Source organism: Manacus candei, unplaced genomic scaffold (genome assembly GCF_025592945.1).
Source record: "Manacus candei isolate 608988 ecotype Guabito, Panama unplaced genomic scaffold, ASM2559294v1 h1tg000049l, whole genome shotgun sequence".
NCBI classification, from domain to species: domain Eukaryota; kingdom Metazoa; phylum Chordata; class Aves; order Passeriformes; family Pipridae; genus Manacus; species Manacus candei.
The window spans coordinates 9,165,579-9,234,303 of NW_026138097.1; the positions used below are offsets into that span (position 1 = coordinate 9,165,579).

General features: G+C 49.7%; 5 protein-coding genes across 6 annotated transcripts; all 5 read right to left on the reverse strand.

The window, feature by feature from the left end:
- Positions 1–7,160: 7,160 nt before the first annotated feature.
- LOC127476376 (uncharacterized) lies at positions 7,161–19,782 on the reverse strand. 2 transcript variants are annotated; one of them, XM_051799277.1, is made up of 2 exons: positions 18,721–19,782; positions 7,161–7,444 (listed from the first exon to the last, which is right to left on the reverse strand). In XM_051799277.1, exon 1 carries the CDS (start codon positions 19,762–19,764, stop codon positions 19,033–19,035), a length of 732 nt encoding a protein of 243 aa, XP_051655237.1. In that variant the 5' UTR covers positions 19,765–19,782; the 3' UTR covers positions 7,161–7,444; positions 18,721–19,032. The 2 variants fall into 2 exon arrangements, with proteins under 2 accessions (XP_051655237.1, XP_051655236.1); XM_051799276.1 differs by lacking the exon at positions 7,161–7,444 and adding an exon at positions 12,988–13,078.
- Positions 19,783–22,247: 2,465 nt separating this feature from the next.
- LOC127476513 (cell surface glycoprotein 1-like) lies at positions 22,248–27,812 on the reverse strand. Its single transcript, XM_051799516.1, has 4 exons — positions 26,514–27,812; positions 26,286–26,357; positions 24,704–25,804; positions 22,248–22,501 (listed from the first exon to the last, which is right to left on the reverse strand). Exons 1-4 carry the CDS (start codon positions 26,611–26,613, stop codon positions 22,248–22,250), a joined length of 1,527 nt encoding a protein of 508 aa, XP_051655476.1. The 5' UTR covers positions 26,614–27,812.
- Positions 27,813–27,925: 113 nt separating this feature from the next.
- Positions 27,926–33,229, reverse strand: LOC127476514 (cell surface glycoprotein 1-like). The gene is made up of 4 exons (XM_051799517.1): positions 32,182–33,229; positions 31,954–32,025; positions 30,480–31,472; positions 27,926–28,179 (listed from the first exon to the last, which is right to left on the reverse strand). Exons 1-4 carry the CDS (start codon positions 32,279–32,281, stop codon positions 27,926–27,928), a joined length of 1,419 nt encoding a protein of 472 aa, XP_051655477.1. The 5' UTR covers positions 32,282–33,229.
- A 3,233-nt stretch (positions 33,230–36,462) lies between these two features.
- Positions 36,463–39,073, reverse strand: LOC127476379 (mucin-7-like). The gene is made up of 4 exons (XM_051799280.1): positions 37,938–39,073; positions 37,710–37,781; positions 36,878–37,228; positions 36,463–36,768 (listed from the first exon to the last, which is right to left on the reverse strand). Exons 1-4 carry the CDS (start codon positions 38,035–38,037, stop codon positions 36,611–36,613), a joined length of 681 nt encoding a protein of 226 aa, XP_051655240.1. The 5' UTR covers positions 38,038–39,073; the 3' UTR covers positions 36,463–36,610.
- A 276-nt stretch (positions 39,074–39,349) lies between these two features.
- Positions 39,350–44,661, reverse strand: LOC127476515 (cell surface glycoprotein 1-like). Its single transcript, XM_051799518.1, has 4 exons — positions 43,606–44,661; positions 43,378–43,449; positions 41,904–42,896; positions 39,350–39,603 (listed from the first exon to the last, which is right to left on the reverse strand). Exons 1-4 carry the CDS (start codon positions 43,703–43,705, stop codon positions 39,350–39,352), a joined length of 1,419 nt encoding a protein of 472 aa, XP_051655478.1. The 5' UTR covers positions 43,706–44,661.
- Positions 44,662–68,725: the final 24,064 nt, after the last annotated feature.

Sequence of the window (68,725 nt, forward strand, 5' to 3'; positions counted from 1 at the left end):
GTATATCCTCTGCACACATGCTTTCTTTTTCCCTTTTCTTCAACCTTTCCCAAGTAACATGGTATGGTACTGTGGAAAAACAGCTATTAGGAAGGAAAAAATGCAGCAGAGAAGTTCTGCTCACAGATTTTGTAATTTGAAAAATGGAGTTATTTAGATTATTTTTTTAAAAGAAGTGACAAAAGGGAAATAGATGGAAAATAAGAAGAAAAATAATTAGTAGGCAGAATAAAAGAGGACTACAGGTTCTGCAGGCAGGTGTAGATTTTTTCCAGAAGAGGTCCAACAATATTTTAAAACTTGCTCTCTCCCCATTGTCCATTCTGCCCCAGTTATACCCTTCAACAGAAGGGCAGGTTGTAATTGTTGGCACTTGGACTTGATTTTTTTTAATGTGCAAAGCATCTAAATAGACTTTAATGAGAGACTGTGCATCAGCTGTGTATTATTTACAGCAAAACAAGGAGCCCCAGGGTCACCCTACTTATTTCGGGCAATGAACAATGGGGTCTAAGCCAAAAGCCATTTTCTGTGTACCCCTCACTAAAGGGCTGTTGAGATTGTTACTATCCATTGAATATGGAAAGAGCCCAGAGCACCTGGGCTTTTGCCACACTATCTTAGCTGAACTTGGGTGATAGAAAGAAATAGGGGTAATCCAATTAGATAATTTTACAAAAGTATTTAGTTAACACAAACTTACTACTTAGTTCGAAAGACATGTACAAAGTACTTAGCAAATCTGGCAACTAAGCTGATGTTTTTCACCCTAGGAAGGCGTGACTCTGTCATGGCAGACAGGGTGATTTCTGGATCAGTTATCATAGACAGTATAGACTATTGGTGGCACAGACTTCAGCTCACAGTAGACATTTCAGAAAGTACCCAGCTCGTCTTGCTGATTGCACTGCAGACATATCATAAAACTTTATGACTGTCTTGAGTGTCTATCTGACATCAGACTGCATAGGGAACTCACATGATTTACTCAAAATCAACTCACAAAACCACTCCATTATTCTACCCAGAATTTCATTTGCCCAGGGCAGAAATGTAAAATAGAATAAAAATACAAATATCAAATATTCTTATTATATTTTCAGGTTTGTAAGCAAAAGAAAAAAATGTGACTGAGGTTGTCTAGGTGATTTGTTTAAAGGTTTTAGCTGATGTAAAAAAATGCTGAACAGATGGTGCGATGACATGTACCTATTTTTACTAAATGTTAGAATACTCTCCAGAGCAACAAAATTCAGTTCCTCACTCCTAAACCCACAATCCTCCACAGACCATCCTAAATACTGTGTCACAGGACATTCTTCAAGGATTTTAAAATAACCATTAAAATACTATCCAGCGAGGGTATGACACTTTCCAGGTGAGTAGACACATCACATTATTCTTCAAAAGTATTTTAATCTGCTAATACAACCATATCTTTCAGCCTTACCATCAAGGTACTCTTTCAGGAGAGTGCCCCCTTCAAATTTGCATTCTCAATCAGTGGCAGAAAGGACTTGAACCCAGACCTCTATGATACAACTTGCTGTCTTAAGCCTTGGACTTCAGAGGAGAAGAAATGAAAATACCATCTCTTCTTTGGTTAGGAAACTTTTTAATCTTTTTTAAAAATGCCTAGAAGCAAAATGAAAAGCTAGACTTTTAGCAATAATTTTTAAATCTATACAAATTTTAGTTGAAAGGCATGAGCTTAACACAGGAAGAAATAGTTACAACAGAAGGATGCTAAAAGACCAAGGACCGTCTAGTTCACTATAATGATTTCTCAGTGACTTAAAAATTCTGTGGAACAGCACACTGCACAGAACGCAGTTTGAGTTTGCATAAGTAATTAAAAAACATGATCTAAACCTTTGTGGTATAGAGGTTTCACAGGAGCAGCTTTTCTTTCAGGTCACATTATACCTTTTCTATTTCTTCTCCAGTTAGAATCCAGGGTGCTCAAGAGAACAAGACGAAGAACAAACCAACTCTCTTTAACTCTTTCCATATGGGCCAGTTTAACCTTTACACAAATATGGGGATTGTTACTTTAACCCTGCTTCCAGCAGTATAATTGAGAACTGTGCCCTAGACTGAAAAAATAAGATGGCCAGATTCTGACCATGGATAACTAAGTCACATGTATTTGAATAAAACGGAAGTTGTGCCAATATTTCCAAAACCTGTTGTCCTAGTTAGGACAGCTGAGATCAGTTCATCATGGTGGGTGTAACCCAAAACTGTATTCTATAGCCTTCCATGTCATTTCCCAGAAACTAGACTATTGTTGTCAATAGACTATTCGCACCCTCTACCCATAGAGCCTGACTCCTCAGGCTATAAACTAGGTGTTAAGAGGCCTGTGAGATAGAAGGATGTTTCTGTCCTCACACCCTTTGTGAACTCCCCGCCCTGAGGGGAGTACCAAGCATTCCTGCCTGAACTGGAGGATATATAATCTTGGAGTTTTGGAACATTTTTCAACTCCACTCGTGGGATCCAGAGGACGGCTGCATCTCATCGCTCTCAACCAGACTTAGACCACCACTGGACCGCGATCACCAGTTCTGGCCAGACTGCAGCAGCTCTCCCACCAGCAGGTTCTTCCCCTCTCCCTTTACTTTGGACTCAAACAGGGCCCAAGGAACACCACTTTGTTCAGGCCCCAGGGTACTGGGTTATACATTTGGGTTTTTGTGGGTTGAGACCAATTGTTTGTTTGTATTATTGTACTTACTGTATTATTTTAATAAATTGTTATTCTGACTTATAATCTCTCCTTTGAGTTGGGTTCATTCCCCCTGCTGGTTAACTTTTAAACCAGCACACCTGTATATCACATTAGGTGGATTTTTTTAAACCAGAAGTGTCCCTGTTGTGTTTTTTACTTCCAAGGTTTTTTCGGCTGTGTCACTGAAGCCAAATATGGTGTCTCTCAATAAATCAGTCATATTTCAAGCTCTTATAATTGCATTACATTACTTCATCTTTCTTTAAAAATAATACTATTTTCTGTTCAAACCATTCACATGGAGCTAATGGGTTCAGTATGTCTGCACTTCGTTGCTATACCCAAGGAGTTTAACAATACAATGCTTTGGGAGCATGAACACCTGACATGCTAAAACTGATATCCCTTCTCAAGTACTCCATGGTCAATCAGCTACCAGTTACAAATGCTGTGGTATTTACAGAAAGAATGAGGAATAATACTGGCATTTCAGTCAAATGCTTCCTTTCTCAGTAAAGCATGTCCAGGCTACATGAAGGCTTTGGTCAGGTGCAGAGCTGTGCTATGCTGGCCTCTGGCTGTTTTGGTGTGACGTAGTAAATTATTTTATTGACTTATTCACATATTAAGCAACTGAACAGTAACAGTTAATAACACTGAAGAAATTGAAAATAGGTAGTAGGAATTATCTAACACTAACCTGGAGTACAAACTCCTATTTTAAATGCTTTGTTAATGTAACCATCAGGCACAACATGCTCATTCACAAAGGTCAAAACAGAGTAGTGATTGCAAGGGTTCCTGGAATTCCCTTAAACTCTGTTTTACATCTATGGTTGTCCACAGTACACTCTACATTGCCACCAGAGCTCACATCTGCCAGATGCCAAAATACAACAGATGAGGCAGCATCATGCTACTTGTACTCTGATTTAAAACCACCTCAGAACTTCACAGCACAAGTATGTAATGCAAGGACGTGGAGAAGAACTGGGCTGCAGGTTACTCTGAGACACAAGTAGTGCATAAGCAATTGAGTTGTGAAGAGATGTCCCAAGAGGAGAATCTAAGCTTGGACTGTGTTATCCTGCATATCTAGGGTAAACAAAGTGTTTTCACAAAGTAGATACAGCACTCCCTTATTTTTTTTCAGGATGGTTACATGAATTTGGCAGCATGAGAGAGGGGAACAAATGGTTAGAACAGAAATTGTCACACATACTACACTTAGTAAGAGCTAAGCACTTTTATTCTGCACTTTTCACATAATAGTGCAACTTCATTTACAGATCCTTGTGGAGAAATATCTCTGCAAGCAGTCCTAAATTGTAACATCCCATGCTTGGGGCATAGTTGAATGGCAGCCTTTAGGGGGTCAGTAACCCAAACTTATGTTACTCTGAGTTTATTGCCAGCGTGTGTTGGCAATACAAATACTGTCATACTGTCTAGGCTGTCCTTTGAAAGATATAAAATACACCTCTGGAGCAGGTAGCACTAGGGGCTCAAGAGGCCAACTTGGAGATCAGGGAAGCATTTCAGTTCTGGCAAACCATCACCATTTATTTAGCATCTGCTAAAATAGTGTGGCTTCTCCCTACATAGCACGCAGGCCAGAGCCCAATAGTAACAATAAATTACCAGGTACAGAAAATGAGCAGAATTCAACCCAATAATGAATAAGTATGGCAGTCCATGGTTATTTCTTGCACACCATGTTTGACAAGTGCATGATGGTACAGTCTATGCTCATTTTCTGGGCCTGGTTTGATCTCTTCTAAATGACTGGCTGAAAGCTAGCCATCCAGTTCATGTCAGCCATTTAAAATGCAACTTTATGAGAGGGAGTAGACAAGAGAAATCTCCATAGAACTCAACCCTGAGCAACATCTCAGAAAAATACAATATATTGCCCTCTGGTTTTGCTTCATGAGTACAGAAGATAACTAAAACTTCCTCAGATGAGATATACAATTTCAGAATTAGAAAACTAAATGTGTGAACCACAAATTGAAGCTGTGATTGCAAAATAGAAAAGCATAAATTTGTGTGAGAATTATTCTGGCTCCCATAGTCAACTATAACATTGAAGACATAGCCTTTGGCATAAGCCCATAACCACACACACAGGCTTCAGGAGCTCTTGTACTTTGTCTGTTTTGAAGTCTACAGTAGAAGTTTAACTCCACTACTGTAGTACCTAGCTCATGGTTGTCACCTCCCCAGTCTGCAATCAGCACCACTTCACTTTTGTAGGCTTACGTTCAGGGGATGCAGGGGGAGGATTTTAGTCACTATGCTTTTTTCATAGCTCCCTTAGGCTTTCTGATCAAAACAGAAGAAAGCATTTTTAATAAAACTACTGTAGCCCCACTCATTGAAAATTGAGTGGCATTTTGAACACGTGCAATTTCTTAGACTGCTAATCAAAGGTAAATACTTCACAGTAAATATTTGCGTTTAAGTAAAACCACGTTCTTCAAATGGGTTCCTGAGGCCATCAGATAATAGAGGTTGAAAAAAACAGCCTGATGGCTCATGAGTGTTTGGACAAACATACTCTTTTTACATAAGAATCTAATTTAAACGTGAAAGGCAACTCTGTGTATATTCCCACTTAAGCAACAGTGGCAGGAGAAAAGCAAGATGCTCATTCCTCTCAGGCAGGGCACCCCTGATCTTTAGACTGCTTTTGAACTTCAGTGAAACCTGAGCAGATGAGGCTCCTGTTGCTGCTCTTCTGCAGATCGTAATCAGCTCAGCATTGGATGACTGTGTCTTACAGGGTTGTCAAGTAGCAGCATTTTGGAAAGACAGTTCAAAGTACTTGAAAAAAATAAATTAAATATATCATTGAAACACCTTGAGGATGACTCATTAGAGAGGGAGACTTAAAGGGAAGGTCCAGAGGTTGCTGTGAGAAAGTCTTCTTTTCAGCTACATGAGACTTGGCAAGTCTGAGTTCAGCTGAACTTCTGTAACTTTCACTGCCAAAGATAATAAATAATTAGTATTCATTCTGCCTAAAATGTTAGAGAAATCTACTATTTAATGAGATTCCCTTCAAAACCATACAAAAAGGTATTACACACAGGGCAAGAAGCTGTATTTCAAGTCATGCTCACGTTCTTCAGGATTGCTAGGTGATCTTCTTCCTTTGACATTGAGAATATCCTCTCTCCCTCATGGCCATTGAGAATTTCTGAAGTACTTTTACTGAAGTACTTTTACTAACTCGCTCAAGACTATTTACTGTGATGCCCTGGCTCATGACATCATTCCCTGCATCACACATCACATTAGCCTAAATATGTTTACCTTCAGGGCGAGGTGTAAGGTTTATCTATTCATTCAGGTTTATACCAGTGGAATGAATGCAAGGCCTTGACTATTGGTTTGCTTATACAAGGAAGGTAGGGTGTGAATTTACAAGCTACATATGAATTTGCACCATGCTGGTTACTCCCTGCACTTCTACATTTACATGCAGTTAAGAAAGCCACTTCATACAAGGGAACTCATAATGTGCCTCTCAATGTCCATGGGAGGTTTTAGTGCAGAGTAGCTAATGCAACATTGTGGTAGTTTGGCCTAGGCCTGCCTTGGTGACCAGTTTGTAACCAAGGAAGGGTCCAGATTTACCCAGTATTCCCTACGATTTTTACGTAAGCCAGGCAACAAGAAGAAAGGAGGAGAGGCCTTCGCTCTCTTTCCTTCCGGCAGCTTGGAGGTGCAGGTTCCCTGCTGTTGAGTCTGCCGTGTTGGGGAGCGAGGCCTGGTTAGGCCTTGCTGACCTTGGGAGACAGAGGTTGCCAGCGATCGTTCCAGAGCGACTCTCGGTTGTCCCAAGGAAAGTGTGAGATATTTCCTTGCTAACTCTTTTAGTTGTTAGATATTGGGCTATATATATATCTTATTTTGGTTTTGTTCCTTTTCCCTTTTCCCCTTCCCTTTCCCTTGTGAAATTGTATATATTTCAATTGTATATAACTGTAACATAAGTGTAAATATATTTATATATATTTATATATATAACTTTAACCGTCTCTCTCTCGTTTATGGTTTTCTTAGTTGTTTTTCTCCCTCTTCTCCCTGAGGTTTGGGAGGGAGGGGGGACATTTCAAGTGGTAAGGTTTGGAGACATGACAGGGATTCAGCTTCAAACCATGGGGTCCTGACCCTGGTCACACGGAGCAGGCCGTGCATATGGTTCCCAGCACGTTCTTCCCGCTCCCTTACCGCCCCTGTGCAGTGCAGCCCCGGGGCAGCCTGCAGGAGCTCTGTCTGGGGCTGCAGTGGGATGACTGGGGACATGGTGGGGTCAGTGGGAGCAGTGGGAGCAGGCTTCTAAAGCCCCAGAGTGGGAGGACGGACGGTGCCCAGGCTGTGCTCGAGGCTGCTTTTGGCGTGGGGCCATGTGCGTGAGTCCTGCGCGGACCCCTCTGTTCTGACTCCCATGCCAAAGGGCTGCTTGCCCAGGGGAAGGGGACCCTCCAGGAATGCCTGCACCTCCGGCACTGACTCAGACCTGGAGTGCCCTTTGGGTGCCCTTGGAGCCCTTTGGGCCTTGGTGGACCTGCTTGGTGCCATTTCCCGCTGCCACCCACCACTCCCTCCCCATTCCATGCAGACACAGACAGGTTATGCAATAAAAAATAAAATCTTTTATTGATAACCAGAAAAAAAGGTCATCAATATCTACACCTACATCTACATCTACGTCTCTACCTACATCTCTATCTACATAAACACCCTCCCTCCCCTCCTCCCTCCCTCCCTCAGATTGGGACAGATCCCCAAACGATCTGTCCCTCTCCCTGGGACAGATCCCCAAACGATCTGTCCCTCCCCCTGGGACAGATCCCCAAACGATCTGTCCCTCCCCCTGGGACAGATCCCCAAACGATCTGTCCCTCCCCCTGGGACAGATCCCCAAACGATCTGTCCCTCAAGAACTTCCTGCCCCAGCCCTGGCTGCGGGAGCCTTGCACTTGCTCCCAGTGCTTGGCCCAGAGCCCCTCTTCCTCTTTGTGCCCCGCCTTTCCAGAGCGATGTTGCGTGGTGACACGCTGCTCTGAGGCGGTGGCAGGCCTGTGCCCGCACCCTGCTGAGGGTCCTGAGGCTTGATGCCGCCTGCTTTGCAGTGTCCCGTGTTCAGGATGGCTCTGGAAGGCTTGGGGACACTGCAGTCAGTGGGCAGCATCTTCTTGGGCGGGCAGAGCGAGGTGTTCTTGGGCCGGGAGCTGGTGCCACTGGTGCCAGCATGGTCCGTGGGCACGGGGACGCTGCTGCGATCATCCCGGCTGGTGCCCACGGCTCCCTGGGAGCGATGCAAGTGGCTCCGAGTCCCTTTCAGCAGGACCTTGCGACGCAGCCCAGTGTCGCTGGCTGCAGTCACCCCATGGACCCCGATGGCTTGGCCGTGGAGTGGGCCTGGGTGGCTGGCAGTGCTGTGACTGGGCAGGGAGATGTCAGCCCTCGGGAAGGTGTCCTCATCCATGGGGACATCGCTGCTCACTGAGATGTCACAGCTCACAAGGTGATCACTGCCTGACGGGGAGCCACCATCCATGGGGACATCAGTGGCCAGCGACAGGTCACGGCCTGACGGGCTGTCCTCGTCCATGCTGACGTCGCTGGCCAAGGAGAAGTCACGGCCTGACGGGTTGTCCTCATCCATGGTGACGTCACTGGCCAAGGAGAGGTCACGGCCTGACGGGCTGTCCTCATCCATGGCGACGTCACTGGCCAAGGAGAGGTCACGGCCTGACGGGCTGTCCTCGTCCATGGTGACGTCGCTGGCCAGCGAGAGGTCACGGCCTGACGGGCTGTCATCATCCATGGGGACATCACTGCCCAGACTGATGTCAAGAGTTGGGGTGGTGTCCAAATCCATGGGGACGCTGGTGCCTGGAGGGCTGCCACGGCCCAGGGGTTTCCCTGAGGGGTTGGCTGAGCTGGTAGGGCCGTGTTGGGTGTCCTGCACTGGTGGGGCTGGGGCCAGGGGCTTCCTGCAGCCCCGGGCATTGCCCGATGGAGGAGCAATGCCATGGCTGCTTGCCAAGGGGGCTGGTGGAGGCAGCTGAGTCCGTGTCCCTGCGGAGCAGAAGATATGGGTGGGGGTTGGAGCACTCACTGCTCGGAGCCATTGGCACAGGGGAGAAGGGAGATGGGGGGGCTCGGGGCTGAGAGAGTCTCCTGGGGCACCCGCTGAGCCGGCCCCGAACACAGGCATCCCCCTGCTCTGAGCGGGAGCTTGCGTGACGGACCATCCCTGCGGGGTGAGCCACCGTGCCACGGCCATGCGGTTGCACAGGGGACGGTAAAATGGTAGAGATGGCCCCAAGATCCTGGGAAAATACCTCTAAAAGCTCTTGTTTGAACAGAGGTGGCCCTGGCAATGCCAGGTCCTCTCGCTGTGCCGTGCTGAGCCAAGGTGCCCCAGCTGGCAGGGGGACAGGGGTACTGTGGCTGCTGGAGGTGCCGGCAGGACTGGAAGAGCCAGGACAGACCTGGGGGCTGGAGGGGCTGGGGGGCAGGGAATACCGAAGGGCCAAGGCAGATGGGACTGCCATACCTGCTGGTGGGGCAGAGGGAGCTGGCAAGGGCTGCTGCTTCTGGCCAGGCTGTTGGCCGAGGTTGGCTGATCCTGTGAGAAAGGGCAAACGCTGGAGGTCACATGCCAGTCGGGGGGTGTCGGGCGCTCAGAGGACTGAGGAGGAGGAGGGCAAGGGGCAGGGGAGCAAGGGCTGTGAATGTCCCGGCCGTGCATCCGGGGGCTTTTGGGCTCAGGGTCTGTCCTCACCTGTGGGGCAGGAGGTTCCGCGAGAGACCAATGGTTGCAGGAGCTGGGCTATGGCTGAGCTCCAGCTCACACAGCGCTGCCACAGAGCTGACAGGGCCATGGTCAGTCAGCTTCGGCGGCCGCTCCGTTCTGTTGACTGGACGCGGGTCTGGACGCTCCTCTTGGAGCGTCTCCAGGGACGGAATGTTGGGGTTCCCATTGTTGTGTCATAGAGACAGCAACAGTGCTGGCGCTTCCCTTGTTCTGCCCCACCCCCAACAGCTTTGCCAGCTCTTTGTGGGGAGAGGAAGGGTTAACCAAAGAGTTAGAATCACAGAATATCCTGAGCTGGAAGGGACCCACAAGGATGGTCCAGTCCAGCTCCCAGCCTTGCACAGGACAGCCCAGCAATCCCACCAAGTGCCCGAGAGCGTTGTCCAAACGCTCCTTGAGCTCTGGCAGCCTTGGGGCCAAGACCACTGCCCTGGGGAGCCTGTTCCAGTGGCCGACCACCCTCTGGGGGAAGAAGCTTTTCCTAATATCCAACCTAGGCCTCCCCTGACACAGCTCCAGCCGTTCCCTGGGGTCCTGTCCCTGGTCACACGGAGCAGAAATCGCTGCTGCTGCCCCTTGGCAGGAAGCTGCAGCCCCCCGTGAGATCTGAGCTCAGTCTCCTCCAGGCTGAACAAAGCCAGTGACCTCAGACCTCAAGCGCAAGGTCCTGCACCCGGGTCAGGGCTTGGCTGGTGCCACCTGGCACAACATCAACTTGCAAATTTTCCAACACAACAGGGAGGACCAAGAAGGTTTGGATAGGAGAGACTGTTTACAAGGGACTGCAGTGACAGAACAAGGGGGAATGGCTTCACACTGGCAGAGGGCAGGATTAGATGGGATTCTAAATTCTAAAAATGGGATTCTAATTCTAAAAATTCTTCCCTGTGAGCGTGGTGAGGCCCCGGCACACGTTGTCCAGAGAAGCCGTGGCTGCCCCATCCCTGGAAGTGTTCACGGCCGGGTTGGACGGGGCTTGGAGCAACCTTGTCTAGATGAACTTTAAGGTCCCTTCCAGCGCAAACTCTTCTAGGAGTCTCGAAAAACAGGGAGCACCTGCAGAAAGCAGGAGGTAAATAAAAGCATTGGCCATACGAAGTCAAACTCTGCCGAAGGTCATCACCTCATTCTGGGGACTAATCCCGTGACTTCTCAGCATTGGAAGTTAACATTGCTGAAAGCGATGCACGTTGACAGAAAACCAAACAATGCAACCAAAACTGCCTGGCGGAAGGATCCTGGAGCAAGCTCACCATCCTGGAGGCAAGGGTTGGGCAATTTCTCTGCCTCTGCCGTAAACCTGGCAGTTCTGACCTTACACTGGAGAGTCTTTTGCTGCTCTCCGTTCCACAAGCGTGGACAAGAAGAAGGGGGTTCTGTCAGGTGACGGTCAAAGGCACTTTAGGGGTGTGCTGTGATCCGTTGTGCTTGGAGATTGGGTCTAGAAAAGGGGGTTCTTCAGGAGTGCTCAGCATCTGGCTCCTGACGTGGAATCCGATGTTCCAAGCGGGCAAGGCTGTATCCAAGATAGGTTCTGCCCACTTGAACCTCTGAACCTGTGGAGTTCTCCTGGCAGTTCTGGGCACAGTGACTGCATGGATGTCAGCTGGCTGTTTAGGAGAAAATCTGGACACTAAAAGAAACAGGGACAGAACCAGATTGAAAACTGTGAAACTGTTGCAGAAAGTGAGGCTGGGCAGCAAAAGCCCAACCATAAAAATGAGGGTGTTTCCCATTCCCTGGCATTGGCACAAGGGCAAAGGGAAACAAGGAGCTCGGCCCATCGAGAAAGACCAGCTGGGCGGTGTTTTAGGAAGACAGGGTGTGCAGCAAATCAGGTTGCGGGGTTAGAGCAGTGAGTGAGGGGAAAAAGGGCATCAGGCAAGGAGGAAGAAGATCCCTGAGGAGGCTCGAGTCAGCTCTCCTGAGGTGCGTGGTTCTGATCTTCCATGCTGCCCTGCTTCGTCCTCCCTCAGTCCTCAACTCCACCCTTAGGAAGAAGAAAGCGTGCTTGCAAAGTTTGTAGGGTAGTTGCAGTTTGCAGTAAGAAGCAGTAAGTTACTGGTGGTTCAATTGTTGGTTACAAAGGGGTGCCCTTTGCCCAGAGACAGGGGGACCGATCAGCAGCAGAGAAGGTCTCAGGTGGCCACGTCCTCCGTTTTGAAGTGTACTGTGGCCTCCGTTTTGAAAAGTGCCAGTGACCTTCCCAGTCCCCTCCGAGGGACGTAATGGGGGACACAGAGCAGGCGTGTCGGGAAGCCTGTAACCCCGGAGTACGGGAAGCCTGTAACCCCGGAGTACGTCAGCCAGTGGAGAAACGCTGGGGAGGGAGCAGCGCTCCGGGCAAAGGGGCTAAAAGGGGGCTGCGACCCCCACTGAGTTGAGAGGCCCCACTGAGGTTTGTTCAGTGAATATTGATATACAAGTTTCATTGAAATAAAAGCTTATTCTTCGTAGTTAGCTCCTCTGCCTCCTGGTATTTATGTGTCTCCCAATACCTGGACCTTCAGAAGACCACCGTGCCGTGGTCTCGACAGGCAAGGCTGTCCCTTACCTTTCCATCTCCAACAAGGCCTTTGCTGTGTGTTAGGATGAGGTGAAGCAGCACAGCATTCCTTGTGGCAGGTTCCACCGCCTGGGTCAGGAAGTTGTCACCAATGCCTTCCAGGAGGCTCCTGGACTGTTTGTGCTTGGCTGCGTTGCTTCTCCAGTTGCTCTCAGGGTAGTTGAATGCCCCACGAGAGCCAGGGACTGTGACTTTGAGGCTGCTTCAAGCTGCCTGTAGAGCTCGCATCCCCATCCTGCTGCTGCTGCTCAGGAGGCCTGCGGTGTCCCCGCAGTGCCCTCAGCAGCGTCCCCATTCCCAACCTGCCCTTTGATCCTGACCCATCGAGTCCCGAGTGGTTTGCCGTCCACCCCCCGACAGAGCTCGATACATCCCAAGTGCTCCCTCCCAGAGATCTACAGAGGCCGTCTCCCTGGACTTCTGTGAGGTCCTGCATATGGTTCCCAGCACGTTCTTCCCGCTCCCTTACCGCCCCTGTGCAGTGCAGCCCCGGGGCAGCCTGCAGGAGCTCTGTCTGGGGCTGCAGTGGGATGACTGGGGACATGGTGGGGTCAGTGGGAGCAGTGGGAGCAGGTTTCTAAAGCCCCAGAGTGGGAGGACGGACGGTGCCCAGGCTGTGCTCGGGGCTGCTTTTGGCGTGGGGCCATGTGCGTGAGTCCTGCGCGGACCCCTCTGTTCTGGCTCCCATGCCAAAGGGCTGCTTGCCCAGGGGAAGGGGACCCTCCAGGAATGCCTGCATCTCCGGCACTGACTCAGACCTGGAGTGCCCTTTGGGTGCCCTTGGAGCCCTTTGGGCCTTGGTGGACCTGCTTGGTGCCGTTTCCCGCTGCCACCCACCACTCCCTCCCCATTCCATGCAGACACAGACAGGTTATGCAATAAAAAATAAAATCTTTTATTGATAACCAGAAAAAAAGGTCATCAATATCTACACCTACATCTACATCTACGTCTCTACCTACATCTCTATCTACATAAACACCCTCCCTCCCCTCCTCCCTCCCTCCCTCAGATTGGGACAGATCCCCAAACGATCTGTCCCTCTCCCTGGGACAGATCCCCAAACGATCTGTCCCTCTCCCTGGGACAGATCCCCAAACGATCTGTCCCTCCCCCTGGGACAGATCCCCAAACGATCTGTCCCTCCCCCTGGGACAGATCCCCAAACGATCTGTCCCTCCCCCTGGGACAGATCCCCAAACGATCTGTCCCTCCCCCTGGGACAGATCCCCAAACGATCTGTCCCTCAAGAACTTCCTGCCCCAGCCCTGGCTGCGGGAGCCTTGCACTTGCTCCCAGTGCTTGGCCCAGAGCCCCTCTTCCTCTTTGTGCCCCGCCTTTCCAGAGCGATGTTGCGTGGTGACACGCTGCTCTGAGGCGGTGGCAGGCCTGTGCCCGCACCCTGCTGAGGGTCCTGAGGCTTGATGCCGCCTGCTTTGCAGTGTCCCGTGCTCAGGACGGCTCTGGAAGGCTTGGGGACACTGCAGTCAGTGGGCAGCATCTTCTTGGGCGGGCAGAGCGAGGTGTTCTTGGGCCGGGAGCTGGTGCCACTGGTGCCAGCATGGTCCGTGGGCACGGGGACGCTGCTGCGATCATCCCGGCTGGTGCCCACGGCTCCCTGGGAGCGATGCAAGTGGCTCCGAGTCCCTTTCAGCAGGACCTTGCGACGCAGCCCAGTGTCGCTGGCTGCAGTCACCCCATGGGCCCCGATGGCTTGGCCGTGGAGTGGGCCTGGGTGGCTGGCAGTGCTGTGACTGGGCAGGGAGATGTCAGCCCTCGGGAAGGTGTCCTCATCCATGGGGACATCGCTGCTCACTGAGATGTCACAGCTCACAAGGTGATCACTGCCTGACGGGGAGCCACCATCCATGGGGACGTCAGTGGCCAGCGACAGGTCACGGCCTGACGGGCTGTCCTCGTCCATGCTGACGTCGCTGGCCAAGGAGAGGTCACGGCCTGACGGGCTGTCCTCATCCATGGTGACGTCACTGGCCAAGGAGAGGTCACGGCCTGACGGGCTGTCCTCGTCCATGGTGACGTCACTGGCCAGCGAGAGGTCACGGCCTGACGGGCTGTCCTCGTCCATGGGGACATCACTGCCCAGACTGATGTCAAGAGCTGGGGTGGTGTCCAAATCCATGGGGACGCTGGTGCCTGGAGGGCTGCCACGGCCCAGGGGTTTCCCTGAGGGGTTGGCTGAGCTGGTAGGGCCGTGTTGGGTGTCCTGCACTGGTGGGGCTGGGGCCAGGGGCTTCCTGCAGCCCCGGGCATTGCCCGATGGAGGAGCAATGCCATGGCTGCTTGCCAAGGGGGCTGGTGGAGGCAGCTGAGTCCGTGTCCCTGCGGAGCAGAAGATATGGGTGGGGGTTGGAGCACTCACTGCTAGGAGCCATTGGCACAGGGGAGAAGGGAGATGGGGGGGCTCGGGGCTGAGAGAGTCTCCTGGGGCACCCGCTGAGCCGGCCCCGAACACAGGCATCCCCCTGCTCTGAGCGGGAGCTTGCGTGACGGACCATCCCTGCGGGGTGAGCTACCGTGCCACGGCCATGCGGTTGCACAGGGGACGGTAAAATGGTAGAGATGGCCCCAAGATCCTGGGAAAATACCTCTAAAAGCTCTTGTTTGAACAGAGGTGGCCCTGGCAATGCCAGGTCCTCTCGCTGTGCCGTGCTGAGCCAAGGTGCCCCAGCTGGCAGGGGGACAGGGGTACTGTGGCTGCTGGAGGTGCCGGCAGGACTGGAAGAGCCAGGACAGACCTGGGGGCTGGAGGGGCTGGGGGGCAGGGAATACCGAAGGGCCAAGGCAGATGGGACTGCCATACCTGCTGGTGGGGCAGAGGGAGCTGGCAAGGGCTGCTGCTTCTGGCCAGGCTGTTGGCCGAGGTTGGCTGATCCTGTGAGAAAGGGCAAACGCTGGAGGTCACATGCCAGTCGGGGGGTGTCGGGCGCTCAGAGGACTGAGGAGGAGGAGGGCAAGGGGCAGGGGAGCAAGGGCTGTGAATGTCCCGGCCGTGCATCCGGGGGCTTTTGGGCTCAGGGTCTGTCCTCACCTGTGGGGCAGGAGGTTCCGCGAGAGACCAATGGTTGCAGGAGCTGGGCTATGGCTGAGCTCCAGCTCACACAGCGCTGCCACAGAGCTGACAGGGCCATGGTCAGTCAGCTTCGGCGGCCGCTCCGTTCTGTTGACTGGACGCGGGTCTGGACGCTCCTCTTGGAGCGTCTCCAGGGACGGAATGTTGGGGTTCCCATTGTTGTGTCATAGAGACAGCAACAGTGCTGGCGCTTCCCTTGTTCTGCCCCACCCCCAACAGCTTTGCCAGCTCTTTGTGGGGAGAGGAAGGGTTAACCAAAGAGTTAGAATCACAGAATATCCTGAGCTGGAAGGGACCCACAAGGATGGTCCAGTCCAGCTCCCAGCCTTGCACAGGACAGCCCAGCAATCCCACCAAGTGCCCGAGAGCGTTGTCCAAACGCTCCTTGAGCTCTGGCAGCCTTGGGGCCAAGACCACTGCCCTGGGGAGCCTGTTCCAGTGGCCGACCACCCTCTGGGGGAAGAAGCTTTTCCTAATATCCAACCTAGGCCTCCCCTGACACAGCTCCAGCCGTTCCCTGGGGTCCTGTCCCTGGTCACACGGAGCAGAAATCGCTGCTACTGCCCCTTGGCAGGAAGCTGCAGCCCCCCGTGAGATCTGAGCTCAGTCTCCTCCAGGCTGAACAAAGCCAGTGACCTCAGACCTCAAGCGCAAGGTCCTGCACCCGGGTCAGGGCTTGGCTGGTGCCACCTGGCACAACATCAACTTGCAAATTTTCCAACACAACAGGGAGGACCAAGAAGGTTTGGATAGGAGAGACTGTTTACAAGGGACTGCAGTGACAGAACAAGGGGGAATGGCTTCACACTGGCAGAGGGCAGGATTAGATGGGATTCTAAATTCTAAAAATGGGATTCTAATTCTAAAAATTCTTCCCTGTGAGCGTGGTGAGGCCCCGGCACACGTTGTCCAGAGAAGCCGTGGCTGCCCCATCCCTGGAAGTGTTCACGGCCGGGTTGGACGGGGCTTGGAGCAACCTTGTCTAGATGAACTTTAAGGTCCCTTCCAGCGCAAACTCTTCTAGGAGTCTCGAAAAACAGGGAGCACCTGCAGAAAGCAGGAGGTAAATAAAAGCATTGGCCATACGAAGTCAAACTCTGCCGAAGGTCATCACCTCATTCTGGGGACTAATCCCGTGACTTCTCAGCATTGGAAGTTAACATTGCTGAAAGCGATGCACGTTGACAGAAAACCAAACAATGCAACCAAAACTGCCTGGCGGAAGGATCCTGGAGCAAGCTCACCATCCTGGAGGCAAGGGTTGGGCAATTTCTCTGCCTCTGCCGTAAACCTGGCAGTTCTGACCTTACACTGGAGAGTCTTTTGCTGCTCTCCGTTCCACAAGCGTGGACAAGAAGAAGGGGGTTCTGTCAGGTGACGGTCAAAGGCACTTTAGGGGTGTGCTGTGATCCGTTGTGCTTGGAGATTGGGTCTAGAAAAGGGGGTTCTTCAGGAGTGCTCAGCATCTGGCTCCTGACGTGGAATCCGATGTTCCAAGCGGGCAAGGCTGTATCCAAGATAGGTTCTGCCCACTTGAACCTCTGAACCTGTGGAGTTCTCCTGGCAGTTCTGGGCACAGTGACTGCATGGATGTCAGCTGGCTGTTTAGGAGAAAATCTGGGCACTAAAAGAAACAGGGACAGAACCAGATTGAAAACTGTGAAACTGTTGCAGAAAGTGAGGCTGGGCAGCAAAAGCCCAACCATAAAAATGAGGGTGTTTCCCATTCCCTGGCATTGGCACAAGGGCAAAGGGAAACAAGGAGCTCGGCCCATCGAGAAAGACCAGCTGGGCGGTGTTTTAGGAAGACAGGGTGTGCAGCAAATCAGGTTGCGGGGTTAGAGCAGTGAGTGAGGGGAAAAAGGGCATCAGGCAAGGAGGAAGAAGATCCCTGAGGAGGCTCGAGTCAGCTCTCCTGAGGTGCGTGGTTCTGATCTTCCATGCTGCCCTGCTTCGTCCTCCCTCAGTCCTCAACTCCACCCTTAGGAAGAAGAAAGCGTGCTTGCAAAGTTTGTAGGGTAGTTGCAGTTTGCAGTAAGAAGCAGTAAGTTACTGGTGGTTCAATTGTTGGTTACAAAGGGGTGCCCTTTGCCCAGAGACAGGGGGACCGATCAGCAGCAGAGAAGGTCTCAGGTGGCCACGTCCTCCGTTTTGAAGTGTACTGTGGCCTCCGTTTTGAAAAGTGCCAGTGACCTTCCCAGTCCCCTCCGAGGGACGTAATGGGGGACACAGAGCAGGCGTGTCGGGAAGCCTGTAACCCCGGAGTACGGGAAGCCTGTAACCCCGGAGTACGTCAGCCAGTGGAGAAACGCTGGGGAGGGAGCAGCGCTCCGGGCAAAGGGGCTAAAAGGGGGCTGCGACCCCCACTGAGTTGAGAGGCCCCACTGAGGTTTGTTCAGTGAATATTGATATACAAGTTTCATTGAAATAAAAGCTTATTCTTCGTAGTTAGCTCCTCTGCCTCCTGGTATTTATGTGTCTCCCAATACCTGGACCTTCAGAAGACCACCGTGCCGTGGTCTCGACAGGCAAGGCTGTCCCTTACCTTTCCATCTCCAACAAGGCCTTTGCTGTGTGTTAGGATGAGGTGAAGCAGCACAGCATTCCTTGTGGCAGGTTCCACCGCCTGGGTCAGGAAGTTGTCACCAATGCCTTCCAGGAGGCTCCTGGACTGTTTGTGCTTGGCTGCGTTGCTTCTCCAGTTGCTCTCAGGGTAGTTGAATGCCCCACGAGAGCCAGGGACTGTGACTTTGAGGCTGCTTCAAGCTGCCTGTAGAGCTCGCATCCCCATCCTGCTGCTGCTGCTCAGGAGGCCTGCGGTGTCCCCGCAGTGCCCTCAGCAGCGTCCCCATTCCCAACCTGCCCTTTGATCCTGACCCATCGAGTCCCGAGTGGTTTGCCGTCCACCCCCCGACAGAGCTCGATACATCCCAAGTGCTCCCTCCCAGAGATCTACAGAGGCCGTCTCCCTGGACTTCTGTGAGGTCCTGCATATGGTTCCCAGCACGTTCTTCCCGCTCCCTTACCGCCCCTGTGCAGTGCAGCCCCGGGGCAGCCTGCAGGAGCTCTGTCTGGGGCTGCAGTGGGATGACTGGGGACATGGTGGGGTCAGTGGGAGCAGTGGGAGCAGGTTTCTAAAGCCCCAGAGTGGGAGGACGGACGGTGCCCAGGCTGTGCTCGGGGCTGCTTTTGGCGTGGGGCCATGTGCGTGAGTCCTGCGCGGACCCCTCTGTTCTGGCTCCCATGCCAAAGGGCTGCTTGCCCAGGGGAAGGGGACCCTCCAGGAATGCCTGCATCTCCGGCACTGACTCAGACCTGGAGTGCCCTTTGGGTGCCCTTGGAGCCCTTTGGGCCTTGGTGGACCTGCTTGGTGCCGTTTCCCGCTGCCACCCACCACTCCCTCCCCATTCCATGCAGACACAGACAGGTTATGCAATAAAAAATAAAATCTTTTATTGATAACCAGAAAAAAAGGTCATCAATATCTACACCTACATCTACATCTACGTCTCTACCTACATCTCTATCTACATAAACACCCTCCCTCCCTTCCTCCCTCCCTCCCTCAGATTGGGACAGATCCCCAAACGATCTGTCCCTCCCCCTGGGACAGATCCCCAAACGATCTGTCCCTCTCCCTGGGACAGATCCCCAAACGATCTGTCCCTCCCCCTGGGACAGATCCCCAAACGATCTGTCCCTCCCCCTGGGACAGATCCCCAAACGATCTGTCCCTCCCCCTGGGACAGATCCCCAAACGATCTGTCCCTCCCCCTGGGACAGATCCCCAAACGATCTGTCCCTCAAGAACTTCCTGCCCCAGCCCTGGCTGCGGGAGCCTTGCACTTGCTCCCAGTGCTTGGCCCAGAGCCCCTCTTCCTCTTTGTGCCCCGCCTTTCCAGAGCGATGTTGCGTGGTGACACGCTGCTCTGAGGCGGTGGCAGGCCTGTGCCCGCACCCTGCTGAGGGTCCTGAGGCTTGATGCCGCCTGCTTTGCAGTGTCCCGTGCTCAGGACGGCTCTGGAAGGCTTGGGGACACTGCAGTCAGTGGGCAGCATCTTCTTGGGCGGGCAGAGCGAGGTGTTCTTGGGCCGGGAGCTGGTGCCACTGGTGCCAGCATGGTCCGTGGGCACGGGGACGCTGCTGCGATCATCCCGGCTGGTGCCCACGGCTCCCTGGGAGCGATGCAAGTGGCTCCGAGTCCCTTTCAGCAGGACCTTGCGACGCAGCCCAGTGTCGCTGGCTGCAGTCACCCCATGGGCCCCGATGGCTTGGCCGTGGAGTGGGCCTGGGTGGCTGGCAGTGCTGTGACTGGGCAGGGAGATGTCAGCCCTCGGGAAGGTGTCCTCATCCATGGGGACATCGCTGCTCACTGAGATGTCACAGCTCACAAGGTGATCACTGCCTGACGGGGAGCCACCATCCATGGGGACGTCAGTGGCCAGCGACAGGTCACGGCCTGACGGGCTGTCCTCGTCCATGCTGACGTCGCTGGCCAAGGAGAGGTCACGGCCTGACGGGCTGTCCTCATCCATGGTGACGTCACTGGCCAAGGAGAGGTCACGGCCTGACGGGCTGTCCTCGTCCATGGTGACGTCACTGGCCAGCGAGAGGTCACGGCCTGACGGGCTGTCCTCGTCCATGGGGACATCACTGCCCAGACTGATGTCAAGAGCTGGGGTGGTGTCCAAATCCATGGGGACGCTGGTGCCTGGAGGGTTGCCACGGCCCAGGGGTTTCCCTGAGGGGTTGGCTGAGCTGGTAGGGCCGTGTTGGGTGTCCTGCACTGGTGGGGCTGGGGCCAGGGGCTTCCTGCAGCCCCGGGCATTGCCCGATGGAGGAGCAATGCCATGGCTGCTTGCCAAGGGGGCTGGTGGAGGCAGCTGAGTCCGTGTCCCTGCGGAGCAGAAGATATGGGTGGGGGTTGGAGCACTCACTGCTCGGAGCCATTGGCACAGGGGAGAAGGGAGATGGGGGGGCTCGGGGCTGAGAGAGTCTCCTGGGGCACCCGCTGAGCCGGCCCCGAACACAGGCATCCCCCTGCTCTGAGCGGGAGCTTGCGTGACGGACCATCCCTGCGGGGTGAGCTACCGTGCCACGGCCATGCGGTTGCACAGGGGACGGTAAAATGGTAGAGATGGCCCCAAGATCCTGGGAAAATACCTCTAAAAGCTCTTGTTTGAACAGAGGTGGCCCTGGCAATGCCAGGTCCTCTCGCTGTGCCGTGCTGAGCCAAGGTGCCCCAGCTGGCAGGGGGACAGGGGTACTGTGGCTGCTGGAGGTGCCGGCAGGACTGGAAGAGCCAGGACAGACCTGGGGGCTGGAGGGGCTGGGGGGCAGGGAATACCGAAGGGCCAAGGCAGATGGGACTGCCATACCTGCTGGTGGGGCAGAGGGAGCTGGCAAGGGCTGCTGCTTCTGGCCAGGCTGTTGGCCGAGGTTGGCTGATCCTGTGAGAAAGGGCAAACGCTGGAGGTCACATGCCAGTCGGGGGGTGTCGGGCGCTCAGAGGACTGAGGAGGAGGAGGGCAAGGGGCAGGGGAGCAAGGGCTGTGAATGTCCCGGCCGTGCATCCGGGGGCTTTTGGGCTCAGGGTCTGTCCTCACCTGTGGGGCAGGAGGTTCCGCGAGAGACCAATGGTTGCAGGAGCTGGGCTATGGCTGAGCTCCAGCTCACACAGCGCTGCCACAGAGCTGACAGGGCCATGGTCAGTCAGCTTCGGCGGCCGCTCCGTTCTGTTGACTGGACGCGGGTCTGGACGCTCCTCTTGGAGCGTCTCCAGGGACGGAATGTTGGGGTTCCCATTGTTGTGTCATAGAGACAGCAACAGTGCTGGCGCTTCCCTTGTTCTGCCCCACCCCCAACAGCTTTGCCAGCTCTTTGTGGGGAGAGGAAGGGTTAACCAAAGAGTTAGAATCACAGAATATCCTGAGCTGGAAGGGACCCACAAGGATGGTCCAGTCCAGCTCCCAGCCTTGCACAGGACAGCCCAGCAATCCCACCAAGTGCCCGAGAGCGTTGTCCAAACGCTCCTTGAGCTCTGGCAGCCTTGGGGCCAAGACCACTGCCCTGGGGAGCCTGTTCCAGTGGCCGACCACCCTCTGGGGGAAGAAGCTTTTCCTAATATCCAACCTAGGCCTCCCCTGACACAGCTCCAGCCGTTCCCTGGGGTCCTGTCCCTGGTCACACGGAGCAGAAATCGCTGCTACTGCCCCTTGGCAGGAAGCTGCAGCCCCCCGTGAGATCTGAGCTCAGTCTCCTCCAGGCTGAACAAAGCCAGTGACCTCAGACCTCAAGCGCAAGGTCCTGCACCCGGGTCAGGGCTTGGCTGGTGCCACCTGGCACAACATCAACTTGCAAATTTTCCAACACAACAGGGAGGACCAAGAAGGTTTGGATAGGAGAGACTGTTTACAAGGGACTGCAGTGACAGAACAAGGGGGAATGGCTTCACACTGGCAGAGGGCAGGATTAGATGGGATTCTAAATTCTAAAAATGGGATTCTAATTCTAAAAATTCTTCCCTGTGAGCGTGGTGAGGCCCCGGCACACGTTGTCCAGAGAAGCCGTGGCTGCCCCATCCCTGGAAGTGTTCACGGCCGGGTTGGACGGGGCTTGGAGCAACCTTGTCTAGATGAACTTTAAGGTCCCTTCCAGCGCAAACTCTTCTAGGAGTCTCGAAAAACAGGGAGCACCTGCAGAAAGCAGGAGGTAAATAAAAGCATTGGCCATACGAAGTCAAACTCTGCCGAAGGTCATCACCTCATTCTGGGGACTAATCCCGTGACTTCTCAGCATTGGAAGTTAACATTGCTGAAAGCGATGCACGTTGACAGAAAACCAAACAATGCAACCAAAACTGCCTGGCGGAAGGATCCTGGAGCAAGCTCACCATCCTGGAGGCAAGGGTTGGGCAATTTCTCTGCCTCTGCCGTAAACCTGGCAGTTCTGACCTTACGCTGGAGAGTCTTTTGCTGCTCTCCGTTCCACAAGCGTGGACAAGAAGAAGGGGGTTCTGTCAGGTGACGGTCAAAGGCACTTTAGGGGTGTGCTGTGATCCGTTGTGCTTGGAGATTGGGTCTAGAAAAGGGGGTTCTTCAGGAGTGCTCAGCATCTGGCTCCTGACGTGGAATCCGATGTTCCAAGCGGGCAAGGCTGTATCCAAGATAGGTTCTGCCCACTTGAACCTCTGAACCTGTGGAGTTCTCCTGGCAGTTCTGGGCACAGTGACTGCATGGATGTCAGCTGGCTGTTTAGGAGAAAATCTGGGCACTAAAAGAAACAGGGACAGAACCAGATTGAAAACTGTGAAACTGTTGCAGAAAGTGAGGCTGGGCAGCAAAAGCCCAACCATAAAAATGAGGGTGTTTCCCATTCCCTGGCATTGGCACAAGGGCAAAGGGAAACAAGGAGCTCGGCCCATCGAGAAAGACCAGCTGGGCGGTGTTTTAGGAAGACAGGGTGTGCAGCAAATCAGGTTGTGGGGTTAGAGCAGTGAGTGAGGGGAAAAAGGGCATCAGGCAAGGAGGAAGAAGATCCCTGAGGAGGCTCGAGTCAGCTCTCCTGAGGTGCGTGGTTCTGATCTTCCATGCTGCCCTGCTTCGTCCTCCCTCAGTCCTCAACTCCACCCTTAGGAAGAAGAAAGCGTGCTTGCAAAGTTTGTAGGGTAGTTGCAGTTTGCAGTAAGAAGCAGTAAGTTACTGGTGGTTCAATTGTTGGTTACAAAGGGGTGCCCTTTGCCCAGAGACAGGGGGACCGATCAGCAGCAGAGAAGGTCTCAGGTGGCCACGTCCTCCGTTTTGAAGTGTACTGTGGCCTCCGTTTTGAAAAGTGCCAGTGACCTTCCCAGCCCCCTCCGAGGGACGTAATGGGGGACACAGAGCAGGCGTGTCGGGAAGCCTGTAACCCCGGAGTACGTCAGCCAGTGGAGAAACGCTGGGGAGGGAGCAGCGCTCCGGGCAAAGGGGCTAAAAGGGGGCTGCGACCCCCACTGAGTTGAGAGGCCCCACTGAGGTTTGTTCAGTGAATATTGATATACAAGTTTCATTGAAATAAAAGCTTATTCTTCGTAGTTAGCTCCTCTGCCTCCTGGTATTTATGTGTCTCCCAATACCTGGACCTTCAGAAGACCACCGTGCCGTGGTCTCGACAGGCAAGGCTGTCCCTTACCTTTCCATCTCCAACAAGGCCTTTGCTGTGTGTTAGGATGAGGTGAAGCAGCACAGCATTCCTTGTGGCAGGTTCCACCGCCTGGGTCAGGAAGTTGTCACCAATGCCTTCCAGGAGGCTCCTGGACTGTTTGTGCTTGGCTGCGTTGCTTCTCCAGTTGCTCTCAGGGTAGTTGAATGCCCCACGAGAGCCAGGGACTGTGACTTTGAGGCTGCTTCAAGCTGCCTGTAGAGCTCGCATCCCCATCCTGCTGCTGCTGCTCAGGAGGCCTGCGGTGTCCCCGCAGTGCCCTCAGCAGCGTCCCCATTCCCAGCCTGCCCTTTGATCCTGACCCATCGAGTCCCGAGTGGTTTGCCGTCCACCCCCCGACAGAGCTCGATACATCCCAAGTGCTCCCTCCCAGAGATCTACAGAGGCCGTCTCCCTGGACTTCTGTGAGGTCCTGCATATGGTTCCCAGCACGTTCTTCCCGCTCCCTTACCGCCCCTGTGCAGTGCAGCCCCGGGGCAGCCTGCAGGAGCTCTGTCTGGGGCTGCAGTGGGATGACTGGGGACATGGTGGGGTCAGTGGGAGCAGTGGGAGCAGGCTTCTAAAGCCCCAGAGTGGGAGGACGGACGGTGCCCAGGCTGTGCTCGGGGCTGCTTTCGGCGTGGGGCCATGTGCGTGAGTCCTGCGCGGACCCCTCTGTTCTGGCTCCCATGCCAAAGGGCTGCTTGCCCAGGGGAAGGGGACCCTCCAGGAATGCCTGCATCTCCGGCACTGACTCAGACCTGGAGTGCCCTTTGGGTGCCCTTGGAGCCCTTTGGGCCTTGGTGGACCTGCTTGGTGCCATTTCCCGCTGCCACCCACCACTCCCTCCCCATTCCATGCAGACACAGACAGGTTATGCAATAAAAAATAAAATCTTTTATTGATAACCAGAAAAAAAGGTCATCAATATCTACACCTACATCTACATCTACGTCTCTACCTACATCTCTATCTACATAAACACCCTCCCTCCCTTGCTCCCTCCCTCCCTCAGATTGGGACAGATCCCCAAACGATCTGTCCCTCTCCCTGGGACAGATCCCCAAACGATCTGTCCCTCCCCCTGGGACAGATCCCCAAACGATCTGTCCCTCCCCCTGGGACAGATCCCCAAACGATCTGTCCCTCCCCCTGGGACAGATCCCCAAACGATCTGTCCCTCCCCCTGGGACAGATCCCCAAACGATCTGTCCCTCCCCCTGGGACAGATCCCCAAACGATCTGTCCCTCAAGAACTTCCTGCCCCAGCCCTGGCTGCGGGAGCCTTGCACTTGCTCCCAGTGCTTGGCCCAGAGCCCCTCTTCCTCTTTGTGCCCCGCCTTTCCAGAGCGATGTTGCGTGGTGACACGCTGCTCTGAGGCGGTGGCAGGCCTGTGCCCACACCCTGCTGAGGGTCCTGAGGCTTGATGCCGCCTGCTTTGCAGTGTCCCGTGCTCAGGACGGCTCTGGAAGGCTTGGGGACACTGCAGTCAGTGGGCAGCATCTTCTTGGGCGGGCAGAGCGAGGTGTTCTTGGGCCGGGAGCTGGTGCCACTGGTGCCAGCATGGTCCGTGGGCACGGGGACGCTGCTGCGATCATCCCGGCTGGTGCCCACGGCTCCCTGGGAGCGATGCAAGTGGCTCCGAGTCCCTTTCAGCAGGACCTTGCGACGCAACCCGGTGTCGCTGGCTGCAGTCACCCCATGGGCCCCGATGGCTTGGCCGTGGAGTGGGCCTGGGTGGCTGGCAGTGCTGTGACTGGGCAGGGAGATGTCAGCCCTCGGGAAGGTGTCCTCATCCATGGGGACATCGCTGCTCACTGAGATGTCACAGCTCACAAGGTGATCACTGCCTGACGGGGAGCCACCATCCATGGGGACGTCAGTGGCCAGCGACAGGTCACGGCCTGACGGGCTGTCCTCGTCCATGCTGACGTCGCTGGCCAAGGAGAGGTCACGGCCTGACGGGCTGTCCTCATCCATGGTGACGTCACTGGCCAAGGAGAGGTCACGGCCTGACGGGCTGTCCTCATCCATGGCGACGTCACTGGCCAAGGAGAGGTCACGGCCTGACGGGCTGTCCTCGTCCATGGTGACGTCGCTGGCCAGCGAGAGGTCACGGCCTGACGGGCTGTCATCATCCATGGGGACATCACTGCCCAGACTGATGTCAAGAGCTGGGGTGGTGTCCAAATCCATGGGGACGCTGGTGCCTGGAGGGCTGCCACGGCCCAGGGGTTTCCCTGAGGGGTTGGCTGAGCTGGTAGGGCCGTGTTGGGTGTCCTGCACTGGTGGGGCTGGGGCCAGGGGCTTCCTGCAGCCCCGGGCATTGCCCGATGGAGGAGCAATGCCATGGCTGCTTGCCAAGGGGGCTGGTGGAGGCAGCTGAGTCCGTGTCCCTGCGGAGCAGAAGATATGGGTGGGGGTTGGAGCACTCACTGCTCGGAGCCATTGGCACAGAGGAGAAGGGAGATGGGGGGGCTCGGGGCTGAGAGAGTCTCCTGGGGCACCCGCTGAGCCGGCCCCGAACACAGGCATCCCCCTGCTCTGAGCGGGAGCTTGCGTGACGGACCATCCCTGCGGGGTGAGCCACCGTGCCACGGCCATGCGGTTGCACAGGGGACGGTAAAATGGTAGAGATGGCCCCAAGATCCTGGGAAAATACCTCTAAAAGCTCTTGTTTGAACAGAGGTGGCCCTGGCAATGCCAGGTCCTCTCGCTGTGCCGTGCTGAGCCAAGGTGCCCCAGCTGGCAGGGGGACAGGGGTACTGTGGCTGCTGGAGGTGCCGGCAGGACTGGAAGAGCCAGGACAGACCTGGGGGCTGGAGGGGCTGGGGGGCAGGGAATACCGAAGGGCCAAGGCAGATGGGACTGCCATACCTGCTGGTGGGGCAGAGGGAGCTGGCAAGGGCTGCTGCTTCTGGCCAGGCTGTTGGCCGAGGTTGGCTGATCCTGTGAGAAAGGGCAAACGCTGGAGGTCACATGCCAGTCGGGGGGTGTCGGGCGCTCAGAGGACTGAGGAGGAGGAGGGCAAGGGGCAGGGGAGCAAGGGCTGTGAATGTCCCGGCCGTGCATCCGGGGGCTTTTGGGCTCAGGGTCTGTCCTCACCTGTGGGGCAGGAGGTTCCGCGAGAGACCAATGGTTGCAGGAGCTGGGCTATGGCTGAGCTCCAGCTCACACAGCGCTGCCACAGAGCTGACAGGGCCATGGTCAGTCAGCTTCGGCGGCCGCTCCGTTCTGTTGACTGGACGCGGGTCTGGACGCTCCTCTTGGAGCGTCTCCAGGGACGGAATGTTGGGGTTCCCATTGTTGTGTCATAGAGACAGCAACAGTGCTGGCGCTTCCCTTGTTCTGCCCCACCCCCAACAGCTTTGCCAGCTCTTTGTGGGGAGAGGAAGGGTTAACCAAAGAGTTAGAATCACAGAATATCCTGAGCTGGAAGGGACCCACAAGGATGGTCCAGTCCAGCTCCCAGCCTTGCACAGGACAGCCCAGCAATCCCACCAAGTGCCCGAGAGCGTTGTCCAAACGCTCCTTGAGCTCTGGCAGCCTTGGGGCCAAGACCACTGCCCTGGGGAGCCTGTTCCAGTGGCCGACCACCCTCTGGGGGAAGAAGCTTTTCCTAATATCCAACCTAGGCCTCCCCTGACACAGCTCCAGCCGTTCCCTGGGGTCCTGTCCCTGGTCACACGGAGCAGAAATCGCTGCTGCTGCCCCTTGGCAGGAAGCTGCAGCCCCCCGTGAGATCTGAGCTCAGTCTCCTCCAGGCTGAACAAAGCCAGTGACCTCAGACCTCAAGCGCAAGGTCCTGCACCCGGGTCAGGGCTTGGCTGGTGCCACCTGGCACAACATCAACTTGCAAATTTTCCAACACAACAGGGAGGACCAAGAAGGTTTGGATAGGAGAGACTGTTTACAAGGGACTGCAGTGACAGAACAAGGGGGAATGGCTTCACACTGGCAGAGGGCAGGATTAGATGGGATTCTAAATTCTAAAAATGGGATTCTAATTCTAAAAATTCTTCCCTGTGAGCGTGGTGAGGCCCCGGCACACGTTGTCCAGAGAAGCCGTGGCTGCCCCATCCCTGGAAGTGTTCACGGCCGGGTTGGACGGGGCTTGGAGCAACCTTGTCTAGATGAACTTTAAGGTCCCTTCCAGCGCAAACTCTTCTAGGAGTCTCGAAAAACAGGGAGCACCTGCAGAAAGCAGGAGGTAAATAAAAGCATTGGCCATACGAAGTCAAACTCTGCCGAAGGTCATCACCTCATTCTGGGGACTAATCCCGTGACTTCTCAGCATTGGAAGTTAACATTGCTGAAAGCGATGCACGTTGACAGAAAACCAAACAATGCAACCAAAACTGCCTGGCGGAAGGATCCTGGAGCAAGCTCACCATCCTGGAGGCAAGGGTTGGGCAATTTCTCTGCCTCTGCCGTAAACCTGGCAGTTCTGACCTTACACTGGAGAGTCTTTTGCTGCTCTCCGTTCCACAAGCGTGGACAAGAAGAAGGGGGTTCTGTCAGGTGACGGTCAAAGGCACTTTAGGGGTGTGCTGTGATCCGTTGTGCTTGGAGATTGGGTCTAGAAAAGGGGGTTCTTCAGGAGTGCTCAGCATCTGGCTCCTGACGTGGAATCCGATGTTCCAAGCGGGCAAGGCTGTATCCAAGATAGGTTCTGCCCACTTGAACCTCTGAACCTGTGGAGTTCTCCTGGCAGTTCTGGGCACAGTGACTGCATGGATGTCAGCTGGCTGTTTAGGAGAAAATCTGGGCACTAAAAGAAACAGGGACAGAACCAGATTGAAAACTGTGAAACTGTTGCAGAAAGTGAGGCTGGGCAGCAAAAGCCCAACCATAAAAATGAGGGTGTTTCCCATTCCCTGGCATTGGCACAAGGGCAAAGGGAAACAAGGAGCTCGGCCCATCGAGAAAGACCAGCTGGGCGGTGTTTTAGGAAGACAGGGTGTGCAGCAAATCAGGTTGCGGGGTTAGAGCAGTGAGTGAGGGGAAAAAGGGCATCAGGCAAGGAGGAAGAAGATCCCTGAGGAGGCTCGAGTCAGCTCTCCTGAGGTGCGTGGTTCTGATCTTCCATGCTGCCCTGCTTCGTCCTCCCTCAGTCCTCAACTCCACCCTTAGGAAGAAGAAAGCGTGCTTGCAAAGTTTGTAGGGTAGTTGCAGTTTGCAGTAAGAAGCAGTAAGTTACTGGTGGTTCAATTGTTGGTTACAAAGGGGTGCCCTTTGCCCAGAGACAGGGGGACCGATCAGCAGCAGAGAAGGTCTCAGGTGGCCACGTCCTCCGTTTTGAAGTGTACTGTGGCCTCCGTTTTGAAAAGTGCCAGTGACCTTCCCAGCCCCCTCCGAGGGACGTAATGGGGGACACAGAGCAGGCGTGTCGGGAAGCCTGTAACCCCGGAGTACGGGAAGCCTGTAACCCCGGAGTACGTCAGCCAGTGGAGAAACGCTGGGGAGGGAGCAGCGCTCCGGGCAAAGGGGCTAAAAGGGGGCTGCGACCCCCACTGAGTTGAGAAGCCCCACTGAGGTTTGTTCAGTGAATATTGATATACAAGTTTCATTGAAATAAAAGCTTATTCTTCGTAGTTAGCTCCTCTGCCTCCTGGTATTTATGTGTCTCCCAATACCTGGACCTTCAGAAGACCACCGTGCCGTGGTCTCGACAGGCAAGGCTGTCCCTTACCTTTCCATCTCCAACAAGGCCTTTGCTGTGTGTTAGGATGAGGTGAAGCAGCACAGCATTCCTTGTGGCAGGTTCCACCGCCTGGGTCAGGAAGTTGTCACCAATGCCTTCCAGGAGGCTCCTGGACTGTTTGTGCTTGGCTGCGTTGCTTCTCCAGTTGCTCTCAGGGTAGTTGAATGCCCCACGAGAGCCAGGGACTGTGACTTTGAGGCTGCTTCAAGCTGCCTGTAGAGCTCGCATCCCCATCCTGCTGCTGCTGCTCAGGAGGCCTGCGGTGTCCCCGCAGTGCCCTCAGCAGCGTCCCCATTCCCAGCCTGCCCTTTGATCCTGACCCATCGAGTCCCGAGTGGTTTGCCGTCCACCCCCCGACAGAGCTCGATACATCCCAAGTGCTCCCTCCCAGAGATCTACAGAGGCCGTCTCCCTGGACTTCTGTGAGGTCCTGCATATGGTTCCCAGCACGTTCTTCCCGCTCCCTTACCGCCCCTGTGCAGTGCAGCCCCGGGGCAGCCTGCAGGAGCTCTGTCTGGGGCTGCAGTGGGATGACTGGGGACATGGTGGGGTCAGTGGGAGCAGTGGGAGCAGGCTTCTAAAGCCCCAGAGTGGGAGGACGGACGGTGCCCAGGCTGTGCTCGGGGCTGCTTTCGGCGTGGGGCCATGTGCGTGAGTCCTGCGCGGACCCCTCTGTTCTGGCTCCCATGCCAAAGGGCTGCTTGCCCAGGGGAAGGGGACCCTCCAGGAATGCCTGCATCTCCGGCACTGACTCAGACCTGGAGTGCCCTTTGGGTGCCCTTGGAGCCCTTTGGGCCTTGGTGGACCTGCTTGGTGCCATTTCCCGCTGCCACCCACCACTCCCTCCCCATTCCATGCAGACACAGACAGGTTATGCAATAAAAAATAAAATCTTTTATTGATAACCAGAAAAAAAGGTCATCAATATCTACACCTACATCTACATCTACGTCTCTACCTACATCTCTATCTACATAAACACCCTCCCTCCCTTGCTCCCTCCCTCCCTCAGATTGGGACAGATCCCCAAACGATCTGTCCCTCTCCCTGGGACAGATCCCCAAACGATCTGTCCCTCCCCCTGGGACAGATCCCCAAACGATCTGTCCCTCCCCCTGGGACAGATCCCCAAACGATCTGTCCCTCCCCCTGGGACAGATCCCCAAACGATCTGTCCCTCCCCCTGGGACAGATCCCCAAACGATCTGTCCCTCAAGAACTTCCTGCCCCAGCCCTGGCTGCGGGAGCCTTGCACTTGCTCCCAGTGCTTGGCCCAGAGCCCCTCTTCCTCTTTGTGCCCCGCCTTTCCAGAGCGATGTTGCGTGGTGACACGCTGCTCTGAGGCGGTGGCAGGCCTGTGCCCGCACCCTGCTGAGGGTCCTGAGGCTTGATGCCGCCTGCTTTGCAGTGTCCCGTGCTCAGGACGGCTCTGGAAGGCTTGGGGACACTGCAGTCAGTGGGAAGCATCTTCTTGGGCGGGCAGAGCGAGGTGTTCTTGGGCCGGGAGCTGGTGCCACTGGTGCCAGCATGGTCCGTGGGCACGGGGACGCTGCTGCGATCATCCCGGCTGGTGCCCACGGCTCCCTGGGAGCGATGCAAGTGGCTCCGAGTCCCTTTCAGCAGGACCTTGCGACGCAGCCCAGTGTCGCTGGCTGCAGTCACCCCATGGGCCCCGATGGCTTGGCCGTGGAGTGGGCCTGGGTGGCTGGCAGTGCTGTGACTGGGCAGGGAGATGTCAGCCCTCGGGAAGGTGTCCTCATCCATGGGGACATCGCTGCTCACTGAGATGTCACAGCTCACAAGGTGATCACTGCCTGACGGGGAGCCACCATCCATGGGGACGTCAGTGGCCAGCGACAGGTCACGGCCTGACGGGCTGTCCTCGTCCATGCTGACGTCGCTGGCCAAGGAGAGGTCACGGCCTGACGGGCTGTCCTCATCCATGGTGACGTCACTGGCCAAGGAGAGGTCACGGCCTGACGGGCTGTCCTCATCCATGGCGACGTCACTGGCCAAGGAGAGGTCACGGCCTGACGGGCTGTCCTCGTCCATGGTGACGTCGCTGGCCAGCGAGAGGTCACGGCCTGACGGGCTGTCATCATCCATGGGGACATCACTGCCCAGACTGATGTCAAGAGCTGGGGTGGTGTCCAAATCCATGGGGACGCTGGTGCCTGGAGGGCTGCCACGGCCCAGGGGTTTCCCTGAGGGGTTGGCTGAGCTGGTAGGGCCGTGTTGGGTGTCCTGCACTGGTGGGGCTGGGGCCAGGGGCTTCCTGCAGCCCCGGGCATTGCCCGATGGAGGAGCAATGCCATGGCTGCTTGCCAAGGGGGCTGGTGGAGGCAGCTGAGTCCGTGTCCCTGCGGAGCAGAAGATATGGGTGGGGGTTGGAGCACTCACTGCTCGGAGCCATTGGCACAGGGGAGAAGGGAGATGGGGGGGCTCGGGGCTGAGAGAGTCTCCTGGGGCACCCGCTGAGCCGGCCCCGAACACAGGCATCCCCCTGCTCTGAGCGGGAGCTTGCGTGACGGACCATCCCTGCGGGGTGAGCCACCGTGCCACGGCCATGCGGTTGCACAGGGGACGGTAAAATGGTAGAGATGGCCCCAAGATCCTGGGAAAATACCTCTAAAAGCTCTTGTTTGAACAGAGGTGGCCCTGGCAATGCCAGGTCCTCTCGCTGTGCCGTGCTGAGCCAAGGTGCCCCAGCTGGCAGGGGGACAGGGGTACTGTGGCTGCTGGAGGTGCCGGCAGGACTGGAAGAGCCAGGACAGACCTGGGGGCTGGAGGGGCTGGGGGGCAGGGAATACCGAAGGGCCAAGGCAGATGGGACTGCCATACCTGCTGGTGGGGCAGAGGGAGCTGGCAAGGGCTGCTGCTTCTGGCCAGGCTGTTGGCCGAGGTTGGCTGATCCTGTGAGAAAGGGCAAACGCTGGAGGTCACATGCCAGTCGGGGGGTGTCGGGCGCTCAGAGGACTGAGGAGGAGGAGGGCAAGGGGCAGGGGAGCAAGGGCTGTGAATGTCCCGGCCGTGCATCCGGGGGCTTTTGGGCTCAGGGTCTGTCCTCACCTGTGGGGCAGGAGGTTCCGCGAGAGACCAATGGTTGCAGGAGCTGGGCTATGGCTGAGCTCCAGCTCACACAGCGCTGCCACAGAGCTGACAGGGCCATGGTCAGTCAGCTTCGGCGGCCGCTCCGTTCTGTTGACTGGACGCGGGTCTGGACGCTCCTCTTGGAGCGTCTCCAGGGACGGAATGTTGGGGTTCCCATTGTTGTGTCATAGAGACAGCAACAGTGCTGGCGCTTCCCTTGTTCTGCCCCACCCCCAACAGCTTTGCCAGCTCTTTGTGGGGAGAGGAAGGGTTAACCAAAGAGTTAGAATCACAGAATATCCTGAGCTGGAAGGGACCCACAAGGATGGTCCAGTCCAGCTCCCAGCCTTGCACAGGACAGCCCAGCAATCCCACCAAGTGCCCGAGAGCGTTGTCCAAACGCTCCTTGAGCTCTGGCAGCCTTGGGGCCAAGACCACTGCCCTGGGGAGCCTGTTCCAGTGGCCGACCACCCTCTGGGGGAAGAAGCTTTTCCTAATATCCAACCTAGGCCTCCCCTGACACAGCTCCAGCCGTTCCCTGGGGTCCTGTCCCTGGTCACACGGAGCAGAAATCGCTGCTGCTGCCCCTTGGCAGGAAGCTGCAGCCCCCCGTGAGATCTGAGCTCAGTCTCCTCCAGGCTGAACAAAGCCAGTGACCTCAGACCTCAAGCGCAAGGTCCTGCACCCGGGTCAGGGCTTGGCTGGTGCCACCTGGCACAACATCAACTTGCAAATTTTCCAACACAACAGGGAGGACCAAGAAGGTTTGGATAGGAGAGACTGTTTACAAGGGACTGCAGTGACAGAACAAGGGGGAATGGCTTCACACTGGCAGAGGGCAGGATTAGATGGGATTCTAAATTCTAAAAATGGGATTCTAATTCTAAAAATTCTTCCCTGTGAGCGTGGTGAGGCCCCGGCACACGTTGTCCAGAGAAGCCGTGGCTGCCCCATCCCTGGAAGTGTTCACGGCCGGGTTGGACGGGGCTTGGAGCAACCTTGTCTAGATGAACTTTAAGGTCCCTTCCAGCGCAAACTCTTCTAGGAGTCTCGAAAAACAGGGAACACCTGCAGAAAGCAGGAGGTAAATAAAAGCATTGGCCATACGAAGTCAAACTCTGCCGAAGGTCATCACCTCATTCTGGGGACTAATCCCGTGACTTCTCAGCATTGGAAGTTAACATTGCTGAAAGCGATGCACGTTGACAGAAAACCAAACAATGCAACCAAAACTGCCTGGCGGAAGGATCCTGGAGCAAGCTCACCATCCTGGAGGCAAGGGTTGGGCAATTTCTCTGCCTCTGCCGTAAACCTGGCAGTTCTGACCTTACACTGGAGAGTCTTTTGCTGCTCTCCGTTCCACAAGCGTGGACAAGAAGAAGGGGGTTCTGTCAGGTGACGGTCAAAGGCACTTTAGGGGTGTGCTGTGATCCGTTGTGCTTGGAGATTGGGTCTAGAAAAGGGGGTTCTTCAGGAGTGCTCAGCATCTGGCTCCTGACGTGGAATCCGATGTTCCAAGCGGGTAAGGCTGTATCCAAGATAGGTTCTGCCCACTTGAACCTCTGAACCTGTGGAGTTCTCCTGGCAGTTCTGGGCACAGTGACTGCATGGATGTCAGCTGGCTGTTTAGGAGAAAATCTGGGCACTAAAAGAAACAGGGACAGAACCAGATTGAAAACTGTGAAACTGTTGCAGAAAGTGAGGCTGGGCAGCAAAAGCCCAACCATAAAAATGAGGGTGTTTCCCATTCCCTGGCATTGGCACAAGGGCAAAGGGAAACAAGGAGCTCGGCCCATCGAGAAAGACCAGCTGGGCGGTATTTTAGGAAGACAGGGTGTGCAGCAAATCAGGTTGCGGGGTTAGAGCAGTGAGTGAGGGGAAAAAGGGCATCAGGCAAGGAGGAAGAAGATCCCTGAGGAGGCTCGAGTCAGCTCTCCTGAGGTGCGTGGTTCTGATCTTCCATGCTGCCCTGCTTCGTCCTCCCTCAGTCCTCAACTCCACCCTTAGGAAGAAGAAAGCGTGCTTGCAAAGTTTGTAGGGTAGTTGCAGTTTGCAGTAAGAAGCAGTAAGTTACTGGTGGTTCAATTGTTGGTTACAAAGGGGTGCCCTTTGCCCAGAGACAGGGGGACCGATCAGCAGCAGAGAAGGTCTCAGGTGGCCACGTCCTCCGTTTTGAAGTGTACTGTGGCCTCCGTTTTGAAAAGTGCCAGTGACCTTCCCAGCCCCCTCCGAGGGACGTAATGGGGGACACAGAGCAGGCGTGTCGGGAAGCCTGTAACCCCGGAGTACGGGAAGCCTGTAACCCCGGAGTACGTCAGCCAGTGGAGAAACGCTGGGGAGGGAGCAGCGCTCCGGGCAAAGGGGCTAAAAGGGGGCTGCGACCCCCACTGAGTTGAGAGGCCCCACTGAGGTTTGTTCAGTGAATATTGATATACAAGTTTCATTGAAATAAAAGCTTATTCTTCGTAGTTAGCTCCTCTGCCTCCTGGTATTTATGTGTCTCCCAATACCTGGACCTTCAGAAGACCACCGTGCCGTGGTCTCGACAGGCAAGGCTGTCCCTTACCTTTCCATCTCCAACAAGGCCTTTGCTGTGTGTTAGGATGAGGTGAAGCAGCACAGCATTCCTTGTGGCAGGTTCCACCGCCTGGGTCAGGAAGTTGTCACCAATGCCTTCCAGGAGGCTCCTGGACTGTTTGTGCTTGGCTGCGTTGCTTCTCCAGTTGCTCTCAGGGTAGTTGAATGCCCCACGAGAGCCAGGGACTGTGACTTTGAGGCTGCTTCAAGCTGCCTGTAGAGCTCGCATCCCCATCCTGCTGCTGCTGCTCAGGAGGCCTGCGGTGTCCCCGCAGTGCCCTCAGCAGCGTCCCCATTCCCAGCCTGCCCTTTGATCCTGACCCATCGAGTCCCGAGTGGTTTGCCGTCCACCCCCCGACAGAGCTCGATACATCCCAAGTGCTCCCTCCCAGAGATCTACAGAGGCCGTCTCCCTGGACTTCTGTGAGGTCCTGCATATGGTTCCCAGCACGTTCTTCCCGCTCCCTTACCGCCCCTGTGCAGTGCAGCCCCGGGGCAGCCTGCAGGAGCTCTGTCTGGGGCTGCAGTGGGATGACTGGGGACATGGTGGGGTCAGTGGGAGCAGTGGGAGCAGGCTTCTAAAGCCCCAGAGTGGGAGGACGGACGGTGCCCAGGCTGTGCTCGGGGCTGCTTTCGGCGTGGGGCCATGTGCGTGAGTCCTGCGCGGACCCCTCTGTTCTGGCTCCCATGCCAAAGGGCTGCTTGCCCAGGGGAAGGGGACCCTCCAGGAATGCCTGCATCTCCGGCACTGACTCAGACCTGGAGTGCCCTTTGGGTGCCCTTGGAGCCCTTTGGGCCTTGGTGGACCTGCTTGGTGCCATTTCCCGCTGCCACCCACCACTCCCTCCCCATTCCATGCAGACACAGACAGGTTATGCAATAAAAAATAAAATCTTTTATTGATAACCAGAAAAAAAGGTCATCAATATCTACACCTACATCTACATCTACGTCTCTACCTACATCTCTATCTACATAAACACCCTCCCTCCCTTGCTCCCTCCCTCCCTCAGATTGGGACAGATCCCCAAACGATCTGTCCCTCTCCCTGGGACAGATCCCCAAACGATCTGTCCCTCCCCCTGGGACAGATCCCCAAACGATCTGTCCCTCCCCCTGGGACAGATCCCCAAACGATCTGTCCCTCCCCCTGGGACAGATCCCCAAACGATCTGTCCCTCCCCCTGGGACAGATCCCCAAACGATCTGTCCCTCCCCCTGGGACAGATCCCCAAACGATCTGTCCCTCAAGAACTTCCTGCCCCAGCCCTGGCTGCGGGAGCCTTGCACTTGCTCCCAGTGCTTGGCCCAGAGCCCCTCTTCCTCTTTGTGCCCCGCCTTTCCAGAGCGATGTTGCGTGGTGACACGCTGCTCTGAGGCGGTGGCAGGCCTGTGCCCGCACCCTGCTGAGGGTCCTGAGGCTTGATGCCGCCTGCTTTGCAGTGTCCCGTGCTCAGGACGGCTCTGGAAGGCTTGGGGACACTGCAGTCAGTGGGCAGCATCTTCTTGGGCGGGCAGAGCGAGGTGTTCTTGGGCCGGGAGCTGGTGCCACTGGTGCCAGCATGGTCCGTGGGCACGGGGACGCTGCTGCGATCATCCCGGCTGGTGCCCACGGCTCCCTGGGAGCGATGCAAGTGGCTCCGAGTCCCTTTCAGCAGGACCTTGCGACGCAACCCGGTGTCGCTGGCTGCAGTCACCCCATGGGCCCCGATGGCTTGGCCGTGGAGTGGGCCTGGGTGGCTGGCAGTGCTGTGACTGGGCAGGGAGATGTCAGCCCTCGGGAAGGTGTCCTCATCCATGGGGACATCGCTGCTCACTGAGATGTCACAGCTCACAAGGTGATCACTGCCTGACGGGGAGCCACCATCCATGGGGACGTCAGTGGCCAGCGACAGGTCACGGCCTGACGGGCTGTCCTCGTCCATGCTGACGTCGCTGGCCAAGGAGAGGTCACGGCCTGACGGGCTGTCCTCATCCATGGTGACGTCACTGTCCAAGGAGAGGTCACGGCCTGACGGGTTGTCCTCATCCATGGTGACGTCACTGGCCAAGGAGAGGTCACGGCCTGACGGGCTGTCCTCATCCATGGCGACGTCACTGGCCAAGGAGAGGTCACGGCCTGACGGGCTGTCCTCGTCCATGGTGACGTCGCTGGCCAGCGAGAGGTCACGGCCTGACGGGCTGTCATCATCCATGGGGACATCACTGCCCAGACTGATGTCAAGAGCTGGGGTGGTGTCCAAATCCATGGGGACGCTGGTGCCTGGAGGGCTGCCACGGCCCAGGGGTTTCCCTGAGGGGTTGGCTGAGCTGGTAGGGCCGTGTTGGGTGTCCTGCACTGGTGGGGCTGGGGCCAGGGGCTTCCTGCAGCCCCGGGCATTGCCCGATGGAGGAGCAATGCCATGGCTGCTTGCCAAGGGGGCTGGTGGAGGCAGCTGAGTCCGTGTCCCTGCGGAGCAGAAGATATGGGTGGGGGTTGGAGCACTCACTGCTCGGAGCCATTGGCACAGAGGAGAAGGGAGATGGGGGGGCTCGGGGCTGAGAGAGTCTCCTGGGGCACCCGCTGAGCCGGCCCCGAACACAGGCATCCCCCTGCTCTGAGCGGGAGCTTGCGTGACGGACCATCCCTGCGGGGTGAGCCACCGTGCCACGGCCATGCGGTTGCACAGGGGACGGTAAAATGGTAGAGATGGCCCCAAGATCCTGGGAAAATACCTCTAAAAGCTCTTGTTTGAACAGAGGTGGCCCTGGCAATGCCAGGTCCTCTCGCTGTGCCGTGCTGAGCCAAGGTGCCCCAGCTGGCAGGGGGACAGGGGTACTGTGGCTGCTGGAGGTGCCGGCAGGACTGGAAGAGCCAGGACAGACCTGGGGGCTGGAGGGGCTGGGGGGCAGGGAATACCGAAGGGCCAAGGCAGATGGGACTGCCATACCTGCTGGTGGGGCAGAGGGAGCTGGCAAGGGCTGCTGCTTCTGGCCAGGCTGTTGGCCGAGGTTGGCTGATCCTGTGAGAAAGGGCAAACGCTGGAGGTCACATGCCAGTCGGGGGGTGTCGGGCGCTCAGAGGACTGAGGAGGAGGAGGGCAAGGGGCAGGGGAGCAAGGGCTGTGAATGTCCCGGCCGTGCATCCGGGGGCTTTTGGGCTCAGGGTCTGTCCTCACCTGTGGGGCAGGAGGTTCCGCGAGAGACCAATGGTTGCAGGAGCTGGGCTATGGCTGAGCTCCAGCTCACACAGCGCTGCCACAGAGCTGACAGGGCCATGGTCAGTCAGCTTCGGCGGCCGCTCCGTTCTGTTGACTGGACGCGGGTCTGGACGCTCCTCTTGGAGCGTCTCCAGGGACGGAATGTTGGGGTTCCCATTGTTGTGTCATAGAGACAGCAACAGTGCTGGCGCTTCCCTTGTTCTGCCCCACCCCCAACAGCTTTGCCAGCTCTTTGTGGGGAGAGGAAGGGTTAACCAAAGAGTTAGAATCACAGAATATCCTGAGCTGGAAGGGACCCACAAGGATGGTCCAGTCCAGCTCCCAGCCTTGCACAGGACAGCCCAGCAATCCCACCAAGTGCCCGAGAGCGTTGTCCAAACGCTCCTTGAGCTCTGGCAGCCTTGGGGCCAAGACCACTGCCCTGGGGAGCCTGTTCCAGTGGCCGACCACCCTCTGGGGGAAGAAGCTTTTCCTAATATCCAACCTAGGCCTCCCCTGACACAGCTCCAGCCGTTCCCTGGGGTCCTGTCCCTGGTCACACGGAGCAGAAATCGCTGCTGCTGCCCCTTGGCAGGAAGCTGCAGCCCCCCGTGAGATCTGAGCTCAGTCTCCTCCAGGCTGAACAAAGCCAGTGACCTCAGACCTCAAGCGCAAGGTCCTGCACCCGGGTCAGGGCTTGGCTGGTGCCACCTGGCACAACATCAACTTGCAAATTTTCCAACACAACAGGGAGGACCAAGAAGGTTTGGATAGGAGAGACTGTTTACAAGGGACTGCAGTGACAGAACAAGGGGGAATGGCTTCACACTGGCAGAGGGCAGGATTAGATGGGATTCTAAATTCTAAAAATGGGATTCTAATTCTAAAAATTCTTCCCTGTGAGCGTGGTGAGGCCCCGGCACACGTTGTCCAGAGAAGCCGTGGCTGCCCCATCCCTGGAAGTGTTCACGGCCGGGTTGGACGGGGCTTGGAGCAACCTTGTCTAGATGAACTTTAAGGTCCCTTCCAGCGCAAACTCTTCTAGGAGTCTCGAAAAACAGGGAGCACCTGCAGAAAGCAGGAGGTAAATAAAAGCATTGGCCATACGAAGTCAAACTCTGCCGAAGGTCATCACCTCATTCTGGGGACTAATCCCGTGACTTCTCAGCATTGGAAGTTAACATTGCTGAAAGCGATGCACGTTGACAGAAAACCAAACAATGCAACCAAAACTGCCTGGCGGAAGGATCCTGGAGCAAGCTCACCATCCTGGAGGCAAGGGTTGGGCAATTTCTCTGCCTCTGCCGTAAACCTGGCAGTTCTGACCTTACACTGGAGAGTCTTTTGCTGCTCTCCGTTCCACAAGCGTGGACAAGAAGAAGGGGGTTCTGTCAGGTGACGGTCAAAGGCACTTTAGGGGTGTGCTGTGATCCGTTGTGCTTGGAGATTGGGTCTAGAAAAGGGGGTTCTTCAGGAGTGCTCAGCATCTGGCTCCTGACGTGGAATCCGATGTTCCAAGCGGGCAAGGCTGTATCCAAGATAGGTTCTGCCCACTTGAACCTCTGAACCTGTGGAGTTCTCCTGGCAGTTCTGGGCACAGTGACTGCATGGATGTCAGCTGGCTGTTTAGGAGAAAATCTGGGCACTAAAAGAAACAGGGACAGAACCAGATTGAAAACTGTGAAACTGTTGCAGAAAGTGAGGCTGGGCAGCAAAAGCCCAACCATAAAAATGAGGGTGTTTCCCATTCCCTGGCATTGGCACAAGGGCAAAGGGAAACAAGGAGCTCGGCCCATCGAGAAAGACCAGCTGGGCGGTGTTTTAGGAAGACAGGGTGTGCAGCAAATCAGGTTGCGGGGTTAGAGCAGTGAGTGAGGGGAAAAAGGGCATCAGGCAAGGAGGAAGAAGATCCCTGAGGAGGCTCGAGTCAGCTCTCCTGAGGTGCGTGGTTCTGATCTTCCATGCTGCCCTGCTTCGTCCTCCCTCAGTCCTCAACTCCACCCTTAGGAAGAAGAAAGCGTGCTTGCAAAGTTTGTAGGGTAGTTGCAGTTTGCAGTAAGAAGCAGTAAGTTACTGGTGGTTCAATTGTTGGTTACAAAGGGGTGCCCTTTGCCCAGAGACAGGGGGACCGATCAGCAGCAGAGAAGGTCTCAGGTGGCCACGTCCTCCGTTTTGAAGTGTACTGTGGCCTCCGTTTTGAAAAGTGCCAGTGACCTTCCCAGCCCCCTCCGAGGGACGTAATGGGGGACACAGAGCAGGCGTGTCGGGAAGCCTGTAACCCCGGAGTACGGGAAGCCTGTAACCCCGGAGTACGTCAGCCAGTGGAGAAACGCTGGGGAGGGAGCAGCGCTCCGGGCAAAGGGGCTAAAAGGGGGCTGCGACCCCCACTGAGTTGAGAAGCCCCACTGAGGTTTGTTCAGTGAATATTGATATACAAGTTTCATTGAAATAAAAGCTTATTCTTCGTAGTTAGCTCCTCTGCCTCCTGGTATTTATGTGTCTCCCAATACCTGGACCTTCAGAAGACCACCGTGCCGTGGTCTCGACAGGCAAGGCTGTCCCTTACCTTTCCATCTCCAACAAGGCCTTTGCTGTGTGTTAGGATGAGGTGAAGCAGCACAGCATTCCTTGTGGCAGGTTCCACCGCCTGGGTCAGGAAGTTGTCACCAATGCCTTCCAGGAGGCTCCTGGACTGTTTGTGCTTGGCTGCGTTGCTTCTCCAGTTGCTCTCAGGGTAGTTGAATGCCCCACGAGAGCCAGGGACTGTGACTTTGAGGCTGCTTCAAGCTGCCTGTAGAGCTCGCATCCCCATCCTGCTGCTGCTGCTCAGGAGGCCTGCGGTGTCCCCGCAGTGCCCTCAGCAGCGTCCCCATTCCCAGCCTGCCCTTTGATCCTGACCCATCGAGTCCCGAGTGGTTTGCCGTCCACCCCCCGACAGAGCTCGATACATCCCAAGTGCTCCCTCCCAGAGATCTACAGAGGCCGTCTCCCTGGACTTCTGTGAGGTCCTGCATATGGTTCCCAGCACGTTCTTCCCGCTCCCTTACCGCCCCTGTGCAGTGCAGCCCCGGGGCAGCCTGCAGGAGCTCTGTCTGGGGCTGCAGTGGGATGACTGGGGACATGGTGGGGTCAGTGGGAGCAGTGGGAGCAGGCTTCTAAAGCCCCAGAGTGGGAGGACGGACGGTGCCCAGGCTGTGCTCGGGGCTGCTTTCGGCGTGGGGCCATGTGCGTGAGTCCTGCGCGGACCCCTCTGTTCTGGCTCCCATGCCAAAGGGCTGCTTGCCCAGGGGAAGGGGACCCTCCAGGAATGCCTGCATCTCCGGCACTGACTCAGACCTGGAGTGCCCTTTGGGTGCCCTTGGAGCCCTTTGGGCCTTGGTGGACCTGCTTGGTGCCATTTCCCGCTGCCACCCACCACTCCCTCCCCATTCCATGCAGACACAGACAGGTTATGCAATAAAAAATAAAATCTTTTATTGATAACCAGAAAAAAAGGTCATCAATATCTACACCTACATCTACATCTACGTCTCTACCTACATCTCTATCTACATAAACACCCTCCCTCCCTTGCTCCCTCCCTCCCTCAGATTGGGACAGATCCCCAAACGATCTGTCCCTCTCCCTGGGACAGATCCCCAAACGATCTGTCCCTCCCCCTGGGACAGATCCCCAAACGATCTGTCCCTCCCCCTGGGACAGATCCCCAAACGATCTGTCCCTCCCCCTGGGACAGATCCCCAAACGATCTGTCCCTCCCCCTGGGACAGATCCCCAAACGATCTGTCCCTCAAGAACTTCCTGCCCCAGCCCTGGCTGCGGGAGCCTTGCACTTGCTCCCAGTGCTTGGCCCAGAGCCCCTCTTCCTCTTTGTGCCCCGCCTTTCCAGAGCGATGTTGCGTGGTGACACGCTGCTCTGAGGCGGTGGCAGGCCTGTGCCCGCACCCTGCTGAGGGTCCTGAGGCTTGATGCCGCCTGCTTTGCAGTGTCCCGTGCTCAGGACGGCTCTGGAAGGCTTGGGGACACTGCAGTCAGTGGGAAGCATCTTCTTGGGCGGGCAGAGCGAGGTGTTCTTGGGCCGGGAGCTGGTGCCACTGGTGCCAGCATGGTCCGTGGGCACGGGGACGCTGCTGCGATCATCCCGGCTGGTGCCCACGGCTCCCTGGGAGCGATGCAAGTGGCTCCGAGTCCCTTTCAGCAGGACCTTGCGACGCAGCCCAGTGTCGCTGGCTGCAGTCACCCCATGGGCCCCGATGGCTTGGCCGTGGAGTGGGCCTGGGTGGCTGGCAGTGCTGTGACTGGGCAGGGAGATGTCAGCCCTCGGGAAGGTGTCCTCATCCATGGGGACATCGCTGCTCACTGAGATGTCACAGCTCACAAGGTGATCACTGCCTGACGGGGAGCCACCATCCATGGGGACGTCAGTGGCCAGCGACAGGTCACGGCCTGACGGGCTGTCCTCGTCCATGCTGACGTCGCTGGCCAAGGAGAGGTCACGGCCTGACGGGCTGTCCTCATCCATGGTGACGTCACTGGCCAAGGAGAGGTCACGGCCTGACGGGCTGTCCTCATCCATGGCGACGTCACTGGCCAAGGAGAGGTCACGGCCTGACGGGCTGTCCTCGTCCATGGTGACGTCGCTGGCCAGCGAGAGGTCACGGCCTGACGGGCTGTCATCATCCATGGGGACATCACTGCCCAGACTGATGTCAAGAGCTGGGGTGGTGTCCAAATCCATGGGGACGCTGGTGCCTGGAGGGCTGCCACGGCCCAGGGGTTTCCCTGAGGGGTTGGCTGAGCTGGTAGGGCCGTGTTGGGTGTCCTGCACTGGTGGGGCTGGGGCCAGGGGCTTCCTGCAGCCCCGGGCATTGCCCGATGGAGGAGCAATGCCATGGCTGCTTGCCAAGGGGGCTGGTGGAGGCAGCTGAGTCCGTGTCCCTGCGGAGCAGAAGATATGGGTGGGGGTTGGAGCACTCACTGCTCGGAGCCATTGGCACAGGGGAGAAGGGAGATGGGGGGGCTCGGGGCTGAGAGAGTCTCCTGGGGCACCCGCTGAGCCGGCCCCGAACACAGGCATCCCCCTGCTCTGAGCGGGAGCTTGCGTGACGGACCATCCCTGCGGGGTGAGCCACCGTGCCACGGCCATGCGGTTGCACAGGGGACGGTAAAATGGTAGAGATGGCCCCAAGATCCTGGGAAAATACCTCTAAAAGCTCTTGTTTGAACAGAGGTGGCCCTGGCAATGCCAGGTCCTCTCGCTGTGCCGTGCTGAGCCAAGGTGCCCCAGCTGGCAGGGGGACAGGGGTACTGTGGCTGCTGGAGGTGCCGGCAGGACTGGAAGAGCCAGGACAGACCTGGGGGCTGGAGGGGCTGGGGGGCAGGGAATACCGAAGGGCCAAGGCAGATGGGACTGCCATACCTGCTGGTGGGGCAGAGGGAGCTGGCAAGGGCTGCTGCTTCTGGCCAGGCTGTTGGCCGAGGTTGGCTGATCCTGTGAGAAAGGGCAAACGCTGGAGGTCACATGCCAGTCGGGGGGTGTCGGGCGCTCAGAGGACTGAGGAGGAGGAGGGCAAGGGGCAGGGGAGCAAGGGCTGTGAATGTCCCGGCCGTGCATCCGGGGGCTTTTGGGCTCAGGGTCTGTCCTCACCTGTGGGGCAGGAGGTTCCGCGAGAGACCAATGGTTGCAGGAGCTGGGCTATGGCTGAGCTCCAGCTCACACAGCGCTGCCACAGAGCTGACAGGGCCATGGTCAGTCAGCTTCGGCGGCCGCTCCGTTCTGTTGACTGGACGCGGGTCTGGACGCTCCTCTTGGAGCGTCTCCAGGGACGGAATGTTGGGGTTCCCATTGTTGTGTCATAGAGACAGCAACAGTGCTGGCGCTTCCCTTGTTCTGCCCCACCCCCAACAGCTTTGCCAGCTCTTTGTGGGGAGAGGAAGGGTTAACCAAAGAGTTAGAATCACAGAATATCCTGAGCTGGAAGGGACCCACAAGGATGGTCCAGTCCAGCTCCCAGCCTTGCACAGGACAGCCCAGCAATCCCACCAAGTGCCCGAGAGCGTTGTCCAAACGCTCCTTGAGCTCTGGCAGCCTTGGGGCCAAGACCACTGCCCTGGGGAGCCTGTTCCAGTGGCCGACCACCCTCTGGGGGAAGAAGCTTTTCCTAATATCCAACCTAGGCCTCCCCTGACACAGCTCCAGCCGTTCCCTGGGGTCCTGTCCCTGGTCACACGGAGCAGAAATCGCTGCTGCTGCCCCTTGGCAGGAAGCTGCAGCCCCCCGTGAGATCTGAGCTCAGTCTCCTCCAGGCTGAACAAAGCCAGTGACCTCAGACCTCAAGCGCAAGGTCCTGCACCCGGGTCAGGGCTTGGCTGGTGCCACCTGGCACAACATCAACTTGCAAATTTTCCAACACAACAGGGAGGACCAAGAAGGTTTGGATAGGAGAGACTGTTTACAAGGGACTGCAGTGACAGAACAAGGGGGAATGGCTTCACACTGGCAGAGGGCAGGATTAGATGGGATTCTGGAAAAAAATTCTTCCCCGTGAGCGTGGTGAGGCCCCGGCACACGTTGTCCAGAGAAGCCTTGGTTGCCCCATCCCTGGAAGTGTTCATGGCCGAGTTGGACAGGGCTTGGAGCAACCTTGTCTAGATGAGCTTTAAGGTCCCTTCCAGTGCAAACTCTTCTAGGAGTCTTGAAAAACAGGGGAGTCTTGAAACAAGAGTCTTGAAAAATGGCTGCAGGAGTTGGGCTATGGCTGAGCTCCAGCTCACACAGTGCTGCCACAGATCTGTGGTAGTTTGGGCTAGGCCTTCCTTGGTGACCAGTTTGTAACCAAGGAAGGGTCCAGATTTATCCAGTATTCCCTACGATTTTTACGTATGCCAGGCTATAAGAAGAAAGGAGGAGAGGCCTTCGCTCTCTTTCCTTCCGGCGGCTTGGAGGCGCAGGTTCCCTGCTGTTGAGTCTGCCGTGTTGGGGAGCGAGGCCTGCTTAGGCCTTGCCGACCTTGGGAGACAGAGGTTGCCAGCAATCATTCCAGAGCGACTCTCGGTTGTCCCAAGGAGAGTAGTGAGATATTTCCTTGCTAACTCTTTTAGTTGTTAGATCTTGGGCTACTAATCGGGATACATATACTTTATTTTGGTTTTGTTCCTTTTCCTTTCCCCCTTCCCTTTCCCTTGTGAAATTGTATATATTTCAATTGTATATATCTGTAACAAGTGTAAATATATTTATGTATATTTATATATATTTATATGTATCACTTTAGTTGTCTCTCTCTCATTTCGGGTTTTCTTAGTTGTTTTTCTCTTCTCCCTGAGGTTTGGGGGGGGGGACGACACTTCTTGTGGTAAGGTTTGGAGACTTGACAGGGAGCCAGCTTCAAACCATATCAAACATCAATTCACATCTTAGTTAACCACTGGTAATTTAAATGTATAGACAAGCCTTTGCTTTGTGAATTTGTCTGATTTCCAGAAAGCATTGGTCAACAGTTAAAGCAGTCAAGTTCCTGTAAAAACTCAACAGGAACACAGTTGCACAAAAGAAGGTATTGCTTCTCAAATTAAAAATTATATTTTTGTTGTTATATGTAAAACTAGGTAGCTACTGTTAGAAATTAAATTAATTTGCCATCCAAACAAGTTTTACTTAAGAATCAATAATTCTGATTTGCATTCTTAGGCAGTATAAAAGTATCCGGAATTTCTCCTCATTCGAGGAACAGTATTTCTCTATCTAAGAAAAGTGCACATTCCAAGAAATAGCAAGCTGATACACAAGATTTCAAATTCATATTCAGTCTTTTGTGAGCTTGGAACAATTAGCTTGTTGACATATCTGAAAACATGCCTGTGTACCTATTTGGTCAGATGCCCACCTGATGTAACTTAACAGAATCGCATCTGCTTCAACAACAGGCTACCAATTTTCATGAGAGTATGACTCAATTTATTTCCAAGAGAGGGAATAGTAAGGTAAGACATGTATGCCTTTCATGAAACATTTTCTTGCTACAGCCCAAATAAAAAAGTCTGTTCTTTAAAACAGATTACATCAGAAAAAAAAAAATCATTTCCCACTCCTAGTTAATTAGTTTTAAATTCTTTGTAGGTCAACATCTACTTCAGGGTCTTCCAAGTGCATGTTGTCTCATCTATGTTTGTCTTCAAAATTATAAACTCCTCAGGGTATGCTTTGTGCTTCTCTGTGTTTTGTTCAGTGCCGATCACATCATCAGAGATTAGCAAATAATTCGTACTATTAACAATAATAAATACTATGTGGCAAGATATTCTCACACATGCCTTTTGCCTGTGAAGCATGGCATAAGAGAAGATGGCTTGGAATGACTTGGCAAGAAGCACACTTTTCAGAGTATTGAAAGGTCAGGTCCCCGGAGAAAGACCACTTCAACACCCGATCAACTCACTACAGGCAAGCAATTCTCATGTAAGCTGTTCGATTCAGAAGAGAGATATACTTTAGTTCCTCTGGACTCTTCTGTAGGCTGGGCTTTCCCCTCTCTTCTCTGTCTGTAGCAAACCAGCTGGGGTAACTAAAGTGCAGTAAAGTAAAATAAACAGGTCTGCAAAGTGCTAAGTCCAGTCATTTTTCCCAGGAGAATCTATGCAGCTCTGAGGCTTTACTGGAGATTGTAATTAACACCTGACTGCAACATGTTTATGAATAAAGGGGGGGGGGGGGAGAGAGAGAGGTTTCAGCCTTGAACTGAATGGTTTTGAATTGGTTCAACTTTTAGGGGTTAATTTGGCAGTGGCCATGATTGAGTATAACACTGAAATGAAAAGGAGCTTGGGGCTTCTTGACTGCTCCTCTCCCCACCATGATCTAGCTCCTAGTACAAAGCATGTGTTTCCATTCAATACTGGGTAGGAGTCAATTGATGTCTGCATTCTTACTCAAATATTTATTCTTCTGTGGTATTATTGAGTGTTTGTCAGTTAGATGTAGCTCACTTCTACCTCAGATTATCTTCATTTCTTATGGTCACATTGCAGCCTCAGGTTTTTTGAGAAAAGCTCTATCATCTCCTAAATTGAAGCTGTACCCTACTTCTAAGTCTCTCTTCTTGTTTATAGATAAAATCTTTAAAGTTCTTCCAGAATTAAAAAGAAAAATCTCCCACTGACACTAGCAATAAGTCTAACAACAACATTCATCTCAGAATGGCTCCATGAGCACACTCACCACATTCCCTCCATCTTTAAGGAGAGTTTATGTAAATGTTTTCCTCTTTGTTTTTGACTGACCTTCACTCAGCTATAGCATCTCTGTTGACATCAAGATCTATCTAAATTTTCGCTTCAAGGTTCACCAAAACAAACTTGGAGTTTAAACTTTGGAGCAACTGTATTTTACCAGCACTCCTATAATATTTAAAATCACAGAAACCTGTTGTGATTAACAGATTGATTTCCACCATCTTCAGTAATTCACAAAACAGGCCTGCTCCCTATATATCATGCTTATGAACAGCTCCACCTATGACATTTATTCTGAGCTCCCTTGATATTCCATACAGTCTAGTCAAGCATTCTGAAGTAACACGTGCATTGTCTATTCAAGTACAGCGCATAATGAATACACAGCAAACACTTGTGTCAACACTGATACTCCTAAGAATAACTCCTAAAATCCCAACTTTAGACCTGCTATACACAAGGCTTACAGTTTCTTCTCTATATAACCAGGAAAAGCAAAAACTTCAAAAGAAGCAGGATGCACCACTCAAGCAACACCTGGGCCTACCTGCTTTCTGTTGCCCCAAGTATACTGTGTAACTTTGGTAGCATCCTCTTTGTTTCACAAATGCACTGTTTTATTTCCTTCCCTGAAGCTCCTTTGCTGAACTGTTTGTTGTGTGAGATGTCCTAACTTGTTTATCTATTTTCCACAATTTTGCTACAATTTTGTGTTAGCAAAAAAAATCCAAATATTTTCTAAAGAAACGATGCCAAAGGGTAGTAAAAGTACACAAATTCTCTGCCTTTTTGCTCAGCAATTTTTAATCCTAGTATATATGGCACAGCTTGATGAGTCATAATGTCAAATGAATCAAAATTCTAACCTTTCTACAGTAGAGACAGAGAATGTAAAGCACTGTGTGCCTATAGAGCACTAATAAAACCAAACCAATAAGAAAATAAAATGTCCTAATAGTTTAACCTAATGACCATTTTGCTTAGTCTTTTCCCCAGTCACTGAGATTTCCAGGAATTTGGTCAAATTACTGACAATATAATCAAAATGATGGTAAACAGACTGCCTGTTTTACAAGTATCTCCTTGGGCAGCCGACCTCCAGAGTAATGCCTTCTGTTTCAAAAAACTCAAATTAATTACTTGTGGCATTTATATGCCCATCAGCCACAGCACTGGTCTGAGCAACAGTTAGGGAAACATTTTCCGAGAGCCTGGTTAAAGGCTACTTATCTTCTTGTTATAATTAGTGAGAGATTCAATCTGGGAAGCTTATTATTATAAATTTAGCGAAAGTATGTTAGGTAAGTCCACTTTATCATAGCCACACAATAATATTCAATTTTGCAGTCTCTTTTCTCCAGATGTGCTTCTTTCACTGGCAGTACTGAGATAAGCACATACTAGAAGACCAGCTCTTTTTAAGTTCTGTATCACACATTTTAAAGCAGAATTTGCTGTGATGAGCAAATCCACATGACTCCCTGGGCCTTCAGGGGAGAGTGTCTTCCTTATTCCCTGCCGTGCAGGATCTCAGGACTCAGTTCAGTTTTCCAACTTTCACTGCCAAATATTTAACCCTGTAATTCAGTCACCAAAATCACAGTTGAAGTCAAAGTTAAAGAGTCCACAGGCAGGTTTTGTGTGTGTGTACGTGAATTTTGTCAGGCCTTAGTGACAAGTTACCAGCAAGAAGACCACATCCTTGGTGCTTTGCCTAAGGAGGGGTGGTTTTTTGGTTTTTTTTTGGGGGGGGGTGTTTTGGGGAGCGGAGGTTGTGGGGGGTTGTTTTGTCTAGCTCCTTAGTATTCCTAGGAACAGAAAGGTGTTGTGAATGAATCCACTACTCTCTTCTTTTGCAATTTTCCATAAACACAAGCAAAACCACACATTACACTCTACCTTAGTGCTGCTCCCTGTGCAACTGACCATTCCTGGGAAAGATGAGAAATATTAGGAAAAGAATGTTTGTTCAGAAACTTTCCTATTAATCTTTTTAATGATTCATGTGCTCCCACTGCAATGTTGTCCAGCAATCATACCTTTGCTTGATTGTCTAGAACCTAAGCAGCACAGTGCACCTTGAACTCTGACTCTCTTAAGAGGAAAATGACATTCCTAAGTGTCAAATCTGTGCTTCACAGATCAAGACTTCATAATCTCTTCACAAGTGACTCACAATTGTCCTTATTTTTCTTGGGCAGAGTGATTGGAGTCTATTATGATTTAGGAATACAATGAGCACCTTCATGTGGAAATTTGGCTGTGTGGACTGAAATCTGCTTTCACCAGTGTAACTTCCTAGAACCTTCAAAAGGTCGCTCCTGTTTATGAAACCTACAGCATTAAAAAAAAATAAATTGAGAAACATTAGACAAAGTTACCATTTTCTTATTCAGAGTTCATAGTCTACTTTTAAGCCTACAGAAAGTGGCAGAGAAAAAGTAAGTAAAAAATCATGCCAGACTATTGAGTGTGGCTTAAGCCGTAGTTCTGCAGACTTATGAATGGGTTTAAGTTTACACCAACCAACATTCTCACTGATGTTTCTTCAACTAAGTTAAATCAATGCAGATATTTGTGATCTTGAGTTTCAGCACTTGACTATTTACAGAACCAAATATGAGACTGGTACTGTCACTTTACCTCTCCAGATTCTCCCTTACTCAGTCCAGGACTCTCTTCTCAACCTCTGTGGAATTTGGAGCAGACCTTCTCTGATGCTGGACCAGAGCCTTTATTTGTTTATTGGAGGGTAGATACCTAGACAACAATAGTGGAAATGCCATCAAGAAATTGCACTTGTATTTTCAATTAAATTAAATTAAACATTTTTACTAAGTAGAGTAAAAAAAGTAGATTCAATAATTGTTAGACCTTTCGGATCAAATCCAATGGATTCCCTCTACATTTATGAAACGGAAATAGAAAGTTGCATTTGTCCATCTCACTATTTCCCCCCCCCTTTTTTTTTCATACCATTTACTTTGCCACTAGGAAGACACAAGAATGGCAGAGGAAGAGGTGGGCATACAGCTCTCTCCGCTTCACATACAGGTAAGCAAAGTTGACCAGTGAGGCAGGAAATCACCAGCTGCATTTTGCAGCCAGGACTCCCGCTCCTCAGCCTTGAGTCCTCACAGAGCTCCCTTGAGTGGTGTGCTTCCCCCACAGCTCAGCTGAGATATAAGACTTCATTTGCTCAGTCTTGTCCCTGGAGCAGACAAACAGCCCCAGTGCTGGTCCTTCACCAGCCAGCACATGCTACAGTCATGAAACAGACCCAAATGTGCCTTGTCTGGGTACATCTTCATTGTTCAAAAATTAAAACGTGCCACAGTAAAAAATAGTATTGTCTCCTCAACATCCATACACAGTTCAAGAACATTAAAACTATTCCAGCCTCCTCATCTGTTCCCTTCTGGGAACAGAAATAAATGAGGTTTACATTAGATTATGTCTGACTAGTGTCATTGCCAAAGGTTTGGAGACTAAAAGTGCCTAGCAAAGCTAAAGTGTATTATGATACTCCATAGAGAAGTGAGGTTTTCTCAAGGTCTCTACTGCCTCTTTCCGTTTATCTCACACTTACCTTAAATATAACATGAGCTGAAGGAACTCTGCACCTCCCACAAGGCACTCAATATGTGAAACCATGATGCCCGTAGACAGTCTGCACCTAAACCACACGTGAGTTTACAGAGCAAAATCAATGCTTTATGCCCTGAAGCAATTCTGTAAGCCAGGGGAGACTTTGGAAAATTAGAATAATAAGCTGTCTGTGAGTAGCTCCAGCTACATTTGTACACTGGCTCTAAGAATTTGGGGGTTTGCATGCAGACACCATTTTATGACACCTGGGAGGAAAAAGTGAATTCTAAGCTTGCCATTTATAGGGTTCCAAACATATATAAGATTTAGCAGCAATACTTGATTTAAGTCCAATTTATTTGGGATTTGAATTAATTATTATTTTGAAAAAGACAACTGAATGTCAGGGAGCAGCACTACAAGATGAATAGAAATGCATTTATAGATTAGGGTTAGAAGGAAAGTAGTTTTCTTATGAGATTTTGTGGGGGAAAAAGTTACTCTGTATATTTACAAAAGGAAAAATGGGACAGGAGAATGGTATCTTTTGGCTAATTGAAGCATACATCCAGGAAATTGAAAAGAACTAAAAGATGTTCAGCATCTTAAACAAACAAAGCAATACGTTTTCCATGTTACTAGTCTATAAAACAAAAAGCAGGCACAAAAATGAACTCAGAAGCTGCACTGCTCCATGATGGTCTGCACGGGGTTGAAAGTGCTGAATGGAAGTTTAAAGTGATAGAGAATGTAAAATAGAGGGGAGAAGGGAAAATGAGAGGAGAAAGGAGGGAAACTCCCAGTAACTGAGAAAAGACTTCCTAATAACTCACACACACACACACTTTCCTCACCTAGACTATGAGCTGCTTTCAGCTGATACAGCCACAGTCGTGCTTTCATCTCAGTTGTCACTGATCTGAGGCTTTTTATCCACTGTCAGATGGCACATGCCATGTGTCAGACAATGGGTTTTTTTAGATTCAATTAAAACAAACTTGAGTCCATCCAAGAGGCATCCTGTCCCAGCTGCACTTCTGCTCTGTTGTACACTCTGTTCCAACCCTACTGGAGACAATAAAAGGACAGAGGTTGGAAAGATACACTCTTTTTTAATTAAAATCATTTGTATCATGTAAAATACTCAGGACAGAAGCAAGAGGAGTTTATAAATATCAGCTGAAATCAGCCTCACAGAGCAAGAGCCAATATTTGCATTTGTATTGCTTAACATTGTTTAGGTTGGAAATTATAGCAGTTTTCTGATTAACTACCTGCAGGCATGCACCAGTCTGACCTTTTGCATGCTAAATTGCATGCACTAAATTAAATTTTCCTCTCTCTCTTACTGAGATAAACAAGGCCAGTTACATGACTCAGGCTGCCCTTTTCCTCCTGTCATTCCATATGCAAAGTCAATCCTAGCTAGTTAATCCTCTAATTTAAGAGCAGACTTCTGTATTTTTGTAAGTGATTAGAAGGATTTTGTTTCTTTTAAGCCTTTGTGGATCAATAATTTTTACTCAGAAATAAGAGCTAGAAGCATCAAAATAACATAAGTTTCCTAATAACAGGTTTGCATGAGTACTTCAGAGGGAGTTGAATGAGCAACGTTCATTACTAACTCCTTATAAATTTGATGAAACAATATCATCAGCAGCAATGGTTGATTAGCATACTTCTCCAGAGAACATGAGAGCAAAAAATAAGAGAGGAGAAAATACCACATTCAGCAGGTGATAAGTTGTCCTATTTTATAGATAATAGATTACAAACTCTTACATCAACTCTACCTATTCACAGTTTCAAATACTAGAAACTAATTTGAGGAATATTTAAATTACATCATTACTCAAACATTCCAATTATATACTCAATTGAAATTATTCTCCAGCAAATCATAAGGAAATGTAATCAATTTTCAGACTGCATTGTTGAATTTACGTAGATGAAGATTATGCGGAAAGTAACAGGCCAGGCTGTGGAGGAAAATAAAAATCTGTCCTTTTACTCAGTGGAAACTAGGAAAGATTTGTATAATTCTAAGATATGCTCTACTTTATTATGTAGTGAACTAAGAAAATTTAGTTGCTACACTAAAACTGAGAAAGGGACTTGATGCTTTGTATCTTTGATTACATCACCTCACAGAGGAAATACTTTGCTTGTCTGTGCAAAGGCAATTTCAGACCCCGGTTTCTTTGAATACGTAGAATATGCAGCAGTTGTAATCTGCCAATAGAGCACATTGTGTCTGAGGTTGTGCAATGAAAGCTTATGTTCTGTGCCATAACATGGATCAAAGAAACCCCAGGTCTCTGTTCAGTCCAGCCATGCACAATTCAGCAGCAAAAGGTACACTGTTGTCAGCTGTAGTTGTGACTGGCTAAGCCTCGGTTAACTGCAGAGATGTACCAACAGTTTTCAAAGCCTTGTAGTCAGAACAAAACTTTAGAAGAAAAAACCTTTAACGGAGACTCCATGTTGCATAAATCAATCAGCTCAGAATCTTTCAAAACTTTTGATAGAATGGATTCTTCTGGAAAAATGGTTTACAAACACTATTCACTATCACTCTGATGAACTCTTGTTGCAAACACATCTATCCTCTCTTTTATAATAACACATAAAACAACATTATGCTTGCAGATTACCATAGCTCTTTTCACAGAGAAGTGGTGATTGGAAAGCATTTATGTGTTTGCTGATGTTTTGATAAAGTTTTGGGGTTTTTTTTCTAATTTCTAGTCAAATATTTTGTCTTTTTATAAAAAAAAAGGATTGAGGTAGCCTAACATTACCCTGCACTTCATCCACCTCTTCCACACAGGTTCTCTCAGTGAGAAAAAGAACAAGAGCCAGCATGATGTCACTAAATATCTCTCCTTTAGCCATAAACCACAATTTGAAAATTTCAGCTCTGCTTACCTGATATAAACAAAAGCAGATGGCAAATCATATATTTACCATGTCTGCATTAGGATTTATAGGACATAACTATTTGGTTATATCAGTTACTATTAAATTTTACTGGCTCTCTATATTAGTATGTATCTGTGGGGTAAAAAGCATTCTAAACTGATCAAAAGAAACCAATTATCATGCAAGAGGATGTTTTTAACTACAAGAGTATTTCCCATTTGTTACATGGACCCTCTGCCGTTCATTGAAGAACTAATGGCATATACAATCAATTCCTTATTGAGTTAAGGTGTATAGGCATAAATCTTCCTGATCCCTGAAGTGCCACCTATACAGAGGTACTGTTTTGGTCTGTATAGTTTTGCAAAGACATCCCAAATGTACCTGCTGTAGGAAAATAAACTATTTTTCTTAATTTGACAAATCTGAGAACAAAGCCAAATAAAAGGGCCATATTCTAACCATACTGCACAAAGCCCAGCTATCTTGAATACGAGTTGCACCTGCTCATCCTAGAAAATGGTTTGAACCAAGAATTTACTGCTTTATTATCATAGCCAAGCTAGGTTGTGTAGAGACCGTGAAGTCAGAGATAAATGATTCATCTCTCTGTTTAACAAGTTATTCTCAAAAGGAATAAAAGGTAATGAGTTGATCTGTGTTTAGTTGTCCCACTACAGTATATGTTCATAAATATGCCTTTTCATTAACCAGTGTACATTGAGAGATATACTTCATTTATTGTATATAAACATACATGACATTTGTATCAGCCATGGGTGCCCATAGGTACCACGATGCACAAAGAGCAACAAAACCAAAACCCAGACACTGTGTACTATATTGTAAAACAGGCAAAGCAAATTTCTAGAAGGTATCAGTACTGAAAATATAAAAGAAGATGCATTTCTCAACATTGTATCCCATGAGCTCAAGTTCAAAGATTCCATAAAACAGACCATGCTGGGCCTTGTAAGCATTAGGTGAAGGGACCAGAAGGGAAAGGGACTAACCACACCTCTATGAAAATAATTTTGAAAGGTAAATAATTTAAGCAAACTGATGGCAATCATCATAGTTGTGAGAAAGAGACAAGATTAACTTGGGAAATTGTCCTAAATACCCATCATCATTTGTTCAGTCCATAGCTGTGTTATTGTTATAGTTTCACATCATTCTTCTTTTCTGTTATAAAAAGACACAATGAAATCCATGTCTTCTAACTTATCATTTACAATTTTGTACGGATCTTTACTAGATCCATATACCAGAATCATACTGAGCAAAGCTCTTTGACTGTCTTTGACTTGTTTTCACAAATATCTGTAGGTACATGTGTATATGTGTGCACTAAATAAAGCCATAGACAATATGGCTCTATAATCTGTATAATTGCATCTATTGTGTATGTACATATAGTGCATTAAATTTGAATTCTGCTGTCAAATGTTTTGCAATATCCTAATTTCAGTTTGTAAACATTAAAGGAGTATTTGGTTCTATAAAACAAGATAACAGAAAATTAAAGAGGTAATTAAATAAATAGTAAGATAAAAAATTTCCCTATATATTCTGGTTGCATTAGTCCTGTAATATGTTATAGCAATATGGTACATATTTTTCTGCCTGTAGGGTATATCTAAACTGCTTCTAGTACTCAAAAAGAATCCTGTCAGGGGCCTGGGGCACATGGTTATCCCAGGAACCACCCAGGAGTAGTCTTTGAGTGAGTAAGAGAAACACATAGATCTTCACATTGAGACAGGATACACACGTTTTTCAATTCCAGACCTCTCCTCCCACTGCTCTTCACATATGCTTGCACTTCTGACCTGTACCTCCAGCAGTGTGTGTGGAATTTGTACTGTATGCCACAATGTGACTGTGTTACTTGTTATTGTGTTTCCTAAAAAGGTTATTGCCTGGTACATCTCTTTTCTTCTTTCTTTTCTTTTCTTTTCTTTTCTTTTCTTTTCTTTTCTTTTCTTTTCTTTTCTTTTCTTTTCTTTTCTTTTCTTTTCTTTTCTTTTCTTTTCTTTTCTTCTCTTTTCTTTTCTTTTCTTTTCTTTTCTTTTCTTTTCTTTTCTTTTCTTTTCTTTTCTTTTCTTTTCTTTTCTTTTCTTTTCTTTTCTTTTCTTTTCTTTTCTTTTCTTTTCTTTTCTTTTCTTTTCTTTTCTTTTCCTTTTCTTTCCTTTTTCTTTTCTTTTCCTTTTCTTTCCTTTTTCTTTTCCTTTTTCTTTTCCTTTCTTTTCTTTTTCCCTTCCCTTTTTTTTTGTGACATTGTATCCTTTTACAATGGAAATAAATTATTACTCTTGGGTTCTGTTTCACTTAGGCTTTGTTAATTAGCCACAGGTGGGGCAAGCATAATTTCACATCAGCCTCAAGGACCCCAGGTTGAAAGTCAAGTGAGCTTCAGCCTCTTGAGTAATATCTTGACTACTTGATAGCTTCAGCAACTGAGAGATTTGTTTCCACAGTTGGGTCCTGATAGTCTAATACAAGGGAACTGAGACAATAAACAGAGGATGATATCTTGGGCCTATAGAACCGAATGAAAAAACTCTCATTGCTCCAAATAGCCAGAAGCTTTACTTCAGGCCTGCAGGACAGCACAGAAGATGTGAGCATTGCCTCCAACACCAATTAGTTTTTCCCCTTTCACTTTTCTCGGTTTGCTTTCACTTAAATTGCTTAGAATTGGATGAGGCAGAAGTATTTCCTTCTGTGGCACCAAGATTTATATATGAAAATATTATACCAGAAGGATCCACATAATGCTTCCAATATTTCCAAGCACTGGCATACATAATTTTGTCTTGGAAGTGAATATGAAAAGGTAAAACCACCTAAGTTTTCTCACAGGAAATATGGTACCATAGGGAATATGTACTCTTCTGAGACAGGTAACTTTGCTCTTGAGCGAAGGTGAGCAGAACTGGATCAAGGGATTAGCAGCATAGGTAAAATTAACTTCTGTTTTCCTCATGATAAGAGAGAGGCTCATAGGCTATCTGCCTGTAATCAGATCTCCAGGATGAATACCCATTTTTTGCCTGTGCCTAAAGATGGCCTGAGATGCAAGTAAAGCAAAAAAATGGAAGAGAACATACAGAGATCTCTTTCTTCCTTCCTACTCCTAATAATCTCTTACCTTTCCTTCTCCTCAACTGGCCCCTCAGAAAAATGGGGATAATTCTGTCCACTTCCTAAGAATATTAAGTGCATGACCCCAAAAAAGGTTATAATCTCCATGTGCTAAAACCTACACCGCATACAGTGGGTGTGATCCTTGGTTTAAATATTTTGCAGTTTTAACTAACAATATAAAGGGCAGCAGTGAAGAGCAATAAGGTCCATTTCTCTGCCCATAGAGAACTATAGAGGAAACCTTTTAAGTGACCTGCATAGGAACATGAAGGAATTTGTGAAAGAGTCAGAAATTTAACCTAGATCTCCAGGAAATCAGTTCAGTTCTTTTACCATGGAACATATTACTGTGTAGAAATAACTTTTACCTCTATAGCAGACTTTTGGCATAAGCCTGAACAAGCAGCGAAACTCACATTTATCCTGAAAAAGGACAGAGCACATAATATTCTCTAAGAGCTATAAGCTATCAAGTGAAGAACAAAAGTGCAGAATTAGCATGTGAATTAATAATATCACTCTGCTAAAAAAATTAATCTAATGCCATTTAAAACCTTTTTTACCAGGCGTATTTTTGTCTCTTACAGATGAATCTCGGCAATTAGATACTGAGTTAGTAAGCTCCAAATTAGTGAAATTTAAACTGCAGAGCAAAGTATATGAGGTGATGGTAGAAGTTAATAAGCCAGAGGACAAGCTATACTTCCAAGCATAACCTTTGACCGAAGGGTTAGAAGTCAAAGGCAAATCTAGAAACAGACTGGCTCTTTAAAGCTTCTCATTGGGTTACAGGAATGAACTCTACCTGCTCTGTTTGTTTTTGTCTGGAAACAAAAAATCTTCAGTTTTGCTTAAGCTTCAGTGACTGCTTCAACTCCTGCCATAGACGGATATGAGTCTGTGATAAGAAAGCTCTCATTTATGCTACAAGGTTGCCTGTGTCAAAGGAGAATTAACCAAAGAAAGAAGAAACAGATACTATTTTTCACCAGTTATAAAACTAAGGCTTTCATTCATTCATACACATTCTTAAATTAGTCAGCTGTCCTTAAAGGCCAGCATCCTTCACTTTGTATAAACATTTTTGTGAAAGCTTGGCAAGAAAGTAACTTTAATCTGAAATACCTGGTTATATGTAAATACTTCCATAGCATGTTTTCAAGTCTACAGTTAAGTCCTAACAAATTGAAATTAAATTTTTTAGAGTCAAACATAAAGTACCAGAATAACATTATTACCAGTAAAATACTTGCTTAAGCAACAAGGGAACAGAGATACCTCACCTGACTCCTGAAGCTAGCCAAAGCAGTGGAAATTACCAATATTTTTCATGAAAATGACTGCAAATTAACTCAGAACAAGAGTACTCACTCATGTAACTGACAGCTAATTTCAAAATAATGAATGTATTTAAAAGTAACACAGTTTTTAATTGCAAACTTAAGAAGGAAAAATAAGCAATGTGCTAAATAAATTGTTCATTTGGATTGATTCATCCAGATCTAATAACTATTTGTCTCTACAAATATTGTAATTAGGCATAATCAGAATTAGCCATAAATTAGGCATAAAACACCAGAAAGAAATGAGCCACAAAAAAATGAATCACTAATGCTTCTGTTTCAGTACCAAAGGACAGACTTCATAACTCTCTGGCAACCCCTTCTAGCTTCAGATGCTCCTGCAAAAGCAGAGTTTAAACTGCATTTTGCTGCCATGCGTCATGGTTGAGACCTACAAGATCAATTATCGAATGACCCTAAAAGCAAAACGAGATCCTTACTCTCCCCTCTTCTCATTTTTCCCCTTCGTCTCTTTGGAAACCCAGAACCAGAAGCGTGGGTGAAAGTTTCTGACTGAAATTGCTGCGTGAGCAAAACCTACAGGCTCCACAATGCTGCTATATATGGGCTGGGGGGAAAGATGATGGGCCTGTCTCAAAAGAGCCGCCAACCATCACGTCTGAGAGCTCCTCTCAGGCGTCCTCAGCCTAAACATTTTATGGAGTGGGGGGTCGGAGGTCACCAACTGTCAAAACACAGCACAAGTCACGCTGTGCACAGGCGAGGAAACTAAGCAGACGGCAAAGCTGGAGTTCAGGGGCCGTACTGCTCAATGCGCACCACAAATGGCAAAGCTACCCTTAAAAAGTAACAGGCTTTTTCCCCTAAATCTTTCTGATTTTTACAAGTTGAGCTCAAAGTTAAGTGGGCGTGAGTTTTAAAAGATCAATGCACATGTGGAATTAGACTATTCTAAATGTCTTTTTTTTTTTTTTAATGGAGGAAAACAACCACCAAACTTTGAACCGACAGATTTAACCAGCAGCAAACTCCAAAGCACCAGGTGGTTTCATAAACCCAAAGGTTCATAAATCTTTTCTTTAAAGTTTCCAATTTCAAAAAAGAGCTTGTTCTCTTTGTGGTTATTTTGCAATTTTTCTCCCTCCCTCCCCCTTCTTTCCTGCCTTTGGGCGGATGACCTGCCAGCCCCTGACAGCCTTTTAAGCTTGCCGTGCCGGCTCCTGCTGACTCTGCTGGAGACAGGCTGCCCACTCACGGGGCAGTGAGCTGTGGGCATGACTTCATCTGCCAGGAGGAATCACTGGGAAAGGGGCTGCACAGGGGAGCCGTGGTTTCTATTTTTAAACACTGCCTGTCGCATAGTTCAAGAGTGCAAAGAGTTCAAGCATTTAGTGAATCTGCTCTTGCCACTGCCTTTAAAGTAGGAATAGTTAAAGTAATCGAGGTAGTATAGCCATCAGTCTCCTCAATCTACAGCCCATGGGCTGCATGCATGGGCTGCATGGGGGCAATTTATCTGTCCTGTGGGGTAATTTGGGAGACTGTCAGATGCAGGCAAGGGGATTGGGGTTGAATGAATCACCGGTGGCATGTGTTTAACATGGACCAAGGTGTCTTAATGAAAGATGGCAGCTGGGAATAAACTTCTGCTATAGACAGAGTAAATCGCTTGCTCTGCACATTTGCTTCTGCTCTATGTGAATTTCCACTGAGAAAGGCAACTGCAAGGCATAGTATGAGCTTTCTTGTGGCCAGAACCTGCTGGTGTCTGTTACATTTGCAGGAGGATATAGGGGTTTACCCATGCATGTATACAGTGGAGTATGTGAGCAGTACACTTCCTGGAAGCACCAAACTTTCTCTAGCTTCTGCAATATGAGAAGAGCAGAGCTACCATAAACAGTCTTTCTCCAACGCTAAAAGAAGCCAGCAAAAAGGCCAGGTACTACTCATTTAGGTGCTTCTCTGCAATCAAGAGACATGCAGACACATGATCCTCTAATCTTTTGAAACTGACCGAAAATAAAGCAGCAAGGATGGAAGAAATGGTCATAGGTTTCTAGCTTCTTTCTTTGTTTCCTAATTACACTTCTAAAAACATCTCACTTTAACACACACATCAAATCATGCAATCACAAAATCATTCAGGTTGGAAGGGTCTCAGAGGTCACCCTAGTCAATCCCCTGACAGCAGTCTGCTCTCTCTGCTCCACACATTGTCCCGCAGAAATGCGGCATGGAGAGAGGGCTACAGAAATGGCTGTGGAACCATTAACTCACTTGCTTTACCTAAGTCAGAAAGATGAGAATCTTCAGCCCATTACCGCCTTTCTTCATTAGAAACAGCACCCAGCACATGGCTTGGTAAAGACAGATCTCTCACAACTGCTCAACTGCATCGCAGGACTGTGTGAGGGTAGATTATTAAATCTCCAGCCACTTGATGGCTAAAAGTGTACTGTCAGGTTCAGTACCCAAATTGCATTACAACTCTTTAAATATGACCTAATTAATAGTAACTATTATGAAGCCTCAGGTAAATATCACCCACTTTTACTGATGAAGCTAATGAGGCAAAAATGTTGTGGAATGTGACCAAAGACACACAGGAAGACTAGAACGGTATCAGAGATGGGATTACACAGTTAGGCTTGGCCTAAGTGCTCTAGCCTCTTCTGGGCTTCAGAATATTCAAATTCCTGCCTCTATGGTCTGAGCCACGCTAGGCCCACATAAATGAAGCGAGGTGAAGCAGTGGTTTAGATACCAGCAAGAGTCACCCAAGTATCTGTTTTAATCCTTTAACTGAGTAATACTCTCTCCTCTGAAGTAAGTGTTTCTCACTTTTTGCTGGAGTTTTCTTTTGTCCATTTTCAACCCATGTCTTTATCCTCTTCACATACACAAACATACATATGCTCTGCCAGAAAATCAAAGAAAACGAACACTTTAAAAGGGAAACAAGAAGAGCTTTCATGTTTCTCATGTTTTATGCTGTTGTAACTACATTTGATACAGTCCCATGAGTAGACCCTCCAATAACAATGACTAAATCTACTTTTATTTTGTAGGCTACTTAGGAGTTATTTGGAGTTGTAACCACAGCTATCCAGACAGCTCTCATCACATACATGTGGTATTATTTACTCAGCTTCCTGATTCATTAAATGTATTTCCAGCTCCTAAGAGGTTTATTATTATTCCTCTGTGGCATCTTCATATTGATTATAATTTCAAAAATCTCAGCTGGAGATCAATGAGTACCCACTAAATTAAGTGACAGTTGATGGCTATAAAATGGAAACACTTCAACTATTTATTGTCTACAGCCATCAAAGTAATAATGAGATTCCATCTCTCCTCACTCACTGTCTAGAGCTAGCTCTGATTCTGTGTTGAACTGTAGGAAAGGAAACAGGCGAGTAGACAATTGATAGACAAGCTAAATAGTTAGCAATGGCAAAGATGGTGTCTAAAGCTCTTCCAGCATAGTGGCCAGCATGAAAGCTATTCTTTTCTACCATAAATCCTCCAAAACTTGGATCCAGTCTTCCCTTAACCCAAGAGTGTTACAGTATTGCTCTCTTGATTTTCTATCTCTGAGAATTATAGATCTTGTAGAGAAATAGCTCTCGGGCTAAACAAAAGAGCTGATCTGGGGCTCATAAGCAGAAGACAGCACTATCATGAACAAGTTGAAATCATAGACTCCTCAGTAATACAATTCATGCTCCAGCTTTCGTAGTGGTGCCTGACCATCAGGTTTCTCTGGATTCGTTATTATTCACCCATAGTTAAAGGCAATTGACAGACACAGTTTTATCTTCCTCTTTCTTTGACTGGTCATATTCCAAAGTAAATACTAGACTGGGACTTGGCAGTAGGGGTCCATGGCTGTGCTAGTAACTTAAACACTTCTAGACCAGATTACCCTTAAGACTATTTAAAAAATATTCTTGGGTTCCAACAGCAGCAAGCCAGTTCCCAAGCTCCAGGGTTCCCTGGGCAGAACATCATACCAATATTTTGCACTGACTATTTTTTTCAGTATATGAAAACACCTAGTCCTTATTTTTTCAGTCTTAAATAGACTCTAGTCATATATATATGTAAGTATATACATATATAAGGTATCCCTTCTCTTTCCACCATATTCTGTGATAAAAGATCTGAGCAGGATCCCAGATCTGACAGAATGCAGGTTGGATCTTGGTGGGACTAGGCTTAGATATGGGACTCTTTGTTTCCAGCATTATCCAGCAACCTAGAGAGCTGACACCCTAAGGGAATGATACATGCCTCTTCTTTATTACAAAGCCTGTTCCAAAAAGAATTAGAGTATCTGGTAGCAAATAGCTTCAAGAGAATGTGACACGTAATTCTTATGCTGCCAAGAAAATACATACCTTATTAACAATAAAGATTTGTTTGACTGATAGCATTTTTGAGAGTTATTATCAGTGAGATAGACAACTATTCTCAGTTTTGCTAAATCACTACATGGATTTTGCCAAGCTTAAAATAACAGGATGAGGCAACATAATACTTCCAATAGCTAAAAATTCTGAACTAAAATCACAAATTAAAGTGAATTAAAAAGGCTTTGCCAGAAAAAAGAAGTAGGTTTCAGGTTAAGTTACAGTTAAATGATTTCCCTATTACTTGCCATATTCATGCAGACAATATTCATTATCAACAAGACTATACATGTGGCAAAAAATACTTATCTCCTTATAAATTCTGTCATGTCTTTGTCAAATCCTACCAGTGTTGTTCAAAACACTAGATTTCACTGCCATTTAAAGTAAGGATCTGGAATTTGGTTCTTTTCTAAATCTACAAAATTACATTTTAGGAGAGGATTTGTACCAAGTTCATCCCACACATTGCACTAATTCAGCATCATATCAAGATTATCCCAGGGAAGACCAGGGCATTTTCTATCACCAGTCATAGCATCTTGCATCCTAAGCATATCATGACCTACTGAAAAACCTAGTCCAAGTTCACTTGACTATGTGCAAAGATTAGCTAGTCTTTTATTAACACAAAATGCGGTATAAAAGGAGGTTGAGAGCAGCTAGATCACTCATTTGATTGTTTGCATAGAATCTTACTCTGTCAAAAGCATTACAAATCAACATGGATTGGCCTACTAACTCCTGCATCTTTAACTAAGCCTGACAGCCATTGCGTGGAAAACCCCTGTGAACTGAGTTTGCATGCATGCATGTTTGTAATGGGATGTTTCTAGGTGTGCGTATTGCTAGACGTGTTTGTGCAACAAGTTTAGGGACTGATCTAGACCATATGTCCAGAAGCAAATGAGGTATGTGTGTGAGTTGCATGCAAGTATGTGCATTATTACATCCAGATACATGAACACAGGTGGCAGACTAATGGATTTTGGGAGGTCAAACAATCTTTTGCTTTTCATGTGGTGTCACAGTAGGAGAGGAACAGAAGACGTATAAGAGTTGAGAAAGGAAAACCAAAGCCAGTGCAAATCAAATGGGGTTATATGATCTGTGGATGATTCCACAGGACTTGAAATAGAGATGTAGAATAGAGCATATGTTTATGTGCAGTTTATGCACATGACCTATGGCTTTCTATATAGGCAAATCACACTCCATTATGTTTACAGAAATAGTCACAGTTCCAAGAGTATTACAAGATACAATGTTAAAACTCTTCCTGCATAAATAGCTACACTTGCCCTATTGATTTTACCCCAAACCTCCAGAACTACTTCCACAGTACCTTAGATTTATCACAAAACAGAAACGCTAGGGTCACCTCCCTACAGATACACTAACTATGGAATTTTTTGTTCCACTGTGTAATGGATTCCCGCACAATGTGAGAGCAATTGTGTCTGCTTTTATTCAGAGGCTAGCAGTCCCTTCTGAACTGATGTTCTTAGGAAAAAGCCTTCAGACATATAATCATATGCCTCCACAAAATCTCATTGGAGAGCACTAAACACTGTCATGGGCCTGTCAGATAAGTTCAGTGTGCATCTTGCTGATTGCTACTTCTACTCATCTTTTAAGAAAAACTTGCAGATTTCATTTCAGAAGGCAAAAAACAAGTCTCCGGATGTGAAGGATTTTTGTTGTAGTTTTTCCTCCTTCCAAATTCATGTTCTGAATAGAAGAAAATACAGAAAAAAAAAAAAAGAATTTTTTTAAAGCTGTTAAAAGATATGAGAGATCTAAATTAAAAACCTTTGTGAAGTGAAAGGTGGCTGGAGGGAATGTACAAGAATAGTCAGTTACTACTGGCATGTTTACAGGCTTTGAAGGTTCTTCACCTCTAGCCCAGTGAGAATGGTTAACAGCAGCTCTACCTCACACTAAGATTTTATGGGATTAATGTAGTCTTTATTAAACCAAATACCTGCAGTTTCTATTATGGCCAGTGTAGCTACAAATCCTTATGCTTGTTCCTACATGGTAGAGAGTAAAATTGGAGCACAGGAAAAATGACTGGCCACTTTGCCTTTCTATTCTTGTGATCATCACTATTCCTAATGAGGAATTGGGTTTATTTCTACTGACACTGTTTAAAATGAAAGGGGTTATTTTGTCATTATTTTTTGGTTTTGTTTTTTTGGATTTTTAAACAGCCATAGATTTCTGACATGCATCAACCCATGCAGAAAAGGAGAATTTGTGGAAGAAAAACTGACTACCACAGGGAGAATTTTTGAGTTGCTTTATCTGATATACCTGAAGATGATTTTTCTCCAGAACAAGTCTGGCATAAACCGAAAAAACTTTATGCTATCTGGTCATCCCCAATCAATTATTTTGAATCCTCATCTCACAGCCACATGCAAATAGTGGATCCAGCTACAGGATTTGTCTACATATGAACTCAAGAGTCATAATGGTAAAATGTGCTGCAATTTTATACCACATTGTTTTAATTTTGCAAGCCAATATGTAATACCCTGTTGCCCCAATGTCATAAAGACAAGAAATAAATATTAAAAAACTATGAATCTTCTGTTCTTTGATCATTTTAATTGTAGACTGGTTGTCTTTCTCTTACGCATAATAAGAAATAATTTTTTACTCTAAGTTTTAGAGAAAAATTACAGATTATAAATCTTTAACATTATGATTACATGCCTCACAACAAACATAAACATAAAAATACATTACTCTTGATACAGGTGTCTCCTCCACTTTTTAAAGACTGATTTAAAGACTTGTAAGTTTAAGGAACTGGACAGGGTACATACTCAGAAAAGCAGAATTTTTGTACAAAATTTGTGGCAGATTGTTGGGGTTTTTTTAAAGGAAAGAAATTCATAATTTGAATAAAACTTCAGTCCTTTTATAGGAATTACTTTAAGTCTATTTTTTTTTTTAAATTAACTACCTCTGTTTAGCATATTCGTTTTTATGAAGGATACAAATAAGTTAATTTTATTCACTATGAAAATGTTGTCTTTTCTGGTGTCAGCAAGGTGGGATGATGTTGATGTTTCACAGGTATAAAGCCAAACACACTCGAAATATGCTCCACAGGGAACATTAGCCCCAAACTTTGAAACCAGAGTCAAATCAAAAAATCTATAAGGAGGAAGTGATGCAAAGATTGTGCTGCACTCCACTCTCTCTTATTGGGCTGATGTTGCTGTTGTTGTTATTGTGTTTTTTTGTCGTTGCTTTCTTTTTCCCAAGGCAGACTGTAACAATATCAAAGCTTTCATCCCTTGGAAAGAGCTGAGTTTGAAGAGTAGCTCAATCAACGATTTTACAATCACACTTCAAAAAACTAAAGTAAAATACATAGACAAAACAGGCAACTATTTGTCTATCTCTTCCTGTTTATGTAAGAAGCCATGAAATAATGAAACAAGTCTCACAGTCTATTTGACGTAACCGCTCCTGCTCAGCCATTTACAATGACTAGACACTTCTGATAATGGCAATGTCATGACATTTCCATGATGACTTTGGCCTCAGCTTTGTAAATCCCACAAGATCAGGTTACAGACTGAGGATTTAGAAAACGAGTAAGAAAGCTCTAAAGGAGAAAAGCTGTGATCATATGCAAATATATTCATTAGAGAAGAGATTGAACAGAAATGCACCTTCAATAATTTTTTAATGAATTTTTAAACATACAAAATGTGCTGCAGGTGTACAATTTAATGTATTTGACCTTCTAAGGACTGGTTAGCAGTATTTGCTACCAAAAAGTTTTCTTGAGTATAGTTTTTTCGTATTTCTGTTTAAAAATGTTTCCTTTAATCTCCTCAGCTTTTTTTTCGTTCTTATTAACAAACATTTATTTCTTCTTTACTTATATTACTTTATGTTCAATATAGCTATCAGCTGTAAGCTTTAAAGTTATAAGCAAATCCTACCGGATACCCTGAGATAGGTGACAACCTCTACATAGAACATATCATGGGCTGTGCCTGCTATATATGCATTTCCATACATTTTTCACCTTGCAGCATTCATTTATTTTAATAGCACAAAATATACAGTCGCAGAATAACTACTTCCCCATTTTTCCCCAAAGAAAACATTTTTGTTTTAGGAAGTAGGTGAATGCATTTTACTAAAATAATTTCACATGAATTCCAAAAAAATCTATGTCAATACTAATTTCTAGCCTTGGTTCAATAAATATGACAAGCTTAATTAAAATGTTTGAAAAATGTGGTATATTGGAAAAACCATTCTAGTGAGATACTGAACAATATTTGAGGTTCCAAATTTCGTGTGGGACAGGAGATGCCCAATACACATACACCTCATCCCTTCAGAGCTTTTTAGTGGGTTTGTTTGGTGGGTAGGGTTTTTTCTAACGTATTAGGTTTAGAGACTAGCAAATAAATGAAGGAAAGAGTATGTGATAGGTTTTGGAATCACTGAGAGAAATGTCTGACATTGAATGCTTCCTTTAAGACAATTAAGTAAAGGTCACATTGTTTCAGTATTACTTCTATCCCATTATGAAACAGAGGATTTTGAGCAGTAGTATGCATTCCTCCCTCTGATAAGCATACAACTAAAAGGAAGATCCTCCCAAGAAAGCAAGAATGTCAGCACAGATCTCTGCTTGTTATTTTGCTTTCAGCTAACACCACATTCCCCCAAAAATTTTTCTACTCACCTTTTCCTCTCCATTCAATCCACACACACACACATATATATATATATCTCAGAGATTATTAGACCAAAGAGCATTTCATATCAGGAAGAAAAATGCATCTTCGCAAAGATGCGCTTCTAAAGCATAGGACAAAATCTCCATTTGCCATTTTGGGTTACTATCCATTACTGAAATCTAACACTGCATGCTAAAACAGAAGGGTGCTTACCACAATCTGTGGAAATACTCTCCTATTGAAATGTGCTTAAAATCTCTGTGTACACTTCAGTGCTCTTTTCAATGTATTTGCAATTGAAAAAAAAAAATCCTCTTACTTTTACAGACTCTAGTTCCACAAAGCACTTAAGGAAATGTTTTTCCAGTGATGCGTTTATTCATGGAATTAAAAATATGCAAATATTTAAAACAGATTCTATTTCTCCTACTCCCCACATGTTAGCAGGAAAATTTGAGCCTTCTGATGGCAATTTTACTCTTTATTACATTTTATTAAAAGTGTGTTACACAAATATAGTACTTAAACAATACCAATAATTACCCAGCCCCCTAGTAAATTCCACTGTGGCAGGTATACCCTAAGTAAAATCTTGAAACTCCTTCCACTTTATCTGGAATAATGATTAACTGAAATCAGGATCTTATGGAAAATAACTTGATTGTAGCAGACTGTAGCTATGAACACAGCAGAACATGGTCAAGGGGGAAAAATCAGACATAAAAGCTAATGTATGGGAAAACAAGCAAAAAAATAGAGAAACTGTTTAAATCACTAGGTCTTCGGTCTTTGGAGTTGTGATATTCGGTGTGCCTCAGAATCAACCACACTTTTGTATGCTAAGACAGAGCTAAAACAATGATGTTTTTATAGCAGTAACTGTATCTTATAAATCAAAGTGTGCCAATGCAAGTTACACAATTTCTCCATTTGCACTGGACTGTATCTTCCAGTTTTATAAATCAGGCCAACTATGTCCCAGTATACATACATGTATATAAATATATATGGATTCCACCATCCCAAAAGCATAACAAGACTCAGACTGGACAGACAGAAGAAGCTGTCACAGCTACTCAACCCTCAACTATACAGCAATGATTCCAGCAATCCACTCTAAAGAGTTTTTAGAGGGTGGAGATTCCTCTTTATTTGTCTTTACTTTCAAAATCACTCATTTTCAGCTCTGAAAAAGGAAAACTGGAACCAAGGTATTGGATAAATAATATTGCAGCCACATGACATTAAATGCTGAACCAGCACAGGCTCACTCTGCCACTTCACATTTACACATAGAGTTTCATAGTGAGTCTTTGTCCTAGTAGATGTCAGATGCTTATCATCCAGCCTCCAACAGTCAGATAAATCTGGTATCAAGTATCAAGCCAGGATAACTACCATAGCATGGTCTCTTGATAATTCAGCTGAAGTGC

Excerpts from the sequence above, each read along its gene's own strand:
- LOC127476379 (XM_051799280.1), bottom strand. The coding sequence starts at position 38,037 with ATGGCCCTGTCAGCTCTGTGGCAGCGCTGTGTGAGCTGGAGCTCAGCC. Across the intron at positions 37,782-37,937 it reads CGGAACCTCCTGCCCCACAG|GATCAGCCAACCTCGGCCAA; the intron begins GTGAGGACAGAC and ends CCTTTCTCACAG. Across the intron at positions 37,229-37,709 it reads TCCCTCTGCCCCACCAGCAG|GGACACGGACTCAGCTGCCT; the intron begins GTATGGCAGTCC and ends TCTGCTCCGCAG.
- LOC127476515 (XM_051799518.1), bottom strand. The coding sequence starts at position 43,705 with ATGGCCCTGTCAGCTCTGTGGCAGCGCTGTGTGAGCTGGAGCTCAGCC. Across the intron at positions 43,450-43,605 it reads CGGAACCTCCTGCCCCACAG|GATCAGCCAACCTCGGCCAA; the intron begins GTGAGGACAGAC and ends CCTTTCTCACAG. Across the intron at positions 42,897-43,377 it reads TCCCTCTGCCCCACCAGCAG|GGACACGGACTCAGCTGCCT; the intron begins GTATGGCAGTCC and ends TCTGCTCCGCAG.
- LOC127476513 (XM_051799516.1), bottom strand. The coding sequence starts at position 26,613 with ATGGCCCTGTCAGCTCTGTGGCAGCGCTGTGTGAGCTGGAGCTCAGCC. Across the intron at positions 26,358-26,513 it reads CGGAACCTCCTGCCCCACAG|GATCAGCCAACCTCGGCCAA; the intron begins GTGAGGACAGAC and ends CCTTTCTCACAG. Across the intron at positions 25,805-26,285 it reads TCCCTCTGCCCCACCAGCAG|GGACACGGACTCAGCTGCCT; the intron begins GTATGGCAGTCC and ends TCTGCTCCGCAG.
- LOC127476376 (XM_051799277.1), bottom strand. The coding sequence starts at position 19,764 with ATGGATGAGGACAGCCCGTCAGGCCGTGACCTCTCCTTGGCCAGCGAC.
- LOC127476514 (XM_051799517.1), bottom strand. The coding sequence starts at position 32,281 with ATGGCCCTGTCAGCTCTGTGGCAGCGCTGTGTGAGCTGGAGCTCAGCC. Across the intron at positions 31,473-31,953 it reads TCCCTCTGCCCCACCAGCAG|GGACACGGACTCAGCTGCCT; the intron begins GTATGGCAGTCC and ends TCTGCTCCGCAG. Across the intron at positions 28,180-30,479 it reads GCCTCAGGACCCTCAGCAGG|TGCCCAGATTTTCTCCTAAA; the intron begins GTGCGGGCACAG and ends TGTTTCTTTTAG.